Below are 72,089 nucleotides of genomic sequence, written 5' to 3'. Positions count from 1 at the left end.
ACATCTCTTTTTACTTTAGCCTTAACTAGCTACTCTTGAAGCTCTCTTGCACTTGTCTGCACTTAAAATGCATGTTGCTTATTTTATAGTTTAACTCTATTTGTGTTTAATTTCAGGCATTTCTTTTTTATATTTTTAAATGTTCCTATATATCTGTTTTTATGTGAAACACCATGTAATTCTCTTGCTGTGAAGCACTTGTTTAATATAGCACTATATTAATTAAATTTCAGTGTTTTCTTACTGGGATGGTAACAACAAAATAGTAAGTTTTACAAACTATTGTATATGGGTCTGCATCCTTAACCAGTGATGCTGGGCCATACATCACTTTATTTACATGCAGACTCCACAGATGAAGTCAAGGAAATGTCATTGTGTACCTGAGGTAGGTGGTGTACTGCCCTTAGTGCACACAGGGACGAGTCCATGAAGGTTTTACCAGCTAAGTCTTTGTGTCATTCGAGGTGCGAATGAGAGTTTAGGGCTCCGCGCTAACCTTTTACCCAACGTGGACATGTGGTCCTCAACAGGGATGAATTTGTTAAAGAAGCTACTTGAGCTCACCATGACACGGTTTGCGATAGTTAGTAATATATATACAATAGTCAATAATGTATATTTACATTGCTTTATTTAATAAAGTCAACAATATATTCATGTCTTTTGCAATGGTTGGTCTGGACTATTCATCTTAAGCGGAATCGTCAGAGTTCAGTCACAACAGGTTTCTGCAAGTGTTTCAAAATAAAAGCCTTATTAAGAAATGAAGGATTTCTGTCTACTGAAGTGCTAGAGAGTGTTTCAATTTGAAATGCATACAGGAAATGCTGAGTTTGCATTAATGCGTAATTAATGCATCACATTTTGACAGGGCACATGGTGGTGGATCAAAATGAGGCTATGAGTTGGCAATGTGAATCAGTCAATACACCTTATTGTCAATTTGACAACTTGAATCAACTCTTAAGAGATGATTACATCATTAAGCACCTAAAAAATTTAAACAAAGTCAACCGCGTTGAGAGGATTGTGGACATTTTATTTCCTTCCAGTGAGAAAATAAAATGGCCACAATCCTCTATAAATTAAGTCGCACTATAGACTGCATATAAAAGTGGACGTAGCCTTCTGGTCTGAAAAAGAGGCCAATGCAGAAGTGTCATAAAGTGTAATACCATCAAGCGCTGCTAGAGGTTGGCTCCAAAAAGACTCCGGCTCCACTGACTCCCATTCAACTGCACTAATAGTACAAAATCCCAAAACTTGTTCAAAGTCCTTTTGGTCTGGTTACCTAAAGTCACTCCTGTTTATACGTTTTCTGGCAATCCATCTGAAAATAATCACGCCATTAATTAGAAAATTGCCTCAAAAAGAAGTATTTTTGGAGCCATCTCTGTTTGATTGACAGGCCTTGTGGTGCAGTCAGGTTTCCGCTATCGGTGGGTGGGATGGAGTGTCCTCAGGTTTCCAGTTAGATTGAGTCAGATCCACAGCTGGCTCCTCCCAGCTCATCCAAATATGGTCGCTTATGGCTGCAAACTGCTCCGAGATAGCGAGGTGGCAACGGCTGTAAAATCAAACTTGACTTTTAATAGCCGCGGCTGACAAACCAATGGATGACGTCATTGTCGGTTGCTGTTTAAGGAGCAGAGGGTTTATTAACAACAATTAATCAAATACATAAGATGGTAAAGAAATATGGGGGATGGTTTCTATCTCCCTTTTGGACACCTGCGGAGAATAATTCCTACATAGTAAAATACATAATCAATGACTGCTGCCCGCATGAGAAGGTGTGGAGAATGATGCAGGAATAAAAGAGGGCATTGAACGGCCCGACAGCCAGGACTAAAAGGCTCAGATACTTTTGTCTGTGTCGAGTACTGTGGCAGAAGGATGCTGCTCAAAACTTTTAGTATTGCCAGCAGTGAAGACAAGTAGGAGAGACGTTTCAGTGTTAGAAGGGGAGGCCAGATACCTCCTTTAGAAACGAGGACCAGGAATTAGTCAGTCCCTTAAGCTGCATTTTACAGGTTGTTGTCATCGCGATTCTACATATCATTCTCACGCTGTCACGGCGTCTCAAGCAGCAAGCTGTCCGCTGCTGCTGCTGCCTGATCATCTCGGCTGCCGGGGGAGGGTTTTTTGCCGGCACTTCCTGGTCCTACGAGAGATTACATGTTTACAACCCAAAGGGGATGGGTCTTGTCACCAGAGAAATTCAATTCACTTTTATGTTTTATTTATTTATGTAACTTATTTTAGAATTAGATTTGATTGATTTGACACCCTGCTGAGAGCCGAAGGGGCTCTCTGCTTCCCCCTATTTGTTAAAAGTGGTTTTGACCTGCTCATAGTTTGTACATTGATTGATGTGCACTTTGACACTGCTCCATCAGTGTGTAATGTGCCAGTCACTGTGCCCTTGCACTGTGTGCAGTGTTTCTCTCAGGGTGTGGGTAAAGATTGTTTTAACTCACTTACGGTGCTGTGTGTTTTAGGTTTGTGGGTTGACCACCTGTGCCAACCAGGTGTTGACCTCTGTGTGGACTTTTTTTTGGGTGTTCGATACGGTTTTGATGAAATTGCCATTTTCCAAAAAGGTCATTTTCTGAACCCAATACCTGTGTGTGTGATAAATGTTTTCTTACCCCGGATGTCCCACCAGACCCTTTGATAAATGAAGGTGATGCCACCTAAACTGTTTGTGCTTCTTCTCCTTGTGTGTGTCTATGGTGTGAAAACCAGTGGAAGCCTGTGGAACTGGACAACCAAAATAAAATGTGCGTTGTTTATTGTTGGGTTAATTCCGTTGATGTTGGGGAGAATTTCTATTTGCATTGCTCAGATGTGAGCATACTGTTAAACAATGCTGCAAATTATCAGCCAAAGTGTATTCATATATGGTATCAACGACCAGAGTGAAGTCACAAGAAAACATTCTCAGTGTTGACGTGAAGAGGTTTCTATTTTATGAAATTCAATATTCTATACTATTATTATTATCATTACTTAGGATTTTCTACATTGCTGTGCATCTTGAGAACCTCTTGAAGTTACTTCTATTTTTGCTTGAGTTAAAATGCTCACTAATCTGATATTTGCTGTGCCAAGTGATCCATTGGAGAGAGCTGAGATGACTCTGTCTACATGGCTCTGGCAGCAAACATTTCAGCCATAATTTGCCTCCACTTTTGAACAGTGAGAGAAAATGGGGAAGCTTCGTCCATCTTCATCAAGCGGCAACCGGCAGTGACGTCACCCGTTGGTTTGTGAACGACCGTTATGAAGCCTCGAGTTTGGATTTTGTCCGGCGCTGTCTTGCTAGTTCGGAGTGGTTTGGAGCAGGAAGTGACCATATTTGGACGAGAGCTGGGGGGGAGTGAACGGTGGATCTGACTGATCTGATTGGAAACCTGACGATACTACGTCCCGCCCACCGATAGCCGTAACCTGACTCCACCACAGGACTGTCAATCAAACAGACACGCCCCCAAAAACGGCTTTATTAAGCTTATTTTCTAATTTTCTAATAAATGAAGGGATTATTTTCAGATGGACAGCGAAAAAGCTAATAAGTAGTTATAATGAATAATAATAATAATAATAAACTAATAATTTGATATACAGCCAATGATCTTCATACACAGTCTGTGAAAAGAGTGTTCTTCATCTCTTCAGCATACAGCAGCTTCCCCATAGTGGATCAGACAGGTAATGTAAAATTATTCATCAGTCTCAGGGACAGGGTCGTTATGTCTCATCACAACATTCCTCACAAGCTGGAGAAAACAAAAAAAGTAAGTTACACATAACATTAAACAGGATTGAGAATGAGAAACCACAGGAGGCAGAGCAGGAAAGGACACAAGACATGGCACCAACCGACACATTACCCTGTAACAGCAAGAACATCCCGGGTCGAACCCCAGATGTCCCTGCTCCTTGGAAAGGTGCTTCGGTTTGTTTCCAGCCTGAAAAGACAAATATCAGTGTTGACACGCCTGTCAATACCCCTGACCCAGACAGCCAGACGTGGAGCTGGTGTCCCCAAGTGTTGCACTGCGCTGTTCCAAGTATGTGTGTACCTGGAATGGGTCAAATGCAGGAGACCCATTTCCCCCCGGGGATCAATAAACTACCACTGCTCCACTTCCAAGCTAAGTCATCTTGTGCAGTGGGACAGACAGGACGTTTACACATGGAAGAATTGTGTCACCACCATCTCTGGACAAAACAAAACATAATCTTAATGCATGTCTTACAAAATATGTCACTTGTACCTTTTTGTTTTTTCCAGGACACAGATACATCTTTGGTAAAGAGCAAACTACAGGGATGGTGAACCAGAACAACAGGTATGGTTGACCCTGTTGCTAACTATGGCACATCCTTTTAAAAGATGTGATTGGTTGATCTCTTGGTGAGAAAGGCCACAGAATGGACAGTGACATCCAATGAAAATTAAATTAACTGTGTCCCAATACGAGGCTGTGATACCGCTGTTTTTGTTTGTGCGATCACTGCTGATAAGACGTTATTGTGTCGAGTGGGAGAGGTGAGTGTGTCAAATGGGATCGACCTCAAACATCATCTCGGTCATTGTGCGGTCATTCCACGTTTGAAGAATTTGTCTCTGACCTCGTTGTACTTCTGCAATTTTCTACTCAGCTTAAGAAATTCTGAAGCCTCTTAAAAATCCTCCTGCCTGTTCCTATTAGTTGTCCACCTTAGGAGCTCTCTCAAGGGTTAAGATGGTTTGTGAATAACTTCTATCTTAACAAGGATCTACTCTTTAGTTTAAGGGGAAATTCTCAGAAAACGTCACAATTTTACAAATTTTCGTAGAATTTCGTCTCCAGGAGGAACTTTTAGTCCGATAGGAATCTAACGTCACAATCAGAAATGGGTATACTTACACATATAGGAATCTAACGTCACAATCAGAAATGGGTATACTTACACATATAGGAATCTAACGTCACAATCAGAAATGGGTATACTTACGCATATACGGTAAATACTGATCAAACACAGTCATGGTCTTTCCCTTGGCAACACTGCAATAACCATACATAACCAAAGTGTGCATAAAGAGCACACTACTTATACTGTCAGTACCAAACTAAGGCTATTTTCACTGTTCATAGAGAGACAAAAGATCACTAACAAAGTACTCATAAATTCCTGAAATGACATTTGTAAAAAACTAGAAATCCACGTGGTGCAGATATGATTCCAGATTCTCTGGTCAGCACGAGAAACTGAAAATCTTTTATTTTGGTTTCTCCCTTCATTTTCTCTGTAATAATTGACAGAAAGCTGCAGCCAAATAAACACTGGCATCAACTCAAGACTTGATGCAAACAGAATGCAGACTTAATTAGTGTTAAATGAGACACAGCTCGAAAAGTTCTGCTTATATACACTGTAAAACCTGTGTAAATGACATGATAATACCTAACACATGGGTTTAAAATATTGTTAGCATCACATTTTGGTGTGTTGTTCTTATACTGTATAATATTGCACGTTAGATTAAATATATTGTATTAAATATCAAGGTAGTTTAGTCCATGCACAGAAGTTCAGAGATCTTTTAATGATTATTTATTGGAGCTGACATTCAAACAAAGTTAATTTTCTTGATTTTAGTCTCTCCTGACACACACACACACACACACACACACACACACACACACACACACACACACACACACACACACACACACACACACACACACACACACACACATCATATTCACAGTGCATGAGCACAAGCACAGTGCAAAATATCTGATGTGACACTGCCCCCTTGTGGCTGATGTAAATGCAAGCCCGTGCAGGAATATATCTGAATGAAAGGTGCATCACAGTCTCCAATGACTTCAGATACATTTCAGTTGGGTTTCATGCTATTTGCCAGAAACGCATCTCTGTAGAGTTCCACAGCTACTTATTTTGAAGTTTTTGCACCTAGATTTTGGTGCAGCCGTGTTCCCGCAATCAAATCAACGCATCTCGTGTGAGATATTTTATTTCTTCTCGAAAAAATACATTGAAATATTACAATGCTTGCGTGTTCTGTTATTTTCCACAAGAGAAATTCTCCACATGTTCTTGCTGTTTACTGTATTTCAGAGTGCAATCAGGTTCCCAATGCATGTACAGACACTGCACTAAGCATTTTAACTATTGAAGAGCAAATAAGTAACATATTACATGGCATTAAAATATTACAAATTCCCACCTATGTATACCAGTGTAATTGTTTTGGTTTTAATTGTTGAAATATGTCATTTCTGGCAGACAAAATGGGTATCAAATTATTGTTATCGCCCTTGGCATCCCCGAGGCCTTGCGTTATTACTGAGGGGAATAGCTTTGGGTTGATATAACACCTCCTCTGTGTCTCTGCAGGATGAAGAATCCTGATGTGACACCCATCGACGGCACCATCAGCCCTGCGGAATCCCTCTTAGCCAGCAAGTTGAGCAAAGCCCTCCAGCCCGTCCTTCATCTCCTCTGGTTTGGGGAAATGAATGATGTGGTTTTGGATGGTTATCCTTTCCTCCACAACGATGTGAATAACTCTGCTAACTGCAGCCAGTGGCAGTGTTAGTAGAGTCCAATTCTCTCAACACTGCGGATGTTTTTTCCTTGTTTTGTGTTTTGTACTTTCTCCTTCTCATCTTTTCTTGACCTCATGATGTTTTCCACTGAGGTCAAGGAAAAAGACTTAGGAAAGGACTATAGGACGTAACTTCTTTGACTATTCTACTGCACACTTAGACTCAAAGGATTGTGTCATTGTGCCTTCTTTGCTGTGGTTTAGGTAGGTAGGTAGGTAGGTAGGTAGGTATGTAGGTAGGTATTTACTTTATTAATCCCCGAGGGGAAGTTTTTTCGCTACAGCAGCATACAGAAGCAATAAGATAATAATATAAATAATAGAATAAAATAATAGAATAGAATAGAATAGAATAGAATAGAATAGAATAGAATAGAATAGAATAGAATAGAATAGAATAGAATAGAATAGAATAGAATAATATAATATAATGATAGAAAAGCAATAAAATAAAATAGCAGTAAATAGCAGTAAAAAATATAAATATAAAATATAAACTATAAAATGCACAGTATATACAGTACATTATATATATATATATATTATATACAACAAACCAAGAAACACAGTCAACATATATATATATATATATATATATATATATACAGTATATATCTATATATATTATATACAAACAAACCAAGAAACACAGTCAACAGTGTTATTGTTATGTGATGGATTTTGCCAGAGGTGAGTTATTGTAAAGTCTTATGGCAGTGGGCAGGAATGATCTCCTGTATCTGTCCTTGTGACAGCGGAGCTGGAGGAATCTTTTAGAGAAAGTGCTCCGCTGTCCCTGCAGCAGGTGGTTGAGAGGGTGGACAGGATTATCCAAGATGGACAATAGTTTGATCAGCGTCCTCCTCTCCACCACCTTTTCCAGGCTATCCAGTTTGTAGCTGATGATGGAGCCGGCCTTCTTAACCAGTTTGTTAAGTCTGTTGGTGTCACCGGCTCCAATGCTGCTCCCCCAGCAGACCACAGCGAAGTACAAAGCACTGGCCACAACAGACTGGTAGAACATCTCCAACATCATGCTGCACACATTGAAGGATCGAAGTTTCCTCAAGAAAAAGAGTCGACTCATCACCTTCTTGTAGACAGCATTGATATTGGTCTTCCAGTTCAGTCTGTTGTTGATGGAGACACCAGGTACTTGTACTCCTCAACCATGTCCACCTCCTCTCCCAGAACTCTCAGCGGTTGTGGAGCCGTCGTCTTCCTCCTGAAGTCGACCACCATCTCTCTGGTCTTGGCCACGTTCAGGAGCAGGTGATTTCTTCCCGCCCACTCCACAAAGTCCTCCACTACTGCCCTGTACTCATCCTCCCGTCCATTCCTTATACCCCGACCACTGACTCGTCCTCCCGTCCATCCCTTATACACCCGACCACTGCAGAGTCATCAGAGAACTTCTGCAGATGGCAGGACTCTGAGTTGTACTGGAAGTCAGTTGTGTATAAGGTGAACAGGAAGGAGACAGAACAGTTCCCTGAGGAGCTCCAGTACCACTGACCACCGTATCAGACAGCACACTGCCCAGACGGACAAACTGTGGTCTGCCTGTCAGGTAGTCAGTGATCCAGGAGACGGTGGATGCATCCACCCCCACCACCCGCAGCTGCTCACTCAGTAGAAGTTGTTGGATGGTGTTGAATGCACTGGAGAAATCAAAGAAGGTGATTCTCACAGATTCACCGGTTCCATCCAGGTGAGACTGAGCTCGTTGCAGCAGGTAGATGATGGCGTCGTCCACTCCCACATGAGGCTGGTACGCAAATTGCAGAGGGTCCAGAGAAGATTTCACCAGCGGCCTGAGGTGGGCCAAGACCAGCCTCTCCAGCACCTTCATCACATGAGATGTGAGGGCAACCGGTCGGTAGTCATTGAGGCCGGATGGAGTCGTCTTCTTGGGGACAGGAACCAGGCAGGACGTCTTCCACAGCACCGGGACTTCCTCCTGCTTCAGGCTCAGGTTGAAGAGGTGTTGTAGGACCTCAGCCTGCTGGACGGCGCAGGTCTTCAGGACCACGGGGCTGATGCCGTCAGGCCCTGCAGCCTTGCGCTGGTGGAGTCTCTCCAGCTGTCTCCTAACCTGGCCAGTCGTCACAGAGAGGGGGGTGGGAAGGTGTGTGTGTGTGGGGGGGGGGGGGTCAAGGTGTCGATGGAGGAAGAGCCCTTTGAGATTGAGGGCTCTATGCAGTTCACCAGGGGGCGCAGAGGGGGAGGGGGAGGCAGCAGAGGTGTTTGGGAGGTGTGAGGTGTGGAGGAGACAGATGAGGGTGGTGAACTAAACCTGTTGAAGAAACAGTTTAGTTCATTTGACCTCTTCAGGTTCCCCCTGGTTGTCTCTCTCGCCCCTTGAACCCAGTAATCTCCTTCATACCGGTCCACACCTCCCTCACGTTGTTCTGCTGGAGTTTGGCCTCCAGCTTCCTCCTGTAGGAGTCCTTGCTTTCTTCTTATTAAGAAGAACTTTCAGGTCACTGGTGATCCACGGTTTATTGTTGGGGAAGCATTTTACAGTCCGGGATGGTACGGTGGTGTGTTCACAGAATTTGATGTATTCTGTGATACAGTCCAGTTCAGTCCAGTTCACAGTTTAATGGGACAAACTGGAACTCAGCTGTTCATCTTGAGGAACCAACTCATCGAACAGTAGTAGATCAAATGGCCATTAATTCACATTTCTTTTTCTGATTTTGTTCGCAGTTTGCGCAATGATTGAATTAAGAAAGACAGTACAGAGCTAGAAAACCAGAACTTTCTAAGCAGTGGAAGAAAGAAGGAACAGAAAGTAGATGTAGGAAAATCACATTAATGACATTCCGACGGGATGAATGAATACGACTTTAGTCTCTTCACACAAAAAATAAACCACATGTTAGCACCCATTCAGGCCAGTCAGTGCATCTTTTAAGAAATAAAACAAAAACAACAAAATATTAAAAAATAACAAGGAAATACACTTGAAGGTAAAAGAAAAGAAGTCATGAAAAGAAAAGAAAACCATGCATGAAAGAAACAAAGGTATTGGAGAACAAATATTAGATATACGAGTGAATGAATGAATGTTTTGTGTATACCCTCTTTGATGCAGTAAATGTAGAAGGATGGTGGTCTTTAGGGGAGGCAGGCCTTCCTTCATAGCAAATAACAATAAATGATTGGAAACATAAAGAAGAATGGTAACGATGGCCTGGATCAATGGTGCTATTCATCACAATGGAATTTACGTCCACTTGAATCCACAACACCCTTTTTACAGCTGAGAGAGGCAGGAAGCATGGATGTTGGCAAGCATTTATTTTCATTTTGTGTTGGGCTCCAGTTGAATCCAAGGTCTTCCACGGGAAATGTTTTTCCATTGATTTGTTTCTTCTTCTCTCTTTCTCCCCTATTTTCCCTCCTGTGGTTATCTGTTATTCTTTGACATTATCCTGCTTTAGTTGAACATCTTTAGTACTTCAGAAATTGTGAGTATTTGATATGTATTTAATAAAAGAAGGTTTTATCAGAGAAAAAGGCAACCTTAAGTTGGTTGTGCAAGCAGCTTATTATGACCCATGGTTATATTTAATTGTGACAGCGGCAGAAGTATTTATGATAGTAGCAAAGGGGCATTACTGTTACAGGGCCCCAGATTCAATGTAGGGAGGAGGTTAGAGTGGATGGAGGGGGTGACAGTACAACAGACAGTTGTCAAACTGACAGCATTATTTCTTTGAAACATTATTGCTCCATAAACTTAAAAACCTTCTCCAACAAGGAGGTTATGTTTTTGGTGCAACTTGATTGTTTGCTATCGTATAGCAATGTAAAAACCAAGCGGCACCCAAAAGTGACATCAGCTGTTGGTTTGTGAACGGTTATAGTGAAGCCTCAAGTTCGGATTTTGCCCGTCGCCATCTTACTAGTCCACAGTGGTTTGGAGCCAGAAGTGACCATATTTGAATGAACTGGAGGGAGCAAGCGGTGGATCTGACTTGATCTGATTAGATATCCAATGATACTACGCCCCGCCCACCGATCGCCATAACCTGACTGCACCACAAGCCTGTCAATCAAACAAACACAACCCCAAAAGCGCTGCTTTTTGAGACTTATTTTCTAATTAATGATGGATTCTTTTTTAGATGGACCCCCAGAAAACTAAAAAGAAGGATGGACCTTAGCTAGCAAAATTAAAATAACTCCTGAAAAAAATTTATGAAGACAAATATTTAAGAGAGAAGTTGAATCTTCTATGGAGCCAGAGGTTTTTTGGAGCCAACCTCTAGTGGCAGTTTAAGACACTTCCACATCTGCCTCACTTTTCAGATCTGGAAGTTACGTCCACTTTTATATACAGTCTATGGTACAAACTAATAGGCCTATTTCCAAACTGGAAGTAAGGCTACAGGATGAGTCGATCCAAATCAAGGGACGGATCCAGGAATTACATATCATAGAAGAGTGGACTGCTGGCCTTGGCTGAGGTCTGGGCTCGCTTAGCGCCCTTCTGGTTGTAACTATAACAAAGTCCTCACATCTTAACTCCTAAACACTCACCAGCACAAGTACAGGCTGAATGACAGTTCTGCCACACCTACAAATTCAAACGGTGTCATCCATTTTAAGAAACCAATACAATGGAAACAATAGTTAATTACTATTAAGAAGAGTGCATACAAAGTAAAACCATAGTTTCTTACCTTCTCTGTCATTAACATACAATTCATAAGAGTTCCATGAATAAAAGGCCTGCATGCTTTTAGACATTTTTAGTAAAACAAGGCTGTTGTTGTTGTTGTTGTTGTTGTTGTTATGTCAGGATATTTTTAATATCATGTTAATAATGATTAATAATATCATCGATCACAATATTGCTATTGTTTGGTGTGCGTTATGTCCAGCTCTATGGTGCCGACAGGGATCACTGTACTTTCAATAATTCTAAAACAGTCTGATATTGTTTAGAAAGTGAGTTTCAGAAGAAGTGAGATATTATAGAGGCCATTGAATGCCATCCTTGCATTTTTATATGCACACAGCAATCTAACAAATTCAATGAAAAATCATACTTTTCATACACTTAAAACTGGGTTCCCTTTCCTTGAAAGAAACCTCATTGTTAATGATAGATTCACGGCTCTGAAACTGAAGGTGTATGAGTCACACATTTAGTTTAGTCATCCGTCCACCCCGACCTCCTCCCTCCAGATGTTTTGCAGCATTTTAACAATGTCATGCTAATTTCAACTTTGTTCTGGTGATGCAACACTCACAGCTCACATAATGGTGAGAGGTTGTTGGTCAGTAAAACAGAAACCTTCCAGGTGATTTTAGGCTTTTGAGGTGAGTCTCCCTTCACAGATTAGACACACAACAGACCAAAAGCATAATTCGTTTTCATCTGGATTGTGCCAAATAATTCTACAAACGAATAATGTATAAACATTTTTGTTTGATATTCTACATATAGGGTCTCACTTTTAAACACAAGTGGAAGCAGGTGTGCAGCCATATACACTGGGAGCTGTACAACCTGCCTGGTGCCATTTGGCCTCTGCGGCTCGACTGGAGCCGTTGTCTTGCTGAAGGCACCTCAGTCAAAAAGACAGGGGTGAAGAGATAGGGGAAGGGAAATAAAAAGGTTGCCATTCTGCTTCCTCTCCATTTTCTTCTGCTGCCACCTGTTTCATCACCCACACTGCAGATAGGTATTACATCCAAAACACAACCAGCGACCCATCCAGCAGCAGCCAGCAGACCACTCCCCCTCCTCCTCTCCAGCATCGTGCTACAGTTTCCCATTAGTGCTGACAGCAGGGCCACTGCATGCCCCATAAAGTTTGTGTGGCTTCCCTTTTGTTGTGGCCGGACCTCGCTCTGTCACCCTCACTCATAACAACACAACAACTGGATGTATGGTCGCCTGCAGACACAAGTACAAAGACATTTCTTTTTGTTTTGTCTAAGACAAGGCACCTGAGTGAGTGTGTGTGCGTGTGCATGTGCATGTGTTTGTGTGAAGAGTACAATGTTTTCTGATGCACACACACTTACTTCATAATTTTTAAAAAACAGGTCACAAGCTAGTAGCAGTGGTTTTCATAACATAGCATGTTTTTAATCATTTCAGAGCACATTACATTGACTTGCATTCATATTCTGGAGAGCCAGACCATAACCTTCACCCAATGAAGTAATGAACTATATTATGTGGACTTTATATGAGCGTGTAAAGCAATTTATGTCACCAGAATATGAATAATACAAGTAGACACACACGTTTGTTTTCAGGGCGTCACGTGTTATTTCCACCTGTTGTCTGATAAATGTGTAATTTATTTTCCCATCTGTTCCTTTGCCTTTGGAGCACTGAGCTCATAACTTTAACACACACGCACACACAGACACACACACACACACACACACACACACACACACACACACACACACACACACACACACACACACACACACACACACACACACACACACACACACACAGAAAAAAAGGCCACTGATTGTGTTTCATTTTAGCTGCTTTTTTCTTTCCATTTGTCTTTGTTTGAACTTGTTTTGTCCCGCCGTCTTTTCTGTCCTGTAGTTCTTTGTATTTTCTGTTTCATCATTTTCTCTACATTTATCTGATTTTGCCATCTTTGCCTATTTATCTGACTCTAGCTGTCCTTCCAGACACCACAATTTGAATAGATTAGAATAGTGAGGACACTTTCATTCATCTTAATTCTGCTGAAAGTATTTTTTTTTTTGCTTGCCTTCTTTATGGACGTAGCTGCAAAAGGCCTTTTATAATGTCAGGACCAACTGGAGCTAGAGATGTAACTGTCTTGATATTCAGTAGTTGGCGGCTACATCACAATATGAAAGTGTTGTGAAATGGGAAAAATGACTAACAATGCAAATCACATTGCAGTCGTGCTATGACCTCGGCGAGGTTTCATGCATAAATTTGTGGATGGTCAAAGCTCAAGGTTACTGTGACCTCACCTCATCATGGTCAAGCGATATCGCAGGAAAGCCTTGACGGAGTTTCTTCAAATTTGGCACAAACGTTCGCTTAGCCTGAAGCATTATCTGATTTGATTTTGGAGGTCAAAAGTTAAGGTCACTGTGACTTCACATTTATCCGATCTGTCTTTCCCATTCTCACAAACGTGTCATCGCAAGAAAAGCCCTCGGAGAATTCATTAAATTTGACACAAATGTTCACTTTGACATAAGGATGAATGGATTAAACATTAGGGGGTCAAAGGTCAAAGGTCACTGTGACCTTACATCTGTTCCATTCCTGTGAACGTGATATCTCAAGAGCGCCTTTTGGGAATTTCTTGTGATTTGGGACAAACATTCACTTTGACTGAACACTGAATTTATTAGATGTTAGGGGTCAAAGGTAAAGGTCACTTTTAGATCACCTTTACCCTTTATGAAGGCGATATCTCAGGAAAGCCTTGACGGAGTTTATTCAAATTTGGCACAAATATTCACTTTGACTCACAATTGAATTTATTAGATATAGGGGTCAAAGATCAAGGTCACCATACTATCACATCTCCTGTGAACATGACCTTTCAGTCAGTTTATTCAGTGCCATATTTCAGGATCAGAAGGGTCAGTTGTGATCATGTTTCACATTTGGTCGGCTACTGAACTGGTGACAATAATCTTGAAACTGTGGTGATTGTATAGATCTGCTGTGCTGTCAGGTTGAAGATGTGTTTGAAGCATCCAAGTTTCTTTGCCACAACATACATATTAGCATTGTCTACTGTGAATCAGCTTTAATGGCTGAACATTTTTAAAGTCTTAGAGTCTGGACAGAGAGGGATGTAAACTGCAAATTGACAGGTTGATGGAGGATGTTCTATTGGCCCACATTTGCAAAAGTGTGTGGGACATCCAGGTATCTCAAGGCGGAAGCTTGGAAAATGTGTGTAGAGTATAAACCATGAGCAGTTTTCATTCAAATGAATTAAGCACCATCTTGTTATCTGGTATCCAGTTTTCCTTAATCGGTATCAATGGGCTGCACCAGAATCAAAGGAGCACATTGTTTACAAATAATGTATTTAATTAATAATCAGATCAGACAAAATACCAATTGCAGTAATTGGAAAATGTATGAATATCGGATCCCATAATCATCCAGGCTCATAATCCATCCATCAAGCTCTAATGCCTACATAACGTAAAATGTATTTGAATATGCAGAAATTTTGTAACATTGTGTTTTCATAGGTCAGCATGAGCTATAGTGCAGCTCCCCTGCAGCAGGAGGTAAACCGGGATCTTGTTCAAGGACACTTCAGCAGGGCAGGTTGCTGCCAGCACTTCTCTGGAATCATTGCACCTTGCTGCCATGCTCCAGTCTGACTTTTGGAAAGACTTCCCACGCGTACAACATTGCTTATTTCCAAGACAACCTCAACGATAGTTTATATTCTAGACAGGGAAGTTCCCCCTCTATCTGTTCTAATTCTGAGCCAGCTGCCGTCTAACAGCCTGGCTGTGTTTTGGGACCGAGACAACAGAATATTATCTGGGAGGATATCATAGTTTTATGATCCTTCTTTGCAAATAAAACAGGCAGCACTAAAAAGACTGCCATTTTCGCTGTCTGGATAGAAGTAACTGTGGAGGAAAAGGTGGTCTGGGAGGAGAAATGTAATACAAAGTAATAAATCTAACCGCAGAGTGATCACTAAATGAAGACTGAGTCCTCCTCTCAGTCCCCTGGGTGTATTCATTCAAATCTTTATTCTACATGTCATAGAAAACTTTACTTTTACCACAAGTTGCGATTTTGCTGTTAAAATACTGCACGGAACACTCACTGCTTTCTGTTTGCATTACATTACGCTATCATTTATACATCACAGCATGTTTCCTATGTCAAAAGTGTCTGCAAATGTCATTGGGCCTCCCTGATTTTACAAGGTGAAATATGTATCAGTTATTCAGGAAGGAAAATCCTCTCAGAGGGAAAAACCTTGGTATTTAGGATTCTTTGCATCTCAGAACAGATCAGAGTTACACGTAGATTTAATGCAAAAGAAGGAGAAAGGTAGGTGCACGAGGGAGACAGAATCAGAGTGACAAAGGTAACATTCACAAGCCCCATTTGTCATTTGCACTCTCGAAAGGCTTAAAGAAAGTCTCTCTGGTTTAACAGGAAGCGAGCTCAACATGAAGACTGGAAACAGGGGGAAATAGCTAGTCTTGTATTTGCTTCTGAGCTTCATGAGTAAGTATGCCAAGTTACGTTACATCAGCACCTCGCTTTCCCCCCTGCGCCGTGCACGTCACTGTGCCACGCTCCATTTGCACCCAACAGGAGCAGCTTCTGAACTACTTGATTGTGCTTCATGAAATTGTGCTCGCATCTTTTGTTGAAGTGTATGGAAAAAAAAGTCACACCTGGAATACCTGCTAGAGCAGCACTTTTACAGACATAACATTTTCCTAGTTTATTTTTGATTTATGAAACTGCAGACTTGAGAACACTATACAATTGGCCATCATATTGCCAGGAGGGTAAAAAGAAAATAAATATATATATATGGAAAAAAAGAAGGACCTACAAGGCCATTACGTCTTTTACAATAACAATTTAACTAAACTCCTGAATTTATTTTTACAGTTTTCTTGCTGGGGATTAAGACCACAAGGTATGGTGCTCATATCTAAAAGGTGAGCTGCCAGAGGGAGGAGATCAAATAAATTGCATCCCCTGTAGGATAGAAAACTGTAGGAGATAATGGATTTAAAGTTTTTAGAATAATAATGTAGCACATAGCCTTAAGTTCTGTAATCACATAGGTACAGTAGTTCCCAGCTAGGGGAGGGCATCTGCTGTGCAAGATTTCAAAAACTGAAGTCGCCTTGCTTGTGCGAGGTTTTTAAGGTTCAGTGTGTTTGCATTTATGTGAAACGGAAACGGAATATAATACAACCCTGTTTCCAAAAAAAGTTGGGATGCTGTGTAACATGTAAATGTAAAAAAAAGTGGGGTATTCAGTTAGTTGCTATCTGCACCCTCTGAGCAAGATGCTACTAAATCCTAAACACTGCTCCCTTAATATAATGTGTCATGGTGACATTCTGCGGCACCAACGAATCACCAGAACTTAATGCCACGTGACTGACTCATGAAGTAAGCATTGGTTTGCCGAATGCACTGACTTGCTGAATTTGTTTCAAATTAAAAGCCGCCATAAACTTCGTTTTAACTTTGTCTTGTTCACAGATTGGCGAGTATGAGAGTGTGTGTGTGTGTGTGTGTGTGTGTGTGTGTGTGTGTGTGTGTGTGTGTGTGTGTGTGTGTGTGTGTGTGTGTGTGTGTGTGTGTGTGTGTGTGTGTGTGTGTGTGTGTGTGTGTGTGTGTGTGTGTGTGTGTGTGCATTCTTCCTGCGTGACGTTGACTGATCTGTTCAGTACCAGACAGCGTGTTGTCATGCCATCTTTAAGTACATCTTCTTCAGGCCATTACACTGTCTCAACTTGTCTCTGTTGGGTCCTGAGAGAGACGGGCGGACAGGCGGAGGAAGAGACTGAAACACACTGAGAGTCAGCAGACGAGAGGGCAGACAGACAGATATATGGATGACTGAGCTGACGGAGGAGGAAATGTCGCAGACAGAAGGTATTTAATCACACTGCAGATGCTGCAACATGAGCCAGGAAGAGATCTTCTATCCAAAATAAATCAAACTGTGGAGGGACTGAAAGGAAGTCCCTCTTATAGCACATTTAGCTTTATTTTGGGCAAAATTCTGACTGTTTGGAAGATACTATACAGAGACACAGACAATGGCAAAGCAGATTATACTGAATCACTGGTTTGAGAAGTTATGAAATAAACCTTTTCTTGTTGTCATTACAGAAAACTGCAAAGCTTGCAAGGATGTGTTGTTTCACCCAAAACATCTGCATCAGCAACTGGAAAATAAGTTGTGTCCTGTCCTAAACTCACTGAACCTGGAAAAAAAACAAAAACCTGTATCCTAAAGAAATGCAGCTCTAGTGACTCTTTTTCTCAGGGGACTTGGATGCTATGTCACAGTACCTCACACTTCTGAGTTCCAGCTACATTTCCACTGTAAACATGCATTACTTATATAAAATATTGATTGCAGATGCAGATGTGTATTCTAAGATTCCATTGAGCTAAGAAACCCAAGTACCTACATGATCCTTTCACCAACCAATGTTTACTTGTTATAATTTAAATCCAATTCTGTATTGTTCCTCACTGGAGTCAGTTACTGTTTCTGAAAGCAACAATAGGCACCTCACCTGCACTTTATTTCACAGTTAAACAGCGAAACAGCCTAGGATTGATAAACTGTGAAACAAATGTAGGCTATGTATAAATGTCCCTTAATGTTCATAGTTGCTGGCGTAGGAAGGGTATAACCACCGTAGGGTTACTAGTCGCCCTTTGAGGCTGTAGCATTCAGCACAGCACACGAAACAAAGTAGTATCTCAAATTTTGCGGTTGCACGTAGCAGAGCCGTTAGCCACCCCTCCCACTCTCTGAACCACGCACTCAGCTACCGGAGACCCCACAGCTAAGACAGGTGCATGAGGAAGACAAGATTTGGAGCAAAGTACGACATTTTGAGATTCCCAAGAGATATCGAGTGAATTTATCCGTTTTTCCAGTGAGAGTTCCTGCTGAGCCGCAGGAGCTGTGGAGGGAGAAGTTCTCACCGGGACCAACTCCGTCAGGCGTTTCTTCCCCACGAAGTTGCTCCCTGAGGTTAACTTGTTAACTAAGTTGTCAGAGAATTGTGAGTAATTTACCTTGAGGAACATAGCAAAGTAAAAGCCAGTCTTTAATTCAGTAAGTCAGTAATTATAAACCCTCATTAAGACTTGAATCATTGGTTGTGTGCTTTGTGGGCTGGAGGTGTCATTGCTCTTATATACTGTATAACTAACCCTTCTCTCACTGAACAAAAACAGCAAATGAGGTAATTACACTACAAACAAAATATCAATAGCACTTACTACATTTTTGAAACTATTGAAAGGCTGTAAAATGCCACAATCAAACTTTTTCTGAACAGACTGCTGTGGCAGAAGGTCTCTAGATCATAAAGGGAGGAAACAAAGAAAACTCAAAACAAAGAACAAACTTTTCTCTAACTTATTGATGCTTAAAAAAGAATAATGAGAAAGGGGAAACAGACAATAGCAATGAAGGCCAAAGGTAGGTAGTTAGACAAGTACACAGTTGATTACCATTAACTGCTTCTTAGGACAAGTGTTTGAATCCATAATAAGATCTCTTTAATGTTTCCTGCATTTAGGGGAAAACCCTACACACACAAGACAGAAAAAAAACCTCCCCACTCAACCTACCCCGTCTGCTCATTTCCACTTTCTACTGCAGCGGATGTATCGTTGCCATATGCAGTCAACAGCATCACATTATTTGCACTGCTTACAATATACATAAGGGATAAATGTCAAGAATTGTCAAGAGAGTTTAACCTGCACCTACCAGCAAACAAGAAAAAAGTTTCAAGCTGTACATATCAAGTTATGTCTGCAATCACGAGGGTGATTAATTGTGCCTGTAGCCTCGTCTGGTCTGTCGCCTAACAAGATGTCTGTCAAACTGCTCTGCTTCATAGACTTTGGCTAGATTAAAAGACAGATGATGGACAGTATTTTAATGACCTGACTGCATATTTTCTCAGTATGTAAGTAAGAACAGGTCACCGTTGTAGTCTGTGTGAAGGCATTATGCTACGGGCCCTCGAGGAAGTCAGACAAGCCCCATATTCTGTGTGGAAAATGAAGATGGTGGTCTTAAGATTTTTTCCTGTGTTTGTTACCATTTTCTCAACTATGGTTTTGGTGATCTGGCTAATTTCAGGCATGTTAGAGCTCATAGTAAAACCTATACCATAATATAACACAAGGTAGCTGGTCCCCAGAAACAGGCTTTTAGGATTTGCATGCAAAGAGTTCACTATTTTGTGTTTATTCCTGTTCTGTTGTTGATAATTTCCTTTTTCTTCAGTCATACAGTAATAAAGTCTGTATAAGAAGTTGTAAATATAATTTCACGAAAAAAAAAACAGATGATGATGAGATGATGATATGCCTTTTTTCTGTACTCCTTAAAATACCAGTTATTAAACCTGAATTTTACCTTCATAAATTTAATACAAAATAAAACAGCAACTATTATTTTTGACTTTTTTTTTTTTTTTACATGAAGACTTGGTCTTTAATACCCTCATGAGCGACAAGGTGGAACAACAATCAACTGTGTGGTATGAGGTGTTTTGCGCTTTTTAACCTACTAAAAGTTCTTCATTCTTCTTATTTTTGATTTGATTTTATACACTTTATTAATCCCCGAGGGGAAATTTCATCACTACAGCAGGGGGGCTCTCAGGGGGGAGATGCTGCAGCAGGCTGCCACTAGCGCGGCGCCAGGTAACCTGACCTGAGGTGCATGTTTTTGGATGATGGGAGGAAGCCGGAGAACCCGGAGAGAACCCACGCAAGCACAGGGAGAACATGCAAACTCCCCACAGAAAGGCCCAGGACCGGATTCGAACCCGGAACCTTTTTTTTTTTGCTGTGAGGTGACAGTGCTAACCACTGCACCACCGTGCCGCCCTAGAATGGGAGGCAGAGCTTTCAGTTTTCAGGCTCCTCTCCTGTGGAACCAGCTCCCAGTTTGTGTTCGAGGGGCAGAAACCCTCTCTAGCTTCAAGGGTAGACACAAAACTTTCCTTATTGATAAAGTTTATAGTTAGGGTTGGCTCAGGTGGCCCTGAACCGTCCTGCAGTTCTGCTGTTATAGGCCGAGGCTGCTGGGGGACCTTGTTATGCACTGAGCTTCTTTCCTCTCACTCTTTCACTCTCTACAGACTCATATCTCACTATATATATATTTCCCTCCTAGCTTATGTGGGAATTGTTGAATTGTTGGGTTTCTCTGTATAATATTGTAAAAGTTCTGCTGTAAGGACTTTAATGTGTTAAGTGCCATGAAATAACCTGTGTTGTGATTTGGCGCTATATAAATATAATTGACTTGACTACTCTCACTAAGTCTGGTGCAACATAATGTAACAGACTGGGTGACATGTTAGTTATGACTGCCGTGTCATGAGAGTCTGAGTTTTTGTTGTTAGTGCTACTGAACATGTGATGAATTAGAAACTGTGACGCCTGATCTCTGACAGTCTTATGTGAGATAACAAAACATCCCCAGAAACTCTGCTAATCACAGATCTGCTGTTTTCTCTGCAGGATAAGGAAGACGAGTTTTTGTCTGTAGAGCGCTACAAACGGGAGGCTTGTTCGTCGAGTCATCTGTGTATTGTTTACCATCAGATTCCATCAAACTGGATAACTTCTCACAACCTTGTAAGGAAGGTAGGCTACAACATTACATGTCTTATCTTTGTTCTGTTACACTGGCATTTACTTTACACAGTAGATTACGAAATTGTTAAGCAATTTTAGGATGGCAAAGTGTTCAATTACTTTACCCACCTCATGTTGAGACTGATATTTCCATTTGTATGTGCTAATTGGCAATCTGCTGCCATATCCAGTCCAGTCAATGCTGCTTTCTGAGGCTAATTCACACACAAACACAGAGACATGCATGTGCATCCATGGCCACCTATTCTCAAAGTCCATCAATTAAGGAAACAGAAAAAACTGCCAGAGTCTCCAGTCTCGCAGAATTAAGCCACAAATTGTGGTGACAAGCAAGAAGGAGCTGGACGGAGCTCTACATGTTATAAACTGACCTACAGGGGGGGAAAAAATTAAATTCAGGACATTTCTTGAATTGATATTACAAATGTTTATATTCAGCCGAAGATGACAATGACAGAAATGACAGATCAGTAAACATGTACATTGTGTCTGACTAAGTGAAGTGACAAACTAATTCAGACTGTGGTAAGACAGAAAAATGGAGCAGATACTACATGATTTGCCTTTGTCATGCAGGCGGACAAGTAGCTTATCATTTTCCTGTAAGCATCTTCTCAAGTGATAGTTTGCCCTGTCAGAATCCTCATCTTAACTTGGCTCCTCCTCCAGCTTCTATAGTTTCTAAACCCTGCTTCCTTTCATCTGGAGCCGAGGCCCGAGCTGGAAGTAAATAGTCTCTGAAGAGAAAACACAGCAATCACAGCAGTCAGCTTTATTGCAGCGTGCGCTCGAACCTATCGGAAACAGTCAACAGTGAAAGTATCAGAAACACTGACGTCAGGCTTGTTTGCTGTCAACTCATCTCCAGTCCAACTCCCACTTTCAAATGAAAAGCTGATTACATGGCAACAAATAGGAAACACTGTTGTCAGCTTTTCACGAGGAGTCGATTAGGGTCCACGTTAAGCCTTGTCAAAACACTGACACCAGCAAAGTATACAAGTTTAGCTCCACTAATGCTTTAGAAAGTCACTGTAATGCTGTTATGGCTATTATGTTGAATATTACAGTGTCATTTTGGCCTTTTTGTTTTCCTCTCCCCTGAGCTGTAAAACTTTCTGTGCACATAAACTTTCATGATGTTGTGGCCCAAAATTAATTCAGATTCTCTGTGCAGTTCTGCCTTTGAATGAATTACAGTGCATCTGGAAAGTATTCACAGCGTTTCACTTTTTCCACATTTTGTTACATTACAGCCTTATTCCAAAATGGATGAAATTTATTTTTTTCCTCAAAATTGTACACACCCCATAATGATAACGTGAAAAAACGTTTTTTGAAATTTTTACAAATCTATTAAAAATGAAAAATGAAAAAATCACATGTACATAAGCATTCACAGCCATGACACTCAAAATTGAGCTCAGGTGCATCCTGTTTCCACTGATCATGCTTGCGATGTTTCTACAACTTGATTGGTGTCCACCTGTGGTAAATTCAGTTGATCGGACATGATTTGGAAAGACACACACCGTCTATATAAGGTCCCACAGTGGACAGTGCATGTTAGAGCACAAACCAAACCATGAAGTCCAAAGAATTGTCTGTAGACCTCCGAGACAGGATTGTATCGAGGCTCAGATCTGGGGAAGGGTACAGAAACATTTCTGCAGCATTGAAGGTCCCAATGAGCACAGTGGCCTCCATCATCCGTAAATGGAAGAAGTTTGGAACCACCAGGACTCTTCGTAGAGTCGGCCGCCCGGCCAAACTGAGCGATCGGGGGAGAAGGGCCTTAGTCAGGGAGGTGACCAAGAACCCGATGGTCAATCTGACAGAGCTCCAGCGTTGCTCTGTGAAGAGAGGAGAACCTTCCAGAAGGACAACCATCTCTGCAGCACTCCACCAAGCAGGCCTGTATGGTAGAGTGGACAGACGGAAGCCACTCCTCAGTAAAAGGCTCATGACAGCCCACCTGGAGTTTACCAAAAGGCACCTGAAGGACCATGAGAAACTAAATTCTCTGGTCTGATGAAACAAAGATTGAATGCCAAGCTTCATGTCTGGAGGAAACCAGGCACCGCTCATCACCTGGCCAATACCATCTCTACGGTGAAGCATGGTGGTGGCAGCATCATGCTGTGGGGATGTTTTTCAGCGGCAGGAACTGGGAGACTAGTCAGGATGGAGGGAAAGATGAATGCAGCAATGTACAGAGACATCCTTGATGAAAACCTGTTCCAGAGCGCTCTGGACCTCAGACTGGGGCGAAGGTTCATCTTCCAACAGGACAACGACCCGAAGCACACAGCCAAGATAACAAAGGAATGTCTTCGGGACAACTCTGTGAATGTCTTTGAGTGGCCCAGCCAGAGCCCAGACTTGAACCCGATTGAACATCTCTGGAGAGATCTGAAAATGGCTGTGCACCGACGCTCCCCATCCAACCTGATGGAGCTTGAGAGGTCCTGCAAAGAAGAATGGGAGAAACTGCCCAAAAATAGGAGCCAAGCTTGTAGCATCATACTCAAAAAGACTTGAGGCTGTAATTGCTTACAAAGGTGCTTCAACAAAGTATTGAGCAAAGGCTGTGAATAGTTATGTACGCGATATATTTTCATTCTTTATTTTTAATAGATTTGCAACAAAAAAAAATTAAAATGTCTGTCATTATGGGGTATTGTGTGTAGAATTTTGAGGAAAAAAATGAATTTAATCCATTTTGGAATAAGGCTGTAACATAACAAAATGTGGAAAAAGTGAAGCGCTGTGAATACTTTCCGGATGCACTGTAAGTGCTTCTGATTGTTAAAGTCTAACTAGTGATCACAACATTCACTTGTAGTCGTTCCACTGTTTTGTGTGTGAATGTGGTTGGAGTTGATCTTTTCCACAGTTTTGGTGGGTTGTGAGTTGTTCAGTTCTGATTCTGGAAAAACTAGACTTTTAGAGCGTCCATTAACGTTTGTATGTTGCAGCACCACATTGATTTTCCCTCTGCCATGGCCAGAGTAGCTGAACAGCATCATTTTGAAGGAGAAATTGAAGTTGGAAGTTTGTCGTGGAAAACGAGCAGCAAGGTTGAGGCAGTTGAAGTAACTGATTAGGATTTGTTTTATCTTCCAGAATGTCTTTTGTTTTTAGTGTGTGCAAAACGACAGTGACCAGCCTAAAACTAGTCCAAACAGTTTTTGTTTTGTTTCCACCCAGCAAACATGACGTTGAAGACATGTTGACCTGACAGTGCAACAAGGCTGAAACCAGAGCCAAAGAGCAAATAAAAGTCAAGAAGACCTTCGAAACCTATGTAGTTTAGGTAAAAATAAAGGATGTCTCTCCTTTTGATTTCAACATTTTTCAAGTGTTAAGTTTGATCTTTTGGTTTCTCAGTTTTGATATCCTGCCTGTCGGAGGAGTTTCTGCTGTCTGTTTAATTCTCACTCTGGAGGAGCAGCTCTTTGATTTCTCTCCACCTTCTGCTCAGTCTCCCTCCTTTTCTTCCCATCCTCCCTCTCATCCCTAAAGGATTGGCTTTGGTTTGGTCATGTGGCTCACCTTCAGGCCTGGGACAGACATACAGACATTGAGGGAAAATAGAGAGAGGAAGAGAGCACCGGGAAAACGTCACCCTTTACCTGCTTAATTATCACCTTGATATAACTAGAGCCGCTGGGTTTCTGCTATAGTTCTATAGTGCACATGTGATCACAGATATTTTCCCTGTATACTTTTGCTTCAAAACCATTTGTGGCACATGTAAAAAAAAATTTAAAAAGTGTCTCGTCTAATGTTTAGATGACGCATGACTCGAGCATGAATACTGAAGTAATGGCGCTGAAATAAAAATCAAGACAAGCCATGCAGGCAGTGTTTCCCAGACCGACATCTCTTGTGTAGGCAGCAAGAAGTCTGCACTGCCTCAGTACAGTAGCCTCGTGCACACTCACCCATTTATACAACCACAGACACACACCATCCGGCGGCTGTTTCAGAACATTTGTGATACTGTACCATTTGCTCTCTTCTTTTTAAGGTTATCAATATCAGCAAGCTTGTTACAGTTCTGTTCTGTTTGGTAATGAGAGAGTGTGATGGTATTTATATTGGGCTGTTTGTGACACATACTGGATGTCTTTTAGAAAAAAAAGATCATGCAGATACATGTGTTTTAACATTTTTAAAAGCCGTTTGATTCACATGTTCTAGACTGTACTTGGACGTCCCGGTTTGGTTCGGACCAAAAAAACGACCTAACATGGAGGAGCCCTGTCTCAAAATATAGTTTCAAGACTTGATTGTGTTTTGTTCAAATTGTCTTCATGAGCAGTATATATCAAAAGTAAGATTTTGTTTGTTTGTTTTTTAAATGAAATGACTGCAAACTAAGACATTAACTGTTGTTGAGTGCAGGAAGTCAAAACTGAATGGTAACCATGGATTCATATTTAAAGTAGGTGGAGGACGTGGGGGGCCAAAGAAGATGTTGCACAAGGGTCCTTTAAAAGGTTAATCCATTGTCACAAGGCTGTGGAAATAATACCAGTTACACACTATTTGTGTAACATTAGCAACCATAAGCTTCTGTTTCTACCAGACCACGTTTTGCTGTAGTAGTAAAACTCCTGCGGCTAATGAACTGAGAAGGTGAGGGTGTGTTTTAGTCATTTTAAAGTGTTTTTTTTTTTCAATTGTAGCATAAGGATTGGGTTATTTCCTCTTCCTGTGTTACAAATATTATGGTTTAACCATTTTACAAATTCAAATCAACTATTATGTGTAAAATGTGACATGGTTCTTAAAAGTTTGTTTTAGTGACTGGTTGAAAAAAGGATTTTACAAAGGAAGTCAGCTAAATAATATTTTGAACAAAGAGTATCAAGGAACACCAAATAAAGTTTTGGTTTTGGCCTTTGATAAACAGGAAAAAACTGAACCACATGCACTTTGATTTGAATCAGTCATCATGTAGAAGTTTGCCATCAAGGCTTGCAGGACATGTGAGACACAAAGGAAGGTTCCTGCCCTGAAAAATTAGTGATGGTATGTGTCGGCATTACAAAGAGAGATGACTGATCAAAGTTTCCTATAAATCAGATCAAAGATGAACATCAACAATATAAATAGATCAGTCCTCCTCAGCGTCTCCTGGGGATAAACGATATGAACTTTGATGGCATGAAAGAGGATTGATGCAATCTCCTGCAAACACTGTAGTGGGATCTTACAGTGTCGAACTTATATTATTACTTTATCCACAGATCAGATTTCTGCAATATCGTGAACAGAATAATTCATGCGCTTAATGCAGATACTGAGAATTGTGTATAGATTCAGTTTAATCTTAAAACAATTACCTCTTTATCATCAGAGGAAAATTCAGCAACGTGGCTTCCTGTGATGTAATTTTGATTTACATCATCAAAGTTTCATTTCGACAAACAAAAGTACTTCCTTATCAGTAGTGTAGTGCTAGTTGTTGAAGTAGTGAACTACATGCATGGCCATGAGCACACATGAGCACGCACACAGTTAAGTTGTAAGTTGTAAGTCGTTTCTTTCTACTTTGAAGCTAGAAGTGACCATATTTGGACGAGCAGTGGAAGAGCGAATGGTTCACCTGACTTGATCTGATTAGGAACCTAAGGACATAACAACACACACCAATAGCGGAGGCTACAGGCACGCACCTTAAGATACATTTTTGTAGCTCTAATATCTACTTAATGATGGGATTATTTTCCGAAATTGACTAAGCATGCCTCTCTGAACTGGGCTTTGAGCGCAGAATTGCCCTCCTGGCGAATGAGCTTCATGTGTAACACAATTGTGGCATTTTACACATAGAAGGAAAGTGGCACTGTATGTGTTTATCTGCAAACCACTGGTCAAATTCCTGCTGCAGCTTCTCAATGACATGAATATATTTCTAATTGCTGAATGCTGTGCCCTTTTGCTGAGATTGACAGGCTTTCCATTACCTCAGTTTTGTGGCAAACGCTTCGACATTTTCAAAAGCTGCAGTGACAAGCTGGCCGGACCCTGCGACTTCAGATTGAATGTGTTCAGCTCGAAAACCATCATCCAACTGCCATCATCGAAATCAAAGAGAGCCATCCTGCCTTCCCTTCCTCCATGAAGGTCTTCACCTCGGTTCTCAATTCAAACCACCTTTTCAGGAAATTTAGCCTGCTCAGCTAGGTGAGTACAGAACATCAACGTATGCTTTTTCCAAAGAGACCCAAAACTGTTCTCTGAGCCTCAGAAGCAAAAGATGGATTTCACAACAACAGACATCACATTGCCAAACCTGAAGCAAAAAAGTGCTCCCAGTTCACTTGTCTTTCCTGTCACTGATGGTACACCATATGTGGTTATTGCTACAAACAGATTCCATGACATGCCAGTGTGCTCGGTTGTGTCGCCCAGTTGCTGAAGTACTGTACATCCTTGACTGCGGTTTGGCCTATTATCAGGGTCACACTAGTGACTCTTCTGTCACTTCAAAATGGTCATTAATACCATTGACAAACACACCAATCTGAGTGTTATCATTTATGTCAGTGCTCCTGTCGAGAGCGATCAGCCAAACAGAACATGAATGGCAGCCGCCGAGTGGCTGTTAGTCGTGACTCATTGATTCACTGAATTCAGTTTTTTGACTTTTAATTTTGCCTTTATATATTATGTCGAAATACAAATAATATTGATAGTAATAAATAAGATCTTGCAGGCTGGATTTAACTATAATCAGCTGCAGGCCTTATGACAATTTGTGTGGGGTTGTTGTCTGCGGTGTGAGTTTGAGACTCCTGGTGTGTATTGCAGATATCATAATAAAAAATGAATGGATTTGAACCAACAATGTGACACTGAGATAACTGAGCAATCAACCTGCTTCGACAGCATCAGTACTTCTGTCTGTAAAGTCACTGAGCTGATCAGAACTTACTGAAGTAAAGTTGTGTAATTGTATGGAAGGGCAAAAGGAGCAGCGACACGTTTCCTCTGAAGGAGTCCTATGAAGAGTCTGAGACCTCTGTGTTTGGAGGACGTTGTGGGCTGCTGGTGGAGCTCCACTGGAGCTAATTAATTGACTGGTTGCTGCATAATTTAATGTGTTTTATGTAAATGAGGCAGGGTGATGATGGGCCGCCTCCTGGATGGAGGTTCTTGGCCAAAATGAGAACCATCAGTACTGCCGCTCAATACTCGCCGTTTCTTTTCCCAGAATCCCCTCTGACTCAGGCTGACTTCACACGCAGAGACAGAATAATCTATGCTTTGAGTTACCCTGGGACCAAATGGAATGGGATGGTAAAACCAAAAACCAAAACGTAATAACCTGCACTCCTCCCCCACCCTTCTGAGTCATTCTCATGCAGCCGGACGCAAAAAATATTGACGTGTCATCACATGTCAAAAGTCATCCAGTAATTGCAACACCTGGGCTTCATTATTCAATCTCTTCCTCAGTGCTTTGAGTGATCAGAAAATCAAGTTCAAATGTGCACATTCCCTGCAAACATCTCAAATCTTAAAATAAAAAAGATAATGAAAGAAAGTTGGAAGAACTTGTCACATGACAGCAGTGACCGGCAGGAACAACCGGAACCTGTGACACAATCTTATTGGGATGGCAAGTGGGATAAATTATAATAATAAAAAAAGGGGGTGATGAAATATAATTGTCGATCTTTCTGCTGGAACCCCTGGAGTCAGTGTTTACCTTGGGACTCTGTCTTTCAACTCTCTGACAGTTCACACGCAGGCAAAGTCACAGGAGAGCTGATGGGAGCTGTCAATCACACATATACGCATATACATAACAGCGAGCACACATCTATCCCAGGGATATGTTATAATGATCCCTCCAAAACAACGAGTTAGTCATGCAGCAGGTGTGTGTGTGTGTGTGTGTGTGTGTGTGTGTGTGTGTGTGTGTGTGTGTGTGTGTGTGTGTGTGTGTGTGTGTGTGTGTGTGTGTGTGTGTGTGTGTGTGTGTGTGTGTGTGTGTGTGTGTGTGTGTGTGTGTGTGTGTGTGAAGGATGGTTTATCTGGCATTTATTTCAAGGCTAAAAGAGAAGGTTTTCCTGTCCAAACATCACTCATATGTACAGTATGTAGCGGTTCAACTGCCTTTTATTTAGTCCTGTAATAAATTACAACATTGCTCCTTTCTAACACCAAGTGAAAAACTCTGTTGATAGAAATGATTCTGCCAGTTGACTTTCATGAAAATGAAATGAGGCGGGGTAAAGGATGAAATATTAAGGATTAACGTTGTCTGTCAGCCATCTAAATCTTACCTTCAGTGTTTGCTAAAAAATGATTACTGCTTCAGTGTTAAAGGATAATTTAACTGTTCATCTCAAGTTAAAGCCAGACAGTGATAATCATGCTGACTTTTGTCTAAAAATAGACTGAAAAAATAATGATAATTAAGTTAAATAATTAAAATGTGACAAAAACAAATACACATTTTAGTGAAAAGACTTAAGCAGGGAAACTCAATCAAAATCAGGTGCTGAATAAAATCTGGGCCACTGAGGTCCACGGGTCCAATGCAGCAACAATCTTCCCATTCCCAAAAGTCCCCATTGCAAAACAAAAGTTTACACCATTAGTCTGAAAGATATATTCATATACACAGTAAACAGCCGAATGGGTTAAAAAGATTCTTTAACTGGGTATTAAAAGTCTTTTTTTAGCTCATAAATTTTACAAATCAAACGGACACAGCTACATTTTGCTACAGAGGCAAAAAGAAGTAACACACAGACACAGCATGTTTTTATTTTTAACCTTTTCATCCATCCATCCATCCATCCATCCATCCATCCATCCATCCATCCATTCATTATCTACACCTGCTTTATCCTGAACAGGGTCACGGGGGGAATGGAACCGATCCCAGCTCACTTTGGGCGAAGTTATTCCCACCAGCCTGTGTAAGATAAAGATGTAGGAAGCAGTTGTGGCTGGTTAATCTGAACCTTCCAGTTACACTGATGGCTTTGGGCACAATTTTCATCCAAAAGTTGTTGTTTTTATCACTTTTACCAGCAGGGCAGGGCTTTTATGTCCTCAGCCTTTAATCTGACAACTAGGGGATTGTTATAAATTCCCAACTTCTCCTTTCCGGTGCTCTTTGCTAATCATAATATTTTTTTGCAGCACTTGAAGACAGCATCATGATAGCTGGAAGAGAAATCGGAAATGTTTTCCATAACGGTTCTTAGCAAGAACAGCAAAATACAAAAATTTCAAAGTTTCCCTTGAAGTTTGTTTTTCGAGACAAGCAGGTACATGAGCTCAATTTGCACAAACCACCAAACTTAATAAAGAATTCAGGCTACAATGTGAGCAGTTTATTTTCAGTCAATCTCACTGCTACTTTTACATAATCCAAGATGGGTGGGATCAATAATGCATAGTTTCAACCTGGCTCTCTACAGGCTCTAGTGTGTGTGTGTGTGTGTGTGTGTGTGTGTGTGTGTGTGTGTGTGTGTGTGTGTGTGTGTGTGTGTGTGTGTGTGTGTGTGTGTGTGTGTGTGTGTGTGTGTGTGTGTGTGTGTGTGTGTGTGTGTCCATGTAACCGCTGACAGAAGCATAAACACTAACTGTATGTGAGGGAAAAGGTTGACAATGTTGCCCTTTGCGTGTCTGTACGTGAGAGAATGGTGAGAGAGACGGCGTTTGTGTGTGTTTGGCAGTTCGTGGGGCAAATGCTGGCCTCTGTGTGTGTGTGTGTGTGTGTGTGTGTGTGTGTGTGTGTGTGTGTGTGTGTGTGTGTGTGTGTGTGTGTGTGTGTGTGTGTGTGTGTGTGTGTGTGTGTGTGTGTGTGTGTGTGTGTGTGTGTGTGTGTGTTGGTTCCTTGGGGAATGCAGTGACTTTGTTTGGGTGACAAAACTTTGTTCCAACTCACAGTACAAACAAACAAGCACAGTAAGCTGTGCTGAACGATTAGGAAAACGTTCAGTCGCTGAGATTAGGGAATTAATGGCTAATAATTACTATCTATCTTCAAACAGTAAGTATTAAATAACTAAAGCCTCGCTTGGGGACAAGCGGAAACACCTCTACAACAGGGCATGTAGACACACGTGCACGAAGAGATGATGGAAATCTTCACATCATGCAAAAAGTGAATATAAACTGGATCAGTTGTAGCTAAAGTATGATGAGGCAGATGGAAAGTGAGCATCAGATCATCAAGACATCAAGCTTTGTTCACTTGTGAAGTAAATAGTTTTGTAAAGATAAAGCCTTTTTAGATAGATAATGTTTTCTGTCATTTTAACCAACAACAGCTACTATTACTACTATTCAAACTGGCCTCTCTTCAATTGCAGCGAGAGTCAGGACAGAGTTAATGATGGGTGTGGAAGAGTGAGACAGATCCAATCGATCTGGGGGGCTTTTATAGTTTTATCAGTAAATTAAGTTTGCGTTTTGAAGGTTAACTGAGAAAGTTACTGCAAATGTAACAGCCAGCAAGGAAGGAGCATCACCGATATCTGGGAAAAGTGGTTGAGATGTAGCTAGGAGGACCTTCTTTCAAACTTTGTTAATCTAAATAATAAGCACTTAGTGAGCGTCCACGACAGTATAGATTACTGCAGCTTGGCTACACAAAATTCAAGAGGTTGTGTGTCCTGGGCCGGGCTGGAGGTGTGACCTGATGCCATGTCTCTGTCCCCCGGTCACTTCTGCATAGACACATAGACAAATGATTGTTAAATGAATACGGACATCCCTAACAGCCAAATCAAGTCAATTTTATTCATATTGCACATTTCAAATTCATCAGCTGTTGCCCAAAGGGCTACACAACATTAAAACAAGACAGGTGCATACTGCGGTGAGAAACAATTTTGAATCCATAATATTCTGCAATATTTAATATATTTTTTAACATGTGTAAATAGCCTTTTTTCCTCTGGATAACTGGAAGGTTCACATTAACCAGCCACAACTGCTTCCTACATCTTTATCTTAAACAGGCTGGTGTGGTCAGTGTGGTGGAACAGAGAACGACATAACAATTTATCTTGTTTTCTTGTTTCAAACAATCATTCTCAGCTTTTTGCATGAATGATATGTATGAATACACATCCATCAAACACGGTATTTTCTGTGCCACAGTCTGTTTATGTCAGCTGGAATAATGTGTAGGAATCTGATCTGTGCAGCCAAGCAAGGAACACATTCAAAGAAAATTATACAGTGTGATAGAAGAATATGAAATATAAAAACAAAAAGAAAAAAATTTGGTTTGCCGAGCTAAAGGTGCCACATACATTGTTGTTTTTTGAGACATGTCGTTTTCCCTGCTGTTTTCCTCTCTGATGCTGAGCTCCCCCGAAATGTTCAAACATAAGTATCACAGCTTGAAAAGTTTCCATTCAGTTTTTGTTGATAAAATTGTATGTGGCATCTTTATATTCATTTAATTCAAGCCTGCTTTTAAAAGATTTGAATAGATTATAAAGGGTGTAAGCTGTTGTTACATATTACATGTGCATATTCGTGGAATCGACCATAGCACTGGCACCGACTGTAGTTTGAGGATGAACACACCCACCATGAACAATAATATCTCTGATTGGAGTCTAGCCTGTCTGCTGTCTATAATAAAAGCTTAAAATGACAACAAATGACATGATGCTTCTCTTATTCCACATGGTTGTAGTCGTATGCAGAATAATGGGTGTCAAAAAATGAAGGACATGGTCCCACCAAGCTCTCTTGAGAACCTGATGTGGTCTGGTGGAACAGGGAAATGTATTTCCTCTACATCGCAAAGCAAGATTTGGTTCAAGAAGATTGGTGACCAAAAGTGATTTCATCATGAATGTACAAAGAGAGCTGGCAATTTTTTCCCCTGTTGCCACTCAGTATTGCAATGAAAAAATCCCCCGGAGCTCACAAAGCTTTTTTTAAAAAAAAATCATAAACAGTATCATAACCTTTATAAAAGAGATGGCTGTAAAACTGCCTGGACACCTCGGGTTGTAAACAAGGTTGGGTTTTAATCACTCACTGAATTTGTAATTCTAGTAGCTAATTTGCATCTTGTTGTCATAGATCAGACGGGCACATCCAGGAACTTTGGCTTTCAGAAACACCCCCGCTCCCTTTTGTGGAGAAAACAAACGACTCTCTCCATAAACTTCAATGTAAAATACCACAAAACCAATCAGTTGAAAAACACCGGATCAAAATTACTTTAAAAATGACAGGACTGCACTATGTCCTGGTATTATATGATTATATCACTCTGTCTGCCAGAGAACACACTGGACAGGTGAAAAAGTTGAATTTGATCCCTCCTTGGTCACTTCAGTCTTCCCTCCAATACAGTGGTGCCATAGAGCCCTTCTATCAGGAACTTTTTTAGGACATGACAGGGAAAAAAATCGGAGATAAGAGTTTTTCACATAATTATTGGTGCAACTAACTACACAGCAACTGTTCGGCATAGCGTTGTTATTTAAACCGCTTAGTTTAAAGCTGAAGTTTGGAGAAGAGTCTCAACTTCGCAACTATTTTTAGTTAGTTATTTGCTATTAATAGTTGCTTTATTTTACCATAAACAACTTGGTGTGGCAATTCGTTTTTCTGTTTACTGTACATGTGTACATGATTGTAAATCTGATTATGAGCTTTCAGAGCTGGTTTACTGGTAAGTTGTTTCATTAGGATACAGACAAAGCAGAAAATGTATTATAATTTTGAAATATTGTTTTTAGAGTAACAGGAGAAGACAGTATTATAAAAGTCCCCCTAAACTTCCTCTCTGCCTTCCTGCCTGTCTTTATATTTGTCACTTTTAACTCCAGAAACAGATAAAGGAATCAAGCAGGGAAAAACATGCTTAAAGCATAAACACGTACGTCTCCCATCCACATATTTTTAGATAAACTCCTCATCAAACCAACTCTTTAACAACACAGTTGTGTTTATCTGCTGGAGCATCACTCAGCATTATCAAATCTGACATATTTCTGTCAGACTAACTTAATGAATCACAAATCTTCAGAAATAATAGCCTTTTGACTCTTTCTGGAATAAAAACAACGCATTAACATGCCAAGGTGTCAATCATACATGATGGCTGGTTCAAGAGGAACTTTTAACAGACTGATATGATTCCAGTGCCAACATCCAGTAATCATCAAAAGGTAAATAATGACCTGAATTTTAATTTGATATGTATTAACAGTGGATAGATAGATAGATAGATAGATGAATTTTAATTTGATATGTATTAACAGTGGATAGATAGATAGATAGATAGATAGATAGATAGATAGATAGATAGATAGATAGATAGATAGATAGATAGATAGATAGATAGATAGATAGATAGATAGATAGATAGATAGATAGACAGACAGACAGACAGATAGATAGATAGATAGATAGATAGACAGACAGACAGACAGACAGATAGATAGATAGATAGATAGACAGACAGATAGATAGATAGATAGATAGATAGATAGATAGATAGATAGATAGATAGATAGATAGATAGATAGATAGATAGATAGATAGATAGATAGATAGATAGATAGATAGATAGATAGATAGATAGATAGATAGATAGATAGATAGATAGATGTTAAGTGTCTGCAGCAACATCAGAACCTGAGTTACACGTGTTTTTGTGACCACTGGTCTGGGCGTATCTGTGATTTCATAATGGACATGAACAGAGAGCGCAGGTCAACTTTTGTGTCAAACTCTGGAAAATCGTCAACAGAGATCCCTGAAATGCTGCCGGAAGCCTTCGGCAATGAAGCTATGAGCCGGGCCAAGTGTTTTGACTGACAGAACGTATGCAGGTGCATCAAACCCCAGGTGGGTATTATTTGACATTCGTGATAACCACACTACATCATGCATGTCAGAGAAGCCTTAAGCCTATTCGGAAATAAAATGTCTGTCCTCACAGACTGGCACCTTGTTGGTGCAGCACCTCAGCCAGAGGAGAGCATCTGCAGAGGCTGGCTCAGGGAACCGCAGCCGTCTTGCTCCTGCAAGGTTTTAATAACGTGAAATGCTGACAGAATTTCCAACCAGCATTGTTTTAAGTCCAGGATGAGTCACATTAAGTCATGAACTCAAACAAGCCTGCAGTACTGAGAACCACCTCCTGGCTGCCCTGAATGTGAGGATCCAATGAACTTCACCTAGTCCAGCTTATGAGCTATACTGTTTTTGCTGTAGTCAGATCTTGCTTGCTTTAACATCGACTAACTTAACTTGATATCCTTCAAATCATAAACATAACTTCCTGAAAAACCGGTAGATCCCTCAGAATATCTGTTGGTACAATTTACTTTTGTGGTTTGAAACAGATAACAATAAATCACACAGTTAGGTAGAGGAACAGTCTTTCCATGTTCTTGTGTACAATTCCTGAGCAGAGCATCTGTCAATCATGATGACATACATCATTTTTATAACATCAAATAGTTCATTTAAAAGACAAAAAACACTTTTATTTGGGAAATATTTATTTGTTGAAACTCAGGGACGGACTGAGGGGCAGAATGACTGGACAATTTTAGTGGCTCCAAGAAAGCATTTATTCTGTACATATTGCACCACCATTAAAATAATGTGTTTTATTCATCTATGAAATCAACCTTTTTAAACTATACTTTAAACATTCTGCATCAACAACCAAAATATGCCAACTTCACTGGTCAAGAACAAAACAATATAGAACGAAGACCGGCTTCAGATGAAGATGCGGTGTAATAAATCTGTGCAGCTCAGGTGCAGCTGAATGATAAAACACTGCTCCCCCCTGCTGGATGTCCACATGACCAATGAGTCACCACATTCTTTGGAGAAAATGAAACTTTTGAGCTTTGTATGAAGAAGCAACTTTTAGTTTAAATGATTGCTGCTATAGAATGATGACTATAATCAAACCACCACAATCCCCTCTCTCATGTATTAAATCAGGCCAATCAAAATGTAAACAAATATAAAAAAAAAAAAAAAAAAAGGTTCTCATGTTGCACCGATGCAAACATTAAGGAGAGCTGGATACCAAACTTAAAGATGCAATGGGCTCACGGACATGTGTGTTATTGTTTCCCCCACCGGTCTCGCCCACAGACTTTACATTATGAACACGTCAATATAATAAAGCTCACTTTCCTAAGACCCACTTTTAACATTTTCCAACATACTTATATTAAATCGAGTTGCATCATATCACTCGAGTACAGTCAGGATTCATTATCACCTTCATCTTTCCTTACATGTTTTTATTTATTTGGGGAATGCAGTGGCTTCTCAGGATCTCTCTTGATGTTTGTCCTTTGGGGCCACCATAGATCTCTGCTCCCCCTGACCGATTACAGAGAACTGCAGAGAATAGCTGGCCAAAAATCAACAAGCAGAATTTGTATGAGTTCGATACAAATGGAGTCTGCAGTGGTACGTACTGCCTCCAGATAACAGCCACGTGTTCACACTCACTCAGTTATTCAGATTTCCTTCAGCAGCTCCGTCGACCCAGTTTCTCTCATTCAGCTACAAATCGATTCATTCACTTATTTTGTTGACAGATTCAGATACTCGAACGCTGTAACCTTCCTCTGCTTTATTTCTTTTTAGTATTGAAATCAATCCGTCTGTCCTAAATACCAATCATGTCCATCTTTATCTAATTAATAACAAGCACTTTTACCTGGGCCATTTGCCTAAATACTTGGACTTTTCAGACCAGTCACTGCATTTGATCCTTAAATGTTACTGAACCTGTTTTTCACAGTAGCAAATACATATTTTTGAAACATTTAAAACTTTACAGTATTTATTTTAGGTGGTTTTTTTATGCAACGCTGGGACATAGTGTCGTAAATAAAGAAGTAGAGGAAGAATCAGGAACATGTTGCCGTTCACAACATGGAGAGAAATCATGAAGGGAGAGTGGGAGAAACCTGAAAGCACCGACTAGGCGTGTTTATGGTTACAGCTCATCTATAAATATTAATAATCTTCACATTCCCTATTTTATTCTGTTCACACTATCTCTTCTGAAAGAGGAATCCCTCCACAGTTGTTCTTCTTTACATTTGTTCGCCCAGCAGTTTCGTTTGGCTCCCGTCACATTTGTCTTCACACCGTGGGCTCATTTTTCAATAAACCATTAAGTCCTGCACCTCCCTGGAAACATCACAGTCATGGTTAGAAGTGGGGAGTATAACACCGTTATAATATCATAAATCACATAAGAAAAAAAAAAGTCGGCTTTCTTTGACTATTCTGTAAAAATTTAAATAAGATGGAATCTATATGTAAAATATTTATCCAAGTGCCCACATGGGGGAAAAAGAGCCATCTGCACATGCTATACATATCGGAGCAGGTATGCATGAACTGGTGTGTCCAACAGACGGTCACAAAGATCATCACGGTGAGTCACTTTTGGCTCCAAAAAAACCCAAGATGGCAACAGCCACAATGCCAAACTTGAGGCTCCCTAATCAGTGATGTCACAGCTGCCACCTGATGTGAATCAAGGGTCAAATGACAGAGAGGGTCGCATGCCGTCGAGATGTTGAACTTCCTTGCAACAGGCTTTGTGAAATTGAGCTGTTGTTAAGACTTTGTTTGACTTGAGCGATGCCTTCCGTTTGTGTCGTGGCAGCTGGAGGGAGGATCAAGGAAACCGGCTTTTATGTCTTTCAGTCCCTTCAACAAATCCCTCCCATCACTGTTGTCATGGCCTTTCTCGTTTTATCTTCTTTTAAGAAGCTCCATCTGTCTAAAAGTCGCTTCCTTCACCTCCTCCAGCTGGCAAGGTCCACAAAACATAACTGGAGTAATGAAATGTGTCGGATGTGAATAGAAACAAACTATTGTCAAAGCACACAACATCACATTTAAGATTTTTATTAGAAAAGACAGCAAGTTATTGTGACCCTCAATTTTCACTCTCGTAATATAGTCACCCAACCCTCCTCCCACCCCCCCGAAAAAGAAAGAAAAAAATGAACACCCCAATAGTAATTTCGAACGCTACCTTCTGCCTGCGTCTGATACTCGGAGCACTCTGGATCCTCACCGAGAGGCAGGCACGCAGGAACAATCACACAGAGTAGCTGATGGCAGCAACAAAACTTCCTTCTGCAGGGGAATGACCGCTGAGCTCAGATCAAATCCTGCAGTTGTTTTTTTAAGCCTCCTCCTGCTGTCTGAGATGGAACGTAAAACTAAGGCCTCGTCCTCTATTGTGCAATTTTATCATGCGGTCACCTGACCGCTCGTGGACTGAATGCAGCAACAAACTCAGACAGCGTTTTTCTCCCATCCTTATACACCTCATAAGAGACCATTTAACCAAAGCTGGATCTCATCCTCACACAGACGTTTGATTTCTTCTGTTCTCCCCTCGTGTGATAATTTCCTCAAAAATAAAAGCAGGTGTGATCACAATTCCTCCTGAATGCTTTAGAGAAACTATTAAACAGAGTTCAACAATAAGTTATGAATTGACAACCTCATTAAAGCAGATCTGTTTGGGTTTGCATTAGAAAATATAGACGGTAAGGGAGGGCTGCCCTCAACACCAACGCGCTCAGTGAACCGATTCAAACAACACAAACTGCTATCAACAAGCTGACCTGCTGCAAATAATGGAGCATCAACAAAAGATGAAACCTACATGATGTCTTAAGACAAAAAAAAACTACCTCAGAATGTAAATTAACAGCTTTGTAAAAATAAACATACATAACATTCTGTTGGACACATTTAAATTACAAACAGTTAGGGATATCATGGGACGTGGAGGAGCGTATGCTGACATTTATCTTTTTCTAGAGAGTATTTTACTGCCAAAACACAGTAGAATAATATATTACGGTAAGAATGACTCAAGACTGCCACCCTGCCCGCCAAGTCCACTGTCCGAGCCCAACGGTCCCTCCGTTGTCATGGTAACCTCGTGACAATCAAGTGCAAAGGTCTACTGCTGGCCTTCTTTCTTCTCGCCCTCCGATGATCCGGATGATCCGGAGCTGCCGGAGCCTCCTGAGCTGCCGGAGCCGCCGCCGCCTTCCCGCTCTGCTGCCATCTGCAGGAACGAAGGAACATTGAAGAGGTCAGTGACGTGCAGCTCCGTCGACAAGGCCACAATTTCTTCAGAATTTCGTTTTTTCTTTTTGAAATCAACTGAACATTGACTAATGTAAACATGTATCTGCAAAACCAATAATGTAACTCAAACCATCCGTGGTTTAATCATCTGAACTAAATCTATCGATCTATCCTGGAGGGATCGAATATTGTTTCCTATCGAGGGTTAAAACTATCCTCACAAGACCTGAAAATCAGTGAGATGACATTACTTATTTTTAATAACTCACCAGTTTATAGAAGTTTTCTATTAAAAATAAGTAATGTCATCTCACTGAATCACATCAGATTTTCAGGTCTTGTGAGGATAGTTTTAACCCTCAATAGGAAACAATATTCAATCCCTCCAGGATTTCCAGCAGTTTTTTCCGTAATTGTCATGATCAAAAGTGTTTAATTGTGTGGTGGATTTTCTCAATGTGATGTAATTGGCAGCTTTAAGTGAGTTTTGCGCAGTAAAATTGCAAGAATTAGTAGAAAATTGCAAGTCAATGTCACGAGAACTGATACTTTGGACGGGATGGTCTGTGGTTTTACTGGAGATGCTGGACAATAACAACAACAAGTCTGCTGAAAAGCGTGTTTAAAAAAAGAAAGAAAAAAAAACTCCAACCAACACGAGTTGTGTAATTTAGATATTTAGTGTTTGAATTGGCTGATGAGGGACAAGTTATCGACCACCTAAAGCCAGACTGCAGACGATGTCACGGAGCCTTTGCAACTAAAGGAGGAAACACTTTAAGTTTATGAGCAGCTCACAGAAAAACACAAAAATAAAGGTTGGTCACAAAGTTCTCCTGAAAGGTTACCGTGAGAATTTGTTTTCACAAAGGCTGAAGTAGTTACAACGCATGACGTCAGCAGGTTGCTGCTCATTGTATTAGTAGGTCTGTCAACATGACAAGATAACGCGTGCGTGTGTGTGTGTGTTAGCACACTGTGTGTTTTAGATAATAGTTTATGTTGAAATATATTAAATTGGTTGACGTTTTTTGTCGTCGGGACTTTCAGTGGTACCGATTAGTTTCAGGTATTGTGACTAGCGATGGGTATTTCTAGCAACACCACTATTTGAAATTTGCTCTGAACTGTTTGATTTTTACAACCAGGCATCGGTAAAAAGGAAAACACACCAAAAAAAAAAAAAAAAAAAAAGGGGGGGGGGGATAAGGAAGAACGAAAGTCGCATGTACTCATCGCTTTTGGAGATTAAAATGACTATTCGAAATTGGTGACCCCTAACAGACACCAACAGAAATGATATTGAAGTTATTTAAGTCTTTAAAATCAAATATAAATTGTGCCATTAATCAGATTATTGTGCCAGTACGTGAAGGAGATATTTGGAATCAGTGCGTCACATGAGACGAAACACTAAGTTCACCTGGTGGTCATCACGTATGTAACACGCTGCACTCTCATGAGCACGGTTGTGTTCACCGTGTCTATTTTCCGTTTGCTCGAACGTTCCTTCAGGGATGGATGAACTCATTTTCTGTCTCCACCGTCACCAGCGGTGTTACAATGTGATGAATTTGTCAACACTGCCAGGCTGAACCTGTTCACTTCTTCCAATGTTACAGCCACACAAACAGTGAGGCATAAAAACAGAAGGGAAATTTCTCACAAGATGTGATCCTCATTTTGAAAACGTTACCATCCACTCACAGAGGTGACAAACACCTCGGCCCCGACCTCTTCCTTTGTAATGACCCCAACTTCTTCATATTAAATGATTCCTACCTTCTTGTAGGCCATTTCGAAGAGTTTCAGTGACGCCTGCTGCAGGTTGGTGGCTCCCTGTTTGATGTTCTCTCCCGTCTCAGAGTCCTTGTTGGCCAGAAGATCCCTGACCTTTGAGATCTCCTCCTTCAGTTTGGTGCACTGTGATTGGACAGTTCATAGAGGAAACATGGATGAATAAAGCTGGCTGGCATGTAAAGACAGAAGTAGAACGTTTTATGTTTTTTCTGTATTCAACAGTTCTTCTAGAAGACAGATTTCAATGTTTGAAAGAATCGAGTAACACCGATTGTTGCAGGCCTCAACTTCTCATCTTTGCTTCAATCCTGCCTCCATCCTTCTCAACATTTATGAAACACAGTTAAGTAAAACCAGAAACATCCATATTATCAGCTGACTTAATTAATATACATTTTTCCACACAAACCACCAAAAAAAAAAGTTTCAATTTTAGAAAACCTTTTCTTACTAGCTCCATTATTTTCTACCAAATTATCTGTATTTATTTAACTGCCTTCTATAGATGCCAACATTTAAGAAGTAAATTATATGTTGTTTAATAGGTCAAATACATTCCTTCATTCTGCAGCTGGACATCAGGGAACAACAACCCTGACACTAAAACTCATCACAGTGGAGTGCATGTTTAAAGTGGCCTTGAAAAGATGGTCTCTGTCATTCCATCTGATTTCCATGATAATGAGGTGAAAGGTTCCTGCGCTGTAAAGGGCTGGGCATCTTTCAAAGATGTCAATACTGACGCTTTTTTTTTATCTGAATTTTATCAAATACATTGTCACATAAAAGCAGGTTCTTTTTTGTTGATACAATTTCCTGATGTCCGTTGACACCTCACTGGTCTATCAGGAGTCGCTAGCTGGATGTTTCCAGAGATTCATCCTTCATACTGAAGTGAGCTACGTTAACTACATGGGCAGAATCTGATTCATATAATACTATACTATATTAATAATATACTTCTGCGTACATGTGATAAAAGTTATGCACTACAAGTAGAAATGTCGCCCAAGTATCAGAATTTGGTAGAAAATGACGAGACATTTCCATAAGCTAGAAAACGTTGAAGCAAGTCGGTTGGTGCCATAAAAGTATTGCAGTTCAGTGCTCTGTCGTCCCACTGCGTGTAGCCGTGGCTATGTTTATCCTGTTGTTTGTTAAATCCATTGTGATTGGAACCATTTAAAGGTCCATCAAACACACACACTCGTTCACAGCTCCTTTACCCGAGTAAACGAGAACTAAAGAGTCGGCAGTCGTACCTCATCAGCAGGAAGCTGATCCTTGAACTCCTCCATCTTTGATTCTGTGTCGTGGACGATGCCTTCAGCCATGTTGACGGCCTCCACGCGGTCCTGCAACAACAAAACGAGTTAATACAACTACTAAGACCGTGTTGAACAAGTACATGTAGTTACCACCACTTAAAGAAACACGGCAGGTTTGAGTAATCAGCGCTAAATCTGATTTAGACTCAAATTCAGATGTGCACACTTTACTTTTCCCGGTCTTACCTTTCTCCTCCGGTCCTCCTCGGCGTACCTCTCAGCGTTCTTGATCATGTTCTCGATGTCGTCTTTACTGAGACCTCCTGACGACTGGATCACAACTGAGGAGATGAGGAGATGTTTAGATACTCAGCAATCAGCGGTTTAACATTTATTTCCACTAATAACAACTATTTAGTCATAAGAAGGGAGAAAAATGTCATTTGAGACATTTGGAAAAAATCCTCCAACTGCAAATAAACTTCTTAATTAATTGAATTTACATGAACAACATGTTGTTGCCAAGCTTTACGGCAGCTTTATAACAAAGTAGTGGAGCTGTTAGTCCTCAGTGGTTAAAGCTACTTGCATAAACATGAAGCATCTAGAATTCATTCCTTCTTACAGAGGACTGCAAATGAATGCTAAATAAATACTTGCAGAAAATATCGTTCGCCACGGGACTGAACACGCACAAAGAAATATCCCATCGAGTTTCCAACCAAAATAAATGTCTTGTTTCTAAAAGGATTCTGCGTTCTTCACAAAAACATTGAACCCTCATTTAGATGTTTGAGTATTGATTTAAAAAGTGCAAATGATGGCAGGCACTCACTCTGCTGTTCGCGGCCGGTGCCCTTGTCCTTGGCGGACACGTGCACGATGCCGTTGGCGTCGATGTCGAAGGTGACCTCGATCTGAGGGACTCCGCGGGGGGCGGGGGGGACGCCCACCAGAGTGAACTGACCCAGCACCTTGTTGTCTGTCGCCATCTCTCTCTCACCCTGGCACACCTTGATCTCCACCTGAGTCTGTCCGTCGGCTGCTGTGGAGAACACCTGGAGCAGGCGGTGACAAGAGTTACAGCAGGTCAGGTTGTGTGACCTCCGACCTTTGTGATGATACGAGTCGGCAGGGCTGCTGGAAGTACCTGGCTCTTCTTGGTGGGAATTGTGGTGTTCCTGTTGATGAGTTTGGTGAAGACGCCTCCCAGAGTCTCGATGCCCAGCGACAGAGGAGTGACGTCCAAGAGCAGCACATCGGTGACGTCGCCGGCCAGGACGCCGCCCTGGATGGCTGCTCCGATGGCGACGGCTTCGTCGGGGTTCACAGACCTGCTGGGCGCCCGGCCGAACAGGTCCTGGACGGTCTGCTGAACCTGCACAGACAAAGTGTGTTACTTGCGTGGTTTGGACACACGTGGGACCATACAGAGCAGGAATCACAACGCATCATTTGGTTTGGTTTTTTTGTGCACAGCCAGAAGAATCGAAACTCATTTGGAAAGCAAGATTAGATTAAATTAAGATTTAAAGTGCCATTTGGAATGTAAAAACTTCCTATGAAGGAGGAGTTGGCTAAAAACAACAAATAAATGTTGAAGTTTTCTAATTTCTGCCTTCCAGAGCCAAAGAGTGTTAAAATCACAGTCTACTTCACTGCAGCTCAAACACTGAACTACGTTGCTTTAAGCCACCACAAACATACGATTCCACATTGCAGGGCCACTATGGCCCAGTAGATATCACACTTCACAACACTTACTGGATCACGTTGACTCTACAACAGTGGTTTTTAACTTTTTCTTGAGGAACCAAACAGGTCCACTTTTACTTTGAAAGACCACAATCTTCACAGTTTAGGGTGGTTGGTTTGTGAATGCCACAAAGTTACTTCATTTGAAACCTTTGGGACCTAAGCTGCCATCTTGTGTATTGGCTGGATTATCATATATTTGTTGATGATATTTAATGTTTCGATCCAGTGTTAGAAATTGACATTTCTTTATCTGTGTGATTGAATGTTGAATGTCCTCAGTCTTGCATTGTTAAATAAGCCAGACTGAAAACTCTATTAGGGCCTTACAGAGAGTGTGTGTGTGTGTGTGTGTGTGTGTGTGTGTGTGTGTGTGTGTGTGTGTGTGTGTGTGTGTGTGTGTGTGTGTGTGTGTGTGTGTGTGTGTGTGTGTGTGTGTGTGTGTGTGTGTGTGTGTGTGTGTGCGTGCTGTGTACCTTGGGCATGCGGGACATGCCTCCCACCAGCAGCACCTCTCCTATGTCTCCCTTGGACACCTCGGCGTCCTGCATGGCCTTCTGACAGGGAGCCACGGTGCGGCGGATCAGGTCGGCTACGATGCTCTCGAACTGAGCACGGGTCATCTTCATGTTGAGGTGCTTGGGGCCCGAAGCGTCCATGGTCAGGTAGGGAAGGTTGATGTCAGTCTGGGTGCGGGGGAAAAAAAACACGATGTCATCATGTTTGAATGACCAGGAACAAAATGCTTGTTAACAGTTGAGATGTTTGTATGACCCTGTACTAGGCCTGCCCTGCTGTCAGAATCAGGACAGTCCACTCTCACTGGGTCGAGTCCTGCAGCAGCTCAGCAGCAGCAGACTCTAAAACAGAACCTGCTGCAGTGAAGCACAACACAGGAGCTTCCTCTACCAGCGCTGTAACACTGAGCCGGACACACACAGACCGGACAGCTGACTGAGAGCTGGACAGGGACACGTTCTCATCCTGAGGCTGACGACCAATCGGAACAACTACCTCGACACATGTTTAATCTCATTTGTACAACAGCTAGAACGCATTTCCTTCCATGAGAATAGGTTAGAGAATAGGAGAGAAGAGGTTCTGAGTACCTGCAGTGAAGAGGACAGCTCACACTTGGCCTTCTCAGCAGCTTCTCGAACCCTCTGAAGAGCCATGTTGTCCTTCATCAGATCCACACCAGACTGAAAAGAAGAGACACAAAGTGCACATTAAAACCTTTAAAAAGGAAAAAAGAATTAGAAGCACAAATGAGATGTTTGAACAAAGCAGCGGACTGCCCACCTCTCTCTTGAACTCTTTCACTATGTGTTGGAGGAGGTGCTGGTCAAAGTCCTCTCCTCCCAGGAAAGTGTCGCCGTTGGTGGACTTCACCTCAAAAACTCCCTTCTGGATCTCCAGGACTGAGATATCGAACGTACCTCCACCCAGATCATACACAGCGATGCTGGAAATCACACACACATACGCCACAACACAGGCACATCAAGACCTGAGCAAACGTCTACCTGCAGCCTCAAACACCCATTGTGTTCGTCGTCTTCTACTCACATCTTATCCTGGGTTTTGTCCAGGCCGTAAGCCAGAGCGGCAGCTGTGGGCTCGTTGATCACACGCAGCACATTCAGACCGGCGATCTGACCGGCGTCTTTGGTAGCCTGAGAATCAAAGAAACACATCGTCAATTGGGATTCCTTCCCATCCAATGTTATGTCTCCTCCAAGAAGAGTTACAGAAATTATAAAACCAAACACTTTAGGTCAGAGGTGCTGGTCTCTATTCATCTCTAACAAACAAAGTACAGTCCCAAGTACTACTGGAGATACAAAAGGTAAATTCACCATAAAGGCACCAAGATTTTCTATACACACATATATACAACCAAGTGAAAAAACATCCCCTTGTGGGATTAATAAAGTAACTATCTATCTAACTATGATCTAATTCCATGCGACTGATCTCCCATAACATCACTGCATGCAAGAGGAACAATTCAAGGAATACCCAAAGTACATTCGACAACCATTTTCTGTCCATGCAGGGGTTTGGTCTCTTTTAAAAGGTGACACTCGGAAGTGTTTAAGGAGTTCAAACACACTGAAGCAGAAAGTTTTTATCGCCACTAAATTTTCCAAACAAATGCCTGCAGATGACTGAAGTGGGACGACACAAAGGGACCACAGTATGTAATCTGACCTAGTCCAGATGTTTTACACGGTTTACTAAGGGTGACTCCAGACATTTTACCAAAAACAAAAAGACATTTGGAGACATAACAAGTGGCATGGTGTAAAATGTCATTAAATAAAAGAGACCATTATTACAATAACACAGAGTAGCACCATTAAGTTTGAAAAATGTCCTTCAGGCATTGTTTTCATAAGAAAACTCAAAAACCAGCAAACCAAACAAATATCTTCCTTTACGTAGGAAGTTCCTGACCGATGTTCTCTTTGTTTCTGAAGTCACATATCCTCATGTTCAAAGCATCAATCATCAGCAATGTCATTAATAATGCGTTTTGGGCTAAATACTTAACTGGATTGGACTTACTGGACATTGGCTCACTTATCCAGACCGTTTTTGTCTGACTTTTTTTTGAATTGTTGCTGGACTAAGAGGCTTTACATCAATTCTGTAACCGGGGTAGTGGATCGTTTACTTGTTTTGAGAGGTAAACACAGCTTGTTTGCTGTTTAACAACTCGAGTTGGTATACACTTTGATAAAACTTTACTGCAATAGCACAATGATTGAGACCGAGGTCAGCGTCCTGACAGCTTATTGTACATACATTTCCTAAACTGTCATTATAAATGGCATGCGTGTTGGTACGCACCTGTCTCTGAGAGTCATTGAAGTAGGCTGGTACAGTGACCACAGCGTTCTTCACTTTGGTTCCCAGGTAATTCTCTACAACACAAAACATCAAATCATTACCAAAACTAATAGTCACATATAGTAACCTATAGAACGAGGCCGCGACGTCAACCACGTGACTGCAGTCATGTGATGCCTACGACAGGTTTGAACTCATCATCGGCCCTTTTCTCACACAGGGGAAAATGACCAGAGTGTGTATGGTGGGTGTGATAACACAATAGTCAGTTTAGATATCATCATTGACAGACCTCAATCCATATGTTTAAGGACTTCACGAATAATACGATTTCAGTTGTTCGCCATGACAACTTTGTAAACGAGGAAGAGGGACAATCTATTAAACATACGGGGGTTTTGTTTTGAGTATGTTGGATGATGATGATCATTATTATTGTTGTCTTTGACATCAGAGCTGTCCCACTCCCAGTCAGGAACACAGTCTGTGATCGGTCGCACTGTTGAGAAATGTAGCGCCTTATGTGCTGGATTTAGTAACCGTGTTTCACAAAAAGCCCCTCTGTTCAATGAGTGGAAGAGAGGCTGAGTGTTGTGTGAAAGAAAAAAAAATAACTGAATTCTGTCACCGCTCATTTTCTCTCTCTGATCATTTTACATTCAAATATGGCCGAAAACAAACACGTAATAAACCGCCAAAAAAACCCTTTTCACTGTGCTAGGACGAAAAATAAATATCGTCACAGCCCTAACGTCGGATGTAAACACTGTCTTACCTGCAGTCTCCTTCATCTTAATGAGTACGAAGGCTCCAGCCTGGCTGGGAGAGTACATTTTCCCATGAGCCTCCACCCATGCATCACCGTTAGACGCACGCACAATCTTGTAGGGGACGTTCTTCCTGTTGAAGAAAGGAAACTTAATCAGCTAAAAAATTAAGACATTTTGTGACAACTGATCTCAAGTAAGGTCTTTAAGGTGTAAATGTAAAGTAATCAGCAAACATTATATAAGAATTAGTACACAGTGATGCTGAAGGTTTCAAACAAAGCCATAGATGCACTTACAAGTCTTTCTGGACCTCTGGGTCGTCATAGCGACGTCCAATCAGCCTCTTCGTGGCGTACAGTGTATTCTGAGGGTTGGTGACAGCCTGCCGTTTAGCGGGCATTCCTGCCAGACGTTCCCCATCAGCTGTGAAGGCGATGACTGAAGGAGTCGTCCTGGCTCCCTCTGCGTTCTCCAGCACCTGCGAGCAAATCAGGAAACCTTCAGCTCCTTCCTGAAGCTTCAGACTGTTAATTAAGGGCGGCACGGTGGTGCAGTGGTTAGCACTGTCACCTCACAGCAAAAAAAGGTTCTGGGTTCGAATCCGGTCCTGGGCCTTTCTGTGCGGAGTTTGCATGTTCTCCCTGTGCTTGCGTGGTTCTCTCCGGGTTCTCCGGCTTCCTCCCATCATCCAAAAAAAACATGCACCTCAGGTCAGGTTACCTGGCGCCGCGCTAGTGGCAGCCTGCTGCAGCATCTCCCCCCTGAGAGCCCCCCTGCTGTCGTGAAGACATTTCCCCTCGGGGATTAATAAAGTGTATAAAATAAAAAAAATTCACCCTAAATGATACACTATTCAACTTCCTCATTTACTCCAAGTTGTCTGTCAAACAGGTTCATGAAAATTATGGTGAATGCAATATTTCCTATATGAAGCTGAAGGTTTTTACTCTCTAATGGTTTTAGTTTGTGGTTCTTCCTGCTACAGAGGCTCAGAAAGATTTTAGTGAACGACAAATCTGTCAAGTTTTTCAGAAAACCCAGAAAAACCTTGTCCTCATGAAGTGAATGAATATTTACAAGAAGGTAAAGAGAGTAAGATGAGAAGAACCTTAATGAAGATGATGTCTCATCTTTAAACGCCACAGTTTTACAAAGTAAATATATGATGAGTGCAGCAGTTAAGTTACACTGCGAAGAGATGTTTACACTGATCATGAAGGAGAACAAACTAACAGACATTAACAAAGATCAAATAGTTGCATGGTCTCTTGCTTCCAACTACAGAAATGAAGGTAAATACAATTTTCAACATCAGGAACACAAATATCTGAGTGTAAAGGACATAAAGAGTCCGTTGGATCATCAGACACACCGAGCAGCTGCTTGTAGCCACAGCAGTTGTCAGTCTGGGAGTTCAACTACTGATTGCTTACTGGCAAAAGTCAGACTGAAAAAAACTTTAAAAGTAGAAGCTGCACACAGTTATCGATATTACCAAGCATTCTCCAGCTCTGAGCAACGTGTTGTCATGTTTTTGTATCACCAAACGTACACCGAGGAGTGCGAAGGTCATATTATTTCCCCAGTCAGCTCGCTCTCATTGGCTGTTGTTGGGTTTCTGCTCAATAATCCCTCACTTATTTCCACACAATGGGAACAATTTAAAGTTACCGGGGGGACTCGGACCTCGTCGGTCACATTATGTCTGTAAACTTTTCGCACTACAGGATCGTTTGGGCGGACAAATAGTTCAGAACAGCCTTGAATCTGGAATTTTTGGGACCCACAATTGACCCGACAACCCTCTTGTATATTGTCAGCTCATCTTCACCTTGGCCTGTTTCCCATCCATGACCGCAACACAGGAGTTTGTGGTTCCCAGGTCAATGCCGATGACTGAACCCTTGATGGCTTCAGACCTGCAACACAAAACACATACTCACTTCTTAATATTGTCACTGATCATTTCGGTTTTAATAGGATGTAAGATCATTCCTTCAAAGGATGAAAATGTGATACTTAAAGCTAAGTAAAGATATATGCGATTACACGCTCAAGTAGCTGACTTCTTACAAGGCAGGTTTTTATTCCTCATCAGGAACGTGGATTGCAGCTATATGACATGAATGTACCGTCTTCTTGTTTTCCATTTCTGAAAGACTAGTATCTATTTCTCAGGTGGCTACTACAGCATGTTTTGGGGTCAACTTTCATACAAATCTAGGTACTTTTGTGTGGATACTTACGCATAGTCCCTCCTGGACAGAGCTCTGAGAGCATCAAGTTGGAAGCCACTCCAGCATGCCTGTAAACAATCACACAACAGTATAGTTACAGCTATCAACCAATATTCAATACATTTCAGCTGCAAATCTGATGAGATCACATGTTTTATAGTGATTTCTAGATTTCTATGATACATTGCCATATATTGCCAAAACACAGGAGCAGAACTTATCCAACCCAGAGGCTGTGAGATGTTTAAGATCAGGGTACAGACCAGGTCATGTATATGACAACACGTTATCACCAATTAACATTGAAATTCAGCAAAATGAAGCCTGTAGATTACCAAATTGTGAACATGTTACTTCAGTCGTGGAACAACATGTGAGAAGTGTTGCAGCATATTGTGGGTGTGTGAGGGGGGGACGTCTCACTGAAGGTCACAGACCCACTCATCTCTGCAGCCTTGAAACCAGCCAACTTCTATCCAACACCATGTGTTCACTTCTATGTTCAAATAAATGACCAAAAAAAACCCAAAGGCTTTCCTTTACACATAACACACACATGTCTGAGTGAGACCGGCGACAGGTCAGATGTAAGCTGCCTCTCGTTAGCTTAGCATTAAGTACCTGGAAACTACCGTCAGCGCAGCATATGTAAGTTCACCAATTCAGTCACATCAGGGCCGGACGGAGCGGATGACGGTGTTTCTGCACAACAAACTGAAATGTTCATTTCATCAGTCAGACGACACGGGCCGCTTCTTGGTTGCTAACGTGACATTAAACGGGAGCGATGAAATAAGTGGGCCTAAAGCTAATGCTGTTAGCATGCTAAGCTACCCAGCTACAGTAGCCGTCAAATCTCATAACGCTGCTCAGCACGAGACGAACTTATTCTGCGTGTTTGAAACGTACCTTCTTCATCAAAGACGACACACTCCGTGAGCAGTTCCTGGTGGGAAGAGTCCTTGAAACGGTTCTGGCGACACTCAACATTTTTGTCTACTCGGTCAACAACAAATATTTAATACGTCACAGCGTTTAACGTCAAACCGCAAAACCCCGAAGTGTTGAAGAAAAGAACCGCTGAAAGATGTCAACTCTCCGAGTGTCTGCGGACTTCCAGCCCAGGGGGACAAAGCAGAGCTTCAGGACCGGCAGGGTTGCTCGTCTTCGGACTGGAACAGCGATGCAACTGCTGAGCTCCTTCTGGAATCATCCAACACATGTTGCACCACGCACCGCAGAAGGACCCCCAAATTGAGCTGTACATTTACTGCCTGATTTTTCTTTCTAGTAAATAAATTATTATAGAACTGTTTATGAATTAAATATTCGCAATTCAGCATTGACATAACATTAAGTAAATAATTAAAGTGTTTTAGATAAGGAAGAGACACATTTATGATATGTTTTAGGCTTTTCATGAGTACGGCCATAATAGGGCAGACACACGTAGTGGGCATGTGAAGGTCATGATGTAACTACGGGTAAGCGGAGTTCTCACGTGTGTTACATCAGGGATGCCAAACGACCATACCTGCTGCATCATGTATTACTGTTACTTCTGTTCACAAAATAGCTCGTGCCACTAAGATCATTTAGATGTGTATCCAAACACACCTCAGACTTCTGCAACACGCGAAGAAACAACTCAACTCCAAACTTAAAGCAGCCCATTTATTGTACTCATGAACACATTAGTTTGGAAAAATAACCTTCACACACTGTTCTGATATTGTCCTCATGCAAAGATGGCAAGCCAGCATATTACACAAAATCAAAATATCAACATAACATCTCATTTTTTTTCTGAAGAAGTATTTTACTGAAACTAAAGGGCTACAAACAATTATTTTGTTTATTGATTGATAAATTCTCTCAATTGTTTCTGACCTACAAAGCCAAAACACATTTGGCCAAAACTGACTGAAGCCTTGAATCTCTTTTTGATATTTTTCTCCACCCTATAAAAATATGATGCAACAGAAATGTGTAGTTTTTGTGAATAATGATGATAATAGTAATAATATAGCAGCGGTTGTCCTATGGCTGCAGCTAGCTGATGAGAAAGCCTGAATTAAAGTAAATTTATCCACTTTGTCCTGTTTCTTGTAATTGAAAAGTACATTTCCAACATGCTTCAGTAGCCTATGTTAGTAACTGACTTGAACAAAGAGTAGCAAGCCTTAAAGAGCATAACATGTTTTGTAATTTATATAATGGTTAAACAGTGTAGCTCAGAGCCTTCAAACCTGTTGTTGTCTGAGGTAAAGTGCCTTTATTTGTCCAACAAACATTAAAGAACCCCCAAATCAACTGTCATTATTATTACCTCAACAACAACAAAAAGCAAATCCTCAAAACTGGAAAAACTGGAAATAGAAAATATTCAGCACTTTTGCTTCAAAAATTAAGTTTAATCAGATATTGTTAAAAAATGTTGCCAGTTGATAAATTAATCATCCATCTATTAGTTTCACCTCCGCTGTCAACATCTGCTTTGTTTAAACAATTTTAAATTAACTGTGAACAAAGTCAACATTGTGCATTTTAATATTTTTGAAACTGCAACACTGATATTTGTAAGAACATATATAAATACATACATACATGAATGAATGATGTGAGTTTCATATTGCCCACTGGGTGGCAGAAGTGAATGGTTGTGAAAGCCTGTATGGATCATCTGCTTACATCAACCATGACACAGCCTTTGAGCATGGCACCTGTTCATTTACATTGTTGTTGTTTGTTGTTTGTTGTTTGTTGTGTGAAACTGTTTCCATTTTCTCACCACTGTATTTGCAACAACAAATTTCAAACAGATTCTGCAAACGTAAGAGCAGCAGGTTGCTTTTGTTTTGTTTGTGAGCCTGAGTGTCACTGTGGTTCTTTGGGCTGCTTTTTTTTATGACATCCTATGAAGCTACTAATACCAGCTTCAATTTAATTCAATGTTATTTATATAGTGCCAAATCACAACACAGGTTATTTCATGGTACTTAACATATTAAACTGGATTTCACAGAGAAGCCCAACAACTCCTCTTCAAGGGAGAAAAACCTCCAACAGAGGGAAGGAAAAACTTCCTCCTAACAGGGCGAAACCTCCAGAACCAGGCTCAGAGGTGGGCGGAGCATCTGTTAACAGAACCAGGCTCAGAGGTGGGCGGAGCATCTGTTAACAGAACCAGGCTCAGAGGTGGGCGGAGCATCTGTTAACAGAACCAGACTCAGAGGTGGGCGGAGCATCTGTTAACAGAACAAGGCTCAGAGGTGGGCGGAGCATCTGCCTTGAACAGTTGGGGTGAGAGGAGAGCAGAGAGAGAAAAGGACAGCATAGAGATCCAAAACATGAACTGTTGGTGGGCCCGACAATCTTCTGCTTCTAATGTGTTTAAATCTCGGTTATACTTTTAACAATCTCCTAATGTGCTATACATTATACTATTTACAGTTACAGCTACTTACAATTTTTAGCCGTGTTTGTTACAATTATTGTGTTTTAATCCCTTTTTGTCATCATGTTGCACCTCTTTTTCCTGCATCTGTTGTGCAGATTGTGTCTCACTCACATTTAATGTGACAACATTGTTGCACACTGTGAAGAGAGTTGTAATAGTGAAACATGAAAGAACTTCAACATGTTCCAAGTGGAGGTGTTGCTGTTCACTGTGTATATTCCCAACAATGTTGTTGATGTTCCAGCAGTGTTCACTGAGGGGGGACGAAGCTGATGACAACGTGTTTGTTTGTGCATTTCCAAAAAGATTGCCTAATTCCAATTTCAAGAAAGGTTCAATTTTGGATTTTCCTTAAATCTCAGTGCCAACTACAATGCAACACGTTGGGAGTGTTGTAACAGCCGGCTTATAAATGGAGACGTTTGAGGTCTGAGGGAGTTAAAGCGCCAACCTGCTGCTGTCCACCATGACTGCAATACATTTGGTGTTTGTCCTCATCTCTGTGCTTTCTTTCAGCACAGCAGCACCGACAGCAGACGACTGCAGCCAGCTCAACCGGCCTCTGACAGTGAACGAGCTCGACCAGGTACAGATAACTTCTCCTCCACACTCTGCTGTCCGTCTCCATCACATTGCTTTAAAACAACGCATAACTTCAATCTCACTTATTTTCCTGCGAACAGATCTTGGGCAGGTGGATCTTTGTCGAGGGTTTGGCCAATGATGCATTTTTTTTATTCTGTCTTGGGGAATATGGAAAACATGTGGATGGTGCTGAGTAAAACAGGAGACAACCAGACCCTGCTGTTAGCAGGTTGATATTTAAGCAGCGTCTCACAAACTATTACATGGTTATGAAATCCATTTTGAGCTCTCTACAGGTTGTTGGACTTGGGCTCCTGCTAAAGTAACCAAAATGTGTCAGCCCCCAGTCCTGCGTGTTCTTTAATGAGGCAATAGGAGAATATGTCAGGCTCCAAGATATTTATTTAACAGCAGCAGAATAACCATTTTACAGAGCTCTGGGTCCAGACTATGTTTCCCTGACCGCAACAGAGTATGTGTCAGTTCACGAAGTCTGAGCTCCTGACTATCCCTGACCCAGTCTTCTTATAGTACTGAAAACAAAAAGTCATGTGTATTGATGGATCCTTTGTTGGTTGGAGGAGGTGGTGGTTGTCTTCCACCAAAAAGTCATGTGTATTGATGTATCCTTTGTTGGTTGGAGGAGGTGGTGGTTGTCTTCCTTCTCATCCTGGAGTCCTCCAGACAGCGGTCTGTTCCTGTTTATGCCTCAAAGAACAACAGTATGTGATCCCACAGGTTGCAGACCCCCTCCTGTGACCTTTTGGTTTGGCACAGTACTCTTACTCTCATTTACAAACACAGCCTTTTGTCTACACCTTCATTCACAACCACACCCTGTTGTCTACACCTTCATTCACAAACACAGCCTTTCGTCTACCCCTTAGGATTAATAGTTAATAACACGACCTATATATAATTAATATGATATGGCATATATATATGTTGTATTATTGTAAACATAACCTAACACAGAATCACACAAGGTACAACTGTACACAATCGGTCATCCACTGATATTCCAGCTATAGAGCCATCATCAGGTATGATTGCTGCTGCATGGCAGCAGACTAGTTTTGTTTGATTTGTTGCTGCTGAGACCAAGTTTTCACACCAGACTCATTCAAGTTTCATCTCATTTCGTCTTGTTTCAGGGTAGGTCTGCTGCAACATCAGACATGTGCAGAATATGACCATCGTTGATGGCAAAGACTTACAGATCAAACGAAAGTTGTTTTCACTGAACACTTAGTGGCACGTGTACACCGGTAATCACATCAGTTACACTTTAAACCAAGAATGATGGACATGATCCATTTGAGAAGGCAGGTGAAGAAAACACATGTTGTGGGTAAATATGCGTACCTCTTATACTTGTTTATGAACTTAACAGTGTTTTTCACAGTGCTAACATGTTTTAATCTCTACATACTCGGTGTGTCAAAAATATTGTTCTCACCATGAATCTTTGTGTTGTTTTGTGAAGTGCCAGTTGTACCTTCCTACCACAGGTTCCTGCAGACCTGCCCCGACTGTCTGATCATGCACATCTACAATACAGTCAACACTTACCAAATGTTCTACTTATTTGGTAAGTATGGGCAATGGTGGAGCAACTATTTAGATCCTTTACTAAACCAACTACTAATAATTACAAGTGAGTTCTGCATTAAAAATGTCCCTTACTTGAATATACTGTTATACTGTATATAATATAATTATTTCTACTGCAATAATATGTGAAACACTATTTTTTTCTTGTAGCCAGTTGATGTACATTTCTTATTGGGCCACAAATGATGTTTAGTTTTAGTTTTCTTATAGATTAATTGGCAAATTATTTTTTGATGATTTCATGTTTGTAAAAAAAGTGTAAAATTGAAGAAAGAATCACAGTTATCAGGAGTACAAAGGGACGATTCATGTTGAGTATTTTTTGCTTGAATCAATTGTCAGAATAATTGCCAATAATTGTTCAACAAACTAAATTATTAAATGACTGCAGTTATTGTTTAAGTATGAAAACAAAATACTTAATATACAAATCCCCCAAAACCATACTTATGTATTTGTGACACAGTGACATTTTCATTTCTCATAGAAAAGCACCAGTGTTAAATATTAGAAACGTTTAAGCGTCCAGTAGGTTGTGACAATGTGAGCAAGACCCTGAAACTGAAGCAGCCACCATTCTTTGTGTTATTTACTCCAACACTCGCAAAACATCTTCGATTCACCCAAACAGAATGAGCCCCAGTAAATAGTTTTGCCATTCTTCTTCTGTTGTTACGTCTGCAGGGAGGAATGATACCATTGCGCCCTCGGATTTGGAGACCTTCAAGAAACAAGGTGAATGCCTCCAGTTTCCTCTGCCGGCAAAGTTTCACTACGACACCAGCAAAGGTGAGAATCACAAGTTCACAACGTTGACCTGTGATATGAAACGGTAGTGCCACAAGGCATGAATGCAGCACATGCAGCCAGTCAGCAGTTTGCAAAGGATTGAATGAGGCGCCTCGACACAGCTGGTTGTTGTCACATTTCTGTGTCTGTGCAAATTGAAGCTTAAAACCTGCTGGACAGTCACTTAGATTGTCAAAAAAAAAGTAATTAAACTGGGGGAAAAGTACGTGATTGTCATTTTTAGACTTTGAGGCTTTTTTACATAAACTCTACAGTGGTCATCATCTCAGCATGTGATGTAATCTGTCTTCTGTGGCTCTTGGGGAGCGCTGTAATGTCTGAGAAAGTAACATAGAGCATCATCAGGTGATGCAGTGGCTTGCAGACATCAGGGTTGTTTTTTTTTAACAGGAGGAAGACATTTTAGAGGAGGGAGAAAGAATGCAGCAAAGGTCTAATGAAATGTGTTGGGTTGCATGATGGGTAGGATCCAGGAATTTTGGAGCTTTACCCATTTTACAAGTTCATTGACTTTGTGAAAATAATCATTGGATACCCCAATTAGATAATGTTTTGTTTCATAAATTTTGATGCACAGTATCAGTCAACAGTTCTGACTCACCAACTCACTCAGTGTTTTCTTGAAGGTAGGTGTGTGATGCAGATTGCACTTATTTACTGCTGGCTGTTCAGCAAATTGCCTCTTTGGGATAATAAAAGATTACCTTGAACCTGTTTGTGAATCTCCATCTTGGATAATTATACTGTTTTCTCTTTACAGAGTTTTGTCCTGTGTAGAGAAGTCCAGACGACAACAGAACACCCACCAACAAAGCTCCTGATAAGGCTGTGACAAACTACTAGTGTCAACCTTAATCTGTTACTTAGTTTGTATTTACCACTTAAATTGTAAGAAAAATAAAGACAAATGTGCTCAAAGTGATGTCGTCAAGTTATTTATTGTGTCTGCCTCTGCAGCAGGGAAATGATCAGGGGTACAAGCATGCTGGCCCAGAGGACGAAACGACCACAGGACCAGGACCTGCTGCTCATGCTGCTTGCTGTCTGATCCACCTGAACCACTGGTCATTGACACAGGCTTGTTTGATTTATCACTCACAAGTTAAACAAGCCAATTGAACCTACAGTTTAGTAGTTGGTGTCAACGTGCCCCTGAGTATTCAAATAGTTTTATGAAAATAGAATTAGGTTTTAATGTTATGTTTTAAAAGTAAAGTGTACACAAAAAACATAAAACATGAATTGCAAGGAAGAGCAGAATTCATTCATTGTTGCTGCCAACTACCTCCACTGTTAATGTATGACCAAGCAGATTTGTTCACCAAGGCTCAAGAAGCAGAGTAATAACAAATGACAGTCAATATAATGCACATAAATATGTAAATGTGATACACACAACTAGTCGAATAGCGTGTATGCATGCAGAAATATGTAAATACATATAATATTGCAATATTAGTAACTGAGAAGTAGACACATTAAACAGGCCTATTCTGGCATCTAAAACAACTGCAATGGATGATTCACCAAAAAAGTGCGTACGTATTCACGAGTAGCCTATTTATGAGTATTTATTCGTTATTTTATAAATGTCAGAGTATTTTAATGATACTCAAAAAGCTTTTGCACAATAAATTCAAACTCAAATATTAATTATATAGCTCTTGAGCTAATTCTATATATCTATCTTTATTTTAATATATCTATTTTTTTTCTAAAATAATTTTTTTTTATCCATATTATTTCCTATATCGCATACATATTTGTAATTTTGTTCACATTGTGTGCACCTTTTTGTCTTTTCTATGCTGCTGTGACGATTAAATTTCCCCACTGTGGGATTAATCAAATGAAATCAAATCTACCTACCTACCTACCTACCTAGTGTAGTACTTTCTAGCATCATCTGAATTCTAATGTGCAGACTGGCCTGTGAAATAAATAACCAGCATGGAAGCGGAGACCAAACGTTATTTTAATGGTACTCAACATACGCCAACTGATATCAATACCATTGAGCACTATTTGCCTCCTGAAAGTTGGAGCGAACATAGAGGTCGAGTTTACATCGTTTCGCACGGGACTTTGAACGTTGCATAAAATGGTATCTCGCGAGAAGAGACTTGCTTTGGACAACATTTACGTGGCTTCACAGCTGAGCCGCGGATTGGGAGTGTTTACAGGGATGCAGTTGTTCAGAGTTACAGATACTGTGTGTTTATTGACAATACTTGAACGTCGATTAAATATAAAGCATTTTTCGCGTATCTTATGTGTTTTAAATGTTAACTAAGGGCGGAAACTGTACTCGGAAGGGCTTTAATTGACGCCTCCTCGTGCCCAGCTCCAGCACCATTAAAACCTAAGAAGTGCTCGTGCAGGAGCCGCTGCTGAAAACGCCTCATCCAGCCTGACGCGTTGACATGGCGGAGAGCGGGTCGGCGGTTGAATTCTCCGGGTCCCTGACGAGCTCGACTCTTCCGCCGCCGAGGACCCGCATCTTCAAAATCATCGTGATCGGGGACTCGGGTGTCGGGAAGACCTGCCTTACTTACCGCTTTTGTGCCGGCAAGTTTCCCGAGAAGACCGAGGCCACGATCGGGGTGGACTTCAGGGAGAGGCTGGTCGAGATTGACGGCGAGAAAATCAAGGTGTGAATGAACGCTGCAGACGGTTGGAAAACAATACAGATGGACACAGGCCAGATGCAGATGTTGAGCCTCTGGATGTCTTGACTGTCTTGAGAACATAGTACTGCATGACTCCATATGAATGCAGAATGAAGGGTAGAAGCTCATACAAACAAAAACAACTTAAATACTGTCCATCAATAGTCTTCTCTGCATCAGCAGCTGAGGGTGAAATGCCTTGCTCAAGGGCATGCTAGTGGTACTTCCTTCTGATCCAAAGTCAGACAATGATGCGCTATTCAAGGTGCAATATGTAATAAATAAGCCACTTCTAATACATCTTTGTATGTTCAGTGGTGATAGTTGTCCGGCAGCCATAAGGAGAGCTAGTTAAATGATCTAAATGCTAAGGAAAGGTGTGTCAATGCCCCCTTTCATTTTCCCCTTTAGCCTAGCACACCATCCTTTATGAAAGGAAAGGAGATGCCATCCCATAATTCCTCCTGGCAGCAACATTGAAAGCTGCCCTTCAGGCTTTGATGATGTTACAGGAGTAGTAGATTTGTAGGTTTAACATGTTACGCCAATCTTGCATGAATTTAACAGTTATCTTCATGCAATCATACCAGTTGGTGTCACCGCCCATCTGAGCGCTCGGCCACTGCTTTTCTTCCTGTTAAAAGAGAGTTTGAACTCCAATTGTTACTCTTGTGGGAATCGTTGAATAATTGGGTCGAGCTCTTTTCATGTAAAGTTCCGTTTTAAGGACCTGAACGTTAAATGCCCTCGGACATATATTGTGATTTGGCTTTATATTAAAAAAAATAGATTTGGATTGAATAGAGTCTCGATAAATATGAGTGAACACAATGGTGAGTGTGAGCAACCATTCTCAATGTGACAACAATTTCCTTCTACTTTAGTGACTGGTAGGCCGCACAAACTGCAATTTGTGAGCGTTGACACGCACACACACACACACACACACACACACACACACACACACACACACACACACACACACACACACACACACACACACACACACACACACACACACACACAGACAGACCTTTCCAAAACTTCTTCCATGTATAAAGAGTTTTGCCTCATTTATCTACAATTCCACATCTATTACAAAGTGATATGTCTGTAAAAACAGAACTTTGTTGTGGTGAAGACAGAGTCTGTAACAGGTTCGGTTAATGAGACGGAGGAAACTTTAACAGGAGCTGAAGTTGTATTTGTTGGAGTCTTTTTCTGTGTTTATTAAATACTTACAGCATTAAACTGCAGCATCTCCAAACCAGAGAGTGGTGTGCATTTAGACGGTTGGAACAACAGCGGTAGCTAAAATAATGAGCCTACTTATACTAAATAATGTCTTTAATATTTATAAATGTTATATCATTATAACATTTAAAGAGGTTATTACCGTAACAATACAACAATACAACAATTTGTATTGTTGCCTCAATTTGTGACACACTTTCAGATAATCTGGATGACATCAAGGTTCTTCCCTCAAACTTCATGAAACTCTGTCTCATCTCCCGAGTTTCATCAAGTTTGAGGGAAGAAATTTGACTTTGAGTTGAAACAAACCTGCCGAATTCATTCGTTAAAAAAGAAAAAGACAATATCTGATGTGGTCGACCTGAAAAGTCCCTAACCGAGCAAGAACACAAACACCGGCAGCAGTATGATGGGTTGTCAATTAATTTGATAAATTAACAAGCTGCTGCAGCAATAATAATGATAATAATGCTCTCGGAAATAATTAGTTTATATACCTCAAAGACTAATTGTGTCCTGTTTTCCACCTCCTGCACCAACAACACAGTGATTAGAAATGAGAGGACACGATGCAGCAAACACTCGGGTCCATGTGGATCCACTCGGTTGTTGGATACTGACACACGGACCCGAGACCTGCGGCAGTAAAACAAAACCTCGTTTGAGCAGAGTTTTGGACCCGGTGAGTGAAGTTAGTTTTGCTTTGCTTCGGCTGGCTGCAGATGAATCCTGAAACCTGGAAACCAAATTCAGTGAAGATGTTGTGAAAAACCTCTTTAAGGAGTCGGCTCTATGTTTGACAGGGCAACTAACTTTTAGTTAAATCTCAGGAATTCACGACAGATCACAGGTTCATCATCAATTCTGGAGAAATTTCCACATTTTTGAATAGACTTTGGTGCGAAGTCATTCTACATTTATGTCCACCAGGTTTGATACACACTCTGTACCTGTTAGTACAACTGTTTGTCGGTTTTGGCCGCTGATCCATTCCCACGTTGTCCTCTACAGATCCAGCTGTGGGACACTGCCGGCCAAGAGCGCTTCAGGAAGTCCATGGTGCAGCACTACTACCGCAATGTGCACGCTGTCGTCTTCGTCTACGACGTCACCAACGCCGCCAGCTTCCGCAGCCTCCCCGCCTGGATCGAGGAGTGCAAGCAGCACGCTCTGGGCTCGGAGGTCCCCCGGATCCTCGTCGGAAACAAGTGTGACCTCCAAGACTCGGTCCAAGTGGGCACGGACGTGGCTCAGCAGTTCGCAGACACCCACTCCATGCCGCTGTTCGAGACGTCGGCAAAGAATCCAAACAGCCAGGGAGACGGGAACTACCGAAACAGTGACCACGTCGAGGCTATTTTCATGACGGTGGCCCACAAGCTGAAGTCTCAGAAACCCCTGGTGCTCAGCCAGCCGCCCGGAGGAGCAGGGGGCACCGTCAACCTGAGCAGGGGGAGGGATGACAGGGGAGACGGGGCCCGGAGCTGGAGCTGCAGCAGCTGCTGAGGGAGGAAAAAAACGGGAGAAGGAGAGAGACGACTTCAGCTGGAGGCCGAGCACGACCGATGGGATTAAAGGCGGAGCAGAGGGGAAAAGAAAAGAAAAGAAAGAATGAAGGCATCGAGCAAAACGGCTTCACAATCAGAAAAACACACAGATGAATATCTCCAGCAGAAGAGGATCCATTTTTTTCAATGCTTGTGCTTCACTTTATAAATGAAGAAAACGATGTTGGGTAGTATTTACCGTGTGAGTTTTGATTGGTTCATGGAAATAATCCTGAAAAAATGTCAAAAAATCGGATCCTGAATCAGTTCTTCTCCTTCAAGCCGAGCAGCAGTGCAGCTGGGGGCAGAAAAAATAACAAAGCACTGGATAATGTTAACTTTTACGTGGATTCATTGTGACTCTCTGCAGGCGGTTGGAGTTGATTTTGGTGTTAATTCAGCAGACTCATTAAAAGGCGACCTGTGAAGTTTATCTGTAAACAAACAGTTATATTTACACTAAAACGTATGGCGTCTTTTTGAACATGTTGAATGCTTCTTCAAAATACATCTCAAAAGTCCGTTCCATCGATTTTAAAAGCTGAATTGAGACATAAAAACATCGGACGTCTCTATTGGTTGAAGAACTCCACAGGGTGCCTTGAAATGTGTTTTCTTTAAATCCAGTGATTGAAAATACTGCTTGTTTACACTTGGGAAATTATTAGATGTTCATGTTTTGTTTGTAACAAATTCATATCAAGTTCATCTTGAATGTTATGGCAACAATGGTAAAACATGTTTTTAACATTTTAATGAAACAATGGGGAAGATGATCAGGGGAACATTCTTCGCAGCTATTTATTTAAAAGGGAATAAACTGGGCTTTGGATTTAGTCTGGCCTGTGGTGTTAAAAGAGACTGCATGTCAGTGGATATTATTCTCCAGTGCTTTTTATTTCCAATCAATTTACACTAAAACAGCTTGTCGGAGTCAACATTCGAGGACCTCGGGGCAGTTCTCTGTCTGATTTACTTTTTCCATTCAGGTTGGATCCATGACGTGTATTTATAATTTTGAGAGGTGGTTGGAGCATAAAGCGGCTGCAGATAACAGCTCCCCAGAAGTACAAGCCCAAATCAGTCCACCCAGGAGTTTGTGGAGTTTTTTTTCGTGATTGTTGGAATCAAAAATGTTTGGATTTTGCCAAAGTATTTCTGAAATGGTGGCTCATGTTGCCCCGGTGACCTCGATATCGTGTCTTCACGCCCACTCATTGCAGCTCAGACTGGTCACTGATGATGCCACCTGCTACAAAGTGGCGACGCCCATTTAAGGGATATGTTGTCAACACTTGTTTTGACAGTGGGAGAATTTGCTGCAAGCTTTATATGCTTTGTTTACCAGTTATTCATCAGTTATTGCAGCTTTAACTGAAAACAGCTACTCTTGAATGGCACAACTGTTGTTTTTAGCTCCGTTTTGTTTTTTTAATATGCAGGATACTACAATAGCAGCCTTTTGCTGATTCAGCAATGGGAGCGAATGTACCAGGAATCTGCTGCAGGATTCAAAGGAAACCTGTAAGAAAAGGAAATAGAAAAGATCTTTGGCTGTTCCTTTTTCTGCATAGGAAAGGCTGCCAATCTAAATTGCAGCACTGTGTAGGTTAGCTAGTCAAACAGGGATCACACACCTGTCATAGGGAGTAATGCTTTGTATTGTGCACCTCAGGCATCTCAACATGTACATGGATGCCCATAGCGACCACTTCCCCTGAATGTAAGCTTGTGGTACAGTATTCAGCATGTCTGGCACTGTTGTACAGCAACAGCTGCCTTTTTTTTTTAGTTCTCCATAAGCCAATCACAACCTCTCGGCTGGTGCCAGTATCACGTCAGCTCTGGGCTCTGGGCTCTTTCAGCAGATGTTTATCGTGACCACAGCTGGTCTTGTGGCTCCTCTGCTGAACTCCCCCGGACGATGCCTACGGACTATCAAACCCAACCCAGCTATGCACACGGACGGGAACGGCAAGAAAACAGCAGGAGCATCTCTGTGGCCCGTCAGAGACGTGACTACAGAGGAAGACAGGCGTCGTGTAGGTGTTTTATTCTTCTAAATGCGGTTGCTGCTTCCTTTTGTTCTTGAAGTGTCCTTTGTTCTTTGTGTGGTTTTTTTTTTAATAAATCCGCCTTCCAGCTGGATCCTGAAGTAATTTCCTTTTGCCTTACTTTTGTTCACTGAAGCCACAATCAACAAACAGTGCTGCTGTACAGCACATCCAACTATTCATTCACAAAGGGACGAATCAATCACACTACTGGGGAGGAGTGGAAAAAAAAGGGCCACGCTTTCAATGGTTTCTTCATGTGTAACCGTGCAATAAACTACCTGGAACATTTCAAATATGGGGAGTCGTCTTTTGAGAAAACATTCTCATTCAGTCTCATTTTATTTATTAAATACAGATAAAAGATCTTTGGATTTATGAAGTCAAAACAAAAAACATTCACACAGCAAACAGATTTAGGCATTTCAGTCTTGGAAGTTTTGCATAAACAAGTACAGTGAACCCTCGCTATAACGCGGTTCACCTTTCACGGTCTCGCTGCTTCACGGATTTGCATCGTGCATTGAAATCACATTACGACTATATGTAACGTAGATATATTTAATGTCCAGTTCTATCTATTTCAATTGTAAAATAAAGGTTACTACTTCACGGATTTGGCCTATCACGGTTTCTATTTGGAACGTAACCCCCGCGAAAAACGAGGGTTCACTGTATTCAAATTTGGCGAAGTTGAAGTGAAGAAATGTTGAGCGCCACAGTCCTCAGTGTCACAGTCTGATTACATGCACACATGATTCAAATCTCTGGAATACATCTACAAAGGGTCCCATTTTTGAAGACTTGACTGCTTTAGTTTCACTGGAGTCTTGAGATGCTTTGAAATGTAAAGACAGAATTTTAAGGAAATGATATTCCATAATCACATCTGTGCTCTGTGCAAATAAGGAACCAAACAGGACGGTTAAGGACCGGCCTCTGTGATATGAAGGCGCGTCAGGTAAGTCTGCTGTAGGGAGGCAGTTTGGAGACACCGTTCTCTTCCTCGGTGGTGCTTCTGTCTGTGGACTGAACTGGAGAGTTGAAGAGCCTGTCATCACCTCCTGCTGGAGACAGAGGGGAGCTACATCACCACCAAACAGTAACATAAGGGAACATAAGTTAATGTCCACCCTGAAGTCGAAACCCCGACTGATTTATCTGACGTCACAGCTGTAGTGTTTCACTGTTTGAGTTCATGAGGGTTGAAATTGTACAAAAAGGCATACTGAGACATTCCATCGTGACATCACAAACAAAAAAAAAAAAAAAAAGCCATGTTCTGTGACTTCCAGATGACCCCATACATGCTTGGTTTGGTTACATTTTGTGGGCGGAAAGACAATCACGTTTAATATGTCGCCAGTTTTGCTACGAACTGTGGGGTCAGAAATGCAGACTTAGGGCTCAAAATGTCCACCAGAGAGGCCTCACAGATTGGAAGATTTGACAGTAGGACAGCCCTAAACCCTGACAGACTAACTGGGAATGCACCTCAACGTCTGTGAGTCGGTGTGGGTGGACACTGGGACTGGGCCCAGGTCCCTAATACCCACACTCACAGTGTAAGCCAGGGAAGTGCTTATATATTGTGCGATTTATACGATCATTGAAATGGTTTCTGGCAGGTTTTTAAAAAGTGCTTAAGTATAGAAGGTGTTTTCAGAGTCTTTGATAAAAGACTAATTATTAATATGAATTCATAAATATGTTGACAGTAATATTAATCAGTCTCATTTAAGAGGACAGATTGATCAGAGCTCTACAGTGCAAGTGTGTAATTCACATTTGCTTGTGAACACCTTCAGTTTTTTGTTTTTTTCCTCAAAATTTGGCACAAAGGAGGAGGAACTGATTAAAATCTGGTGGTCAAAAGTAATTGTGACCTCACACAACATATTTGAGGCCATACCATAATAATTGTGACAACATTTCACACAAATATCTAAGAGGATAGGGTTAGGAACAGAAGGAGGTCGAGGTTTTTACAGAACATGTGCTGCTCAAGGAAAATGTACAAAAGATTACAATCACTTGTCATCTTTCCTCACATACTGGGCTTCTACATTATTTCTCCAGTTTGCATATGTGTGCAGTTTGAGGTACAAATGTGAGTTAGATATTCACACGGTGGAGCTCTGAACTTCATACCTCTCATTCTCAGCAGCTGTCACTCATAATGGCATATGACAGTGGCAATCAAAAGGTTCAAAGACGGCTGCAGTTGTGTGTGCACGGAGCGCGGCACGGTGATGTGCACGGAGCCGGGGAAACTATTGGCGTGTTCCAGATGTCGTACTTGTGCACTAAAATTCACTATCTTAAGTGCTGAAGTACGTTCACACTGTCAGTACAGAAACATGCAGTGAACTACGAGTACCAGGATGATTCACTCAAAACAGTTCAAAAAGAAGTGTGAAACTCTGGACACTTTCCAGCCTAAACGGTGGCCATCTTGGCTCTGTAGAGGAAGGGGGCGGAGCCACCGACATGAAGAATTTTCAAAATAAAGCATCTGAGGAAGCTGCAGCTGTTCCTGAACACAAATGTGTTTCTTTTTCACTTCTGCTGCTGGAGAGAAGAATCAGTGTGTTTATCGAGTGTTAAACAGAGGACACGGAAACACGTTCATTTCTGGGTAAAATAATTAATACTGTAGATATTTTGGCGGGTGATGCATTCACATGCTGAAGTTCTTTCCGGTCAGTGTGCGATTTGAAAAAACGCTAATCTGTCAAAATTCCTGCACTACGTTCACAATTTTTTTTGTGTACTTATGGAAGAAGGTCATTGGGAACTCAGCACATAACCTTTGTGTAAGTACTCCAAGTTACATCTCTTGATCTCTCCACCAACATAGAGGGGGCGGGGTTTATGAACTACACTGCAACCAGTCACCGGGGGCAATCAAGATATTTTGACTTCACTTCTTGAGAGCTGTTCAAGTCTCCAGCGGCGGTACAGAGCTGGGCGGCGGATTGGGTGTCGCAGGCTGCAGTCTCAGTCCTGGATGCTCGACACGAAGTCTGACAGAAGGACAAGCGCAGAATATGTGGGTGGAAAACCGTCACTGAGCTGCTCTCACTTGAATAACTGCGACGCCATCTTGTAATCTGAATCCATCCATGGAGCTGTCGTGTTTACATACAGTCTACGGTTCTGATCGATCCAACATGACACTTCAAGTGCAGGTTAAGTGAACTGTATGTTGGTATTTTACCAACATGGGAGACTCTCGTCTTCTACCTGGCGGTGTATGTGGGCACCCGAACAGATCGGTGTTTTTACAGTACAACATTCAACATTAGGTCCTACCTCGCCAGGTGCACACCATCTCAGAGTCCCCGGGATCGCACTGAGGAACCAGCGTCTCCTGCAGCACACATCACAAACGGGACAGAAAGGTGAATTAGATTAAAGACACAGTTATGTGAAGAGAAGCTGCAGAAGCGTCATAGCGACGAAGCATTTATAGATGCAGTGAAAAGTAGAAAAAAAGAAATAGAAATATAAAAACAAAAAGACAGGAAATGTAACTTCACTTGTTATTGGGAGATTTCTGTAAAACGGTCAAGTTAAAGGGCGTAAAGAAGAGCACTTGCTCATTAATGCCCAACAAGTACTCGCACTTCTTTTCACGTGTGATCAATTTTGAGGGAAGACCATCTCAAAGGTGAAGTGCTTGTCTCGAGTGTTGCTATCAATTCTGAACTGTGGTGATTCCCCCCTTCAGTCAAATAATGCTGCTTTCAGGGGAGGTCAGAAAATAGTTCAATAATATTCATGCATTAATTGCTGGTATTTGTAGCAATGTTAGAAACTAAAAATCTCTCAACAGTATATCCAGCACTCACTTTGTATGTTTGGCCAAATATGGCAGTTTTGTTATTTAATGATTTAATATTGTTATTTATTCAATAATTATCTTTTTTTTTAGCAGTCTATACTGGATTTCCAGATTTAATGTCACATCTTGGTGACTATTGAACTACGAAACGTCTGTATATAACAGCGGGACTGATGTAAATTTGTTAAAAACTTCTTTTTTTTTCCCCACACAAACATGAAAAAGGCTGAATGAGAAGTTGCATTGAGTTACTGAAGCGGAACAGAGGCAAGCCTGGATGTGACCTCAGGACTCCAGTTCTCGATTGGATGCCGTCGGGAGTTTAGGCTAATGGTAGCTGCTCTTGATTGGATTTGGAGAAGTTTACGCGTTAACCAAACCTACCCGAGATATTTATTATCATTAAATATTTATGTGCCAAACACTCCTAATCCTGACCTCCGAAGCTCTTTCTCTTGTAGAGGCGACACGTGCAGTTTACAAAAATACAAACAAGCAAAGCATGGTTTGTTAAAGTATGTTTTTAACATAAAAAAAAAAAAAAGTATCCATACCAGTCCAGTTCTGGTATCATAGCAGGCACAGCACGGGACACTGCGGCAGCCCACGTAGGCAATGAGAGAGGAGAGAGCCAGGCTGACGGTGCAGGTCAGCAGGACGGTGGCGTTGGCCCCCTTCACCATCCGATGGAGGACGTACGTCTGTGCGGAGAGACGAGTGTTACTGCAGCACACCCTGTGAGCATCATGTGGAACAAACACAACTCTTACACATAAAAACATGTGATGAGTAGGCAAAAATGGGACGCACTGCAGTGCAGATCCTTTTATCCGAGGGGACTAAATACGGGTAAAGATGATTCCATGGAGAGGATTCCTGTCAACGGTTTTTTCTGATCAGTTCTGATGATATTTGTAGCTACACAGACTAACTTGTTGGTTGCCTGATTATATTAACCGAATACAAGCCTATCACGGATGTATCCGTAGCAACATACAGTACATGTTGCATGATATGTGCCGTCAGGAAACATTTACAGAACATTACGCGGAAAATGATGCGAGGGTTAGTTTAGAAATCGTGTCGCCACGGTTTGTCCAGCAGAGCGCCCTCCAGCTCTCGTTACAATATTCTCAGCATGGTCCGAGTATCACAGCTGGGAAGGACAGCTAAGCACCAGCTGACTGTGGTGTGGGATCAAGACGTGACAACACATTTCAATAAACACTCATCCGTTTATTTTCCCTCTGAAATATAACTCTAACAAAGGGCTCTCCGACCTTTTCCCCCCTCCGAGACCTACTTTGATTAAATGAAACACATGTCGCTCCTGGACACTGTAACATTTATTCACATAGCTGAGCTCCACCAAACCAGCTGAATAAGCTGCTTTTTATGTGAAAAATAACAAACTGATACTCGACACACCTAATCACCTAAGTAGTGAAATGAAATGCTTGAAGGTAAATAAACAACATCCCCATCTTTTTACTCTCCTGTAATAACCATCATGTTACTCATAGCTTGTGCTCATTTGCTACAGTAGGTGTCTGGCTAAACACAAAGCTACTTTCACAGCTTGTCAGTTGAGTCAAAGCTAATATGCGAGTGCTATAAAATATTAGGTTATAGGTCCCAATATAATCCGGGCCTTTCTGTGCGGAGTTTGCATGTTCTCCGTGTGCCTGCGTGGGTTCTCTCAGTACTCCGGCTTCCTCCCATCGTCCAAACACATGCGTCTCAGGTTCAATGGTGGTTCTACAAACCACCATTAGGTGTGAATGAGAGTGTGAATGGTCTTTATTTCCGTCTGTCTTTACGTGGACCTGTGATGGACTGGTGATCTGTCCAGGGTGTACCCTGCCTCCCCGTGACCCTGTTCAGGATAAAGCGGGTATAGATAATGGATGGATGGATGGATGGAGGTCCCAATATTTGTGTCCATAAGTTGTAGAATTAAAACTAAGTGCTGACTAATATGAAAAACAGGTCTGCACTGTATATCTGTACATATTGTAATATATACTATCAATTAAAGCAAGTAAGCAGGCTGACATTGCATTTCTCCATCATTGGAACACTTGAAAAACAAATGGGACATTAATGTGAAATGAACTACAATAAATTTCACAAAACTTCCCAATAACTGCATTAACCATCAGCTCAATATTGATCCCATGCATTTCCTGGATATATTGTCCATTCTGTCATTCATCTTTTACATTCACACACTAGAATGACATGTAATCCGGACATTTTATATCACACTAAAAGTCTAACTAATGGTAAAGATACACATACTAACACCAAGTTGTTTTCTTCAGTTCTGTATGCCCTTTTGGGTGAATATAAATGATGTGCTGGTGCTTCCGAATCACAAAGTCACACACACCTGTGTAACCAATGTAAAAGGTTTGTGTGGAGCTCTGGAGTGCAGCTGGTGTTACACTTGGGTTTCATAAGAAATGATTAACGGATGAAAACATTGAGCACAACGAGTATGTTTGTCGGTTACCACTTCAGGGTTGTGGTGGTGGTGGAAGACCTCTTCGTTCTCCTCCCCGTAGGTGAGCGTCAGACAGGAGTATCCTGATATGACCACTGCCGTCACACAGGAAAGCCCTGCAGCCGCCACCATCACACTCACCTGAGGGTGGACACAGTCAGCCAAGGAAACAAATATGTGGGTGGGTGTCAGTAAAGGTGTTTAATGTATGCTTTAAGTACATAGACCCAAAAAAAACAAGCAACAGCAACAAAAAAATAAAGAAACCAAATGTTGAGCATCACACACACACACACACACACACACACACACACACACACACACACACACACACACACACACACACACACACACACACAAACACAATCAAGAAACCATCAAACTTACCAGTACTGGGTTCTTCCTCTGGGAGGCAAAACACGCCAAAACACCTGGAGAGGACATGATCTAAAAGAAAGTGAAAACAGTCTGAATGACATGACAGAAGAGCAGCAGGATGGAAACACTGCGGTCAAATATCTACTGTATATCCTTGTAATGAAGTTCACACCAGATTTTTACTTCATATTCTTGGAAATTTAGCCTTATTAACAAACGTTTTGATCCTGACTTACTCCCCACTGATGTACTAGTGAAGGTGTCTGTGAGTCTCACCAGTCCTCCCCACACGGGCGCCCTGGTGGTGCTCAGCGGGGTGTCCTTGCGGAAAACAGCGTCTATGAATCCACAGATCACACAAAGAGCCGCGCAGGCGATCTGGAGGACACCGAGGACGACCACGCTCTTCTGGTTCAAAATAAAGTACCTGTGTCGGTCCATGTCCAGGTGTTGAGCCGCCGGAAAGACCCCTACAACCCGTCGTGTCGCTCTACAGGGCGAAGCTTTAACTTTGCTTAGTTTTCGGCCCTGTTTCTTTGGATTTCTGTGTCAGAAACATGAGTCCGGTGGCGACAGTTATCTCTGAAAACAAAAAAAGGAGTCTTTTTTTAATTGCAGACGGTCACAGTCACAGTATTCTACCCAGTGGGGTGGATCTTCCGGGCGGCAGGTCGGTTCCTGTGTTGACTCAGCAGGTAGCAAGTTTATCTATTAAACTGGCTGACCAGCAGCAGGTGGAGAACCGCGTGGTAAAATGCCCCGAGTTTGGACTCTCAGGCTGTCAAACCCCGCCCCCTTATCATGTCAGCGTTCAAACTGATTCAAACCAAATGTACGAATACTTTATCCTATAGCCTAGCTCTAAATTAGTTTTTATATTTTCACAAAATATTTTTAGCACAGTAGGTTACCAGAGGAACACACAGCTACTCATTTAAAGCTTTCTACACTGAAGAACAAAACGGAAAATATCAAAACAAGATCCTTAATTAGCTGATGTATCTAAACTTCTGACTGTCACAAAACAACAACAAATATACATTTCAGTAAAGTACTAATGGAACATAATTTGAAGTATACATTTTTTTTATATATACAAATTTTATACACAAAGACTGAGTATCTCCAAACTACAACTGTACGTCTTGAACCTGCTAAAAAACATTTTGTCAAGTAATGGCATGTGTTTTCTCAAATCAAACTAATTGATGGTATTTCTTTATTTACAGACTGTTGAACAAAAAGGAAACATTTTGGAAATGTGAATATATGAATTGCAAGATTCTGGATAGTTTTTGAAACCAGAATAGGCCTGTTAAACACAGAAATTTCATTCATTAAAAGTTCACGTCATATCTGGTCAACTTTGTTGCGATAGATAGTCCTGCTGGAATTTAGAAGGATAGATTACATTGGCACTCTGTCAAAAAAGTATTGACTCATGGTGCTTTAAAAGCAGCTATGTAAGAGGCTGGGTCTCAT

General features: G+C 41.3%; 3 protein-coding genes and 1 non-coding gene across 5 annotated transcripts; 1 reads left to right on the top strand and 3 right to left on the bottom strand.

The window, feature by feature from the left end:
* Positions 1–37,972: 37,972 nt before the first annotated feature.
* On the bottom strand, positions 37,973–51,082 carry hspa9 (heat shock protein 9). Its single transcript, XM_069707699.1, has 16 exons — positions 50,790–51,082; positions 49,890–49,948; positions 49,475–49,562; positions 47,940–48,121; positions 47,649–47,773; positions 46,874–46,947; positions 45,587–45,693; positions 45,320–45,482; positions 45,127–45,219; positions 44,494–44,703; positions 43,413–43,640; positions 43,098–43,320; positions 42,509–42,603; positions 42,257–42,349; positions 40,977–41,117; positions 37,973–39,171 (listed from the first exon to the last, which is right to left on the bottom strand). Exons 1-16 carry the CDS (start codon positions 50,868–50,870, stop codon positions 39,064–39,066), a joined length of 2,070 nt encoding a protein of 689 aa, XP_069563800.1. The 5' UTR covers positions 50,871–51,082; the 3' UTR covers positions 37,973–39,063.
* LOC138626209 (small nucleolar RNA SNORA74) lies at positions 44,782–44,983 on the bottom strand. Its single transcript, XR_011311281.1, has one exon. It is a non-coding gene; the product is annotated as a small nucleolar RNA SNORA74 (small nucleolar RNA).
* A 7,417-nt stretch (positions 51,083–58,499) lies between the features above and the next one.
* rab33ba (RAB33B, member RAS oncogene family a) lies at positions 58,500–63,981 on the top strand. The gene is made up of 2 exons (XM_069707695.1): positions 58,500–59,000; positions 61,287–63,981. The coding sequence occupies exons 1-2, from the start codon at positions 58,773–58,775 to the stop codon at positions 61,779–61,781; spliced, it is 723 nt and encodes a 240-aa protein (XP_069563796.1). The 5' UTR covers positions 58,500–58,772; the 3' UTR covers positions 61,782–63,981.
* A 575-nt stretch (positions 63,982–64,556) lies between these two features.
* Positions 64,557–71,262, bottom strand: LOC138626203 (uncharacterized). Of its 2 annotated transcripts, none has more exons than XM_069707697.1 (6): positions 70,884–71,262; positions 70,617–70,676; positions 70,239–70,370; positions 68,278–68,424; positions 67,192–67,249; positions 64,557–64,943 (listed from the first exon to the last, which is right to left on the bottom strand). In XM_069707697.1, the coding sequence occupies exons 1-6, from the start codon at positions 71,046–71,048 to the stop codon at positions 64,834–64,836; spliced, it is 672 nt and encodes a 223-aa protein (XP_069563798.1). In that variant the 5' UTR covers positions 71,049–71,262; the 3' UTR covers positions 64,557–64,833. The 2 variants fall into 2 exon arrangements, with proteins under 2 accessions (XP_069563798.1, XP_069563799.1); XM_069707698.1 differs by having other exon boundaries at positions 64,557–64,940.
* Between the last annotated feature and the right edge of the window lie 827 nt (positions 71,263–72,089).

This window comes from Brachyistius frenatus, unplaced genomic scaffold (assembly GCF_029030835.1).
Source record: "Brachyistius frenatus isolate BFR_SWC_R1_liver_20210118 unplaced genomic scaffold, ASM2903083v1 Contig_71, whole genome shotgun sequence".
In the NCBI taxonomy this organism is placed as follows: Eukaryota; Metazoa; Chordata; class Actinopteri; family Embiotocidae; genus Brachyistius; species Brachyistius frenatus.
The sequence above is the reverse complement of the archived record's forward strand: the minus strand, read 5'-3'. Positions and strand labels throughout refer to the sequence as shown.

What these genes read in the sequence shown, in the direction of transcription:
- hspa9 (XM_069707699.1), bottom strand. Translation starts at nt 50,870, where the DNA reads ATGTTGAGTGTCGCCAGAACCGTTTCAAGGACTCTTCCCACCAGGAAC. An exon ending in TGTCGTCTTTGATGAAGAAG is followed by an intron (nt 49,949 to 50,789) that starts GTACGTTTCAAA and finishes GATTGTTTACAG; the next exon opens with GCATGCTGGAGTGGCTTCCA. An exon ending in CCAGAGGTCCAGAAAGACTT is followed by an intron (nt 47,774 to 47,939) that starts GTAAGTGCATCT and finishes TTTCTTCAACAG; the next exon opens with GAAGAACGTCCCCTACAAGA.
- rab33ba (XM_069707695.1), top strand. Translation starts at nt 58,773, where the DNA reads ATGGCGGAGAGCGGGTCGGCGGTTGAATTCTCCGGGTCCCTGACGAGC. An exon ending in TTGACGGCGAGAAAATCAAG is followed by an intron (nt 59,001 to 61,286) that starts GTGTGAATGAAC and finishes TGTCCTCTACAG; the next exon opens with ATCCAGCTGTGGGACACTGC.
- LOC138626203 (XM_069707697.1), bottom strand. Translation starts at nt 71,048, where the DNA reads ATGGACCGACACAGGTACTTTATTTTGAACCAGAAGAGCGTGGTCGTC. An exon ending in AGAGGAAGAACCCAGTACTG is followed by an intron (nt 70,371 to 70,616) that starts GTAAGTTTGATG and finishes GTCCACCCTCAG; the next exon opens with GTGAGTGTGATGGTGGCGGC. An exon ending in ATGATACCAGAACTGGACTG is followed by an intron (nt 67,250 to 68,277) that starts GTATGGATACTT and finishes TGTGTGCTGCAG; the next exon opens with GAGACGCTGGTTCCTCAGTG.